The sequence below is a fragment of the Electrophorus electricus genome, chromosome 9 (assembly GCF_041902795.1).
Source record: "Electrophorus electricus isolate QZ-2024a chromosome 9, ASM4190279v1, whole genome shotgun sequence".
Classification (NCBI taxonomy): Eukaryota; Metazoa; Chordata; class Actinopteri; order Gymnotiformes; family Gymnotidae; genus Electrophorus; species Electrophorus electricus.
The window spans coordinates 19,914,593-19,985,997 of record NC_137505.1 but is presented as its reverse complement, the minus strand read 5'-3'; the positions used below and the strand labels follow the sequence as shown (position 1 = coordinate 19,985,997).

At 39.0% G+C, this 71,405-nt stretch overlaps 5 protein-coding genes and 1 pseudogene across 11 annotated transcripts; 1 reads left to right on the top strand and 5 right to left on the bottom strand.

Moving 5' to 3' along the window:
- Positions 1-17,616: 17,616 nt before the first annotated feature.
- Positions 17,617-32,931, bottom strand: LOC145643235 (sodium/potassium-transporting ATPase subunit alpha-1-like). Of its 3 annotated transcripts, none has more exons than XM_026996192.3 (23): positions 32,807-32,931; positions 32,278-32,314; positions 24,239-24,337; positions 24,096-24,155; positions 23,619-23,822; positions 23,417-23,530; positions 22,724-22,858; positions 22,490-22,607; positions 22,122-22,390; positions 21,684-21,992; positions 21,311-21,445; positions 20,584-20,779; positions 20,304-20,479; positions 20,079-20,215; positions 19,647-19,797; positions 19,334-19,502; positions 19,099-19,253; positions 18,894-19,017; positions 18,527-18,672; positions 18,310-18,440; positions 18,086-18,187; positions 17,901-17,992; positions 17,617-17,815 (listed from the first exon to the last, which is right to left on the bottom strand). In XM_026996192.3, the coding sequence occupies exons 3-23, from the start codon at positions 24,266-24,268 to the stop codon at positions 17,787-17,789; spliced, it is 2,982 nt and encodes a 993-aa protein (XP_026851993.1). In that variant the 5' UTR covers positions 24,269-24,337; positions 32,278-32,314; positions 32,807-32,931; the 3' UTR covers positions 17,617-17,786. The 3 variants fall into 3 exon arrangements, with proteins under 3 accessions (XP_026851993.1, XP_081576522.1, XP_081576521.1); XM_081720396.1 differs by lacking the exon at positions 32,278-32,314 and adding an exon at positions 30,165-30,246; XM_081720395.1 differs by lacking the exon at positions 32,278-32,314.
- Positions 32,932-40,505: 7,574 nt separating this feature from the next.
- On the bottom strand, positions 40,506-42,970 carry LOC145659226 (protein mab-21-like 3; annotated as a pseudogene).
- Positions 42,971-44,261: 1,291 nt separating this feature from the next.
- Positions 44,262-46,066, top strand: dnajc28 (DnaJ (Hsp40) homolog, subfamily C, member 28). Its single transcript, XM_081720708.1, has 2 exons — positions 44,262-44,367; positions 44,699-46,066. The coding sequence occupies exon 2, from the start codon at positions 44,715-44,717 to the stop codon at positions 45,831-45,833; it is 1,119 nt and encodes a 372-aa protein (XP_081576834.1). The 5' UTR covers positions 44,262-44,367; positions 44,699-44,714; the 3' UTR covers positions 45,834-46,066.
- A 151-nt stretch (positions 46,067-46,217) lies between these two features.
- On the bottom strand, positions 46,218-47,555 carry LOC145659265 (potassium voltage-gated channel subfamily E member 1-like). The gene is made up of 2 exons (XM_081720710.1): positions 46,909-47,555; positions 46,218-46,735 (listed from the first exon to the last, which is right to left on the bottom strand). Exons 1-2 carry the CDS (start codon positions 46,937-46,939, stop codon positions 46,341-46,343), a joined length of 426 nt encoding a protein of 141 aa, XP_081576836.1. The 5' UTR covers positions 46,940-47,555; the 3' UTR covers positions 46,218-46,340.
- Positions 47,556-47,684: 129 nt separating this feature from the next.
- On the bottom strand, positions 47,685-57,357 carry rcan1a (regulator of calcineurin 1a). Of its 3 annotated transcripts, XM_026995610.3 has the most exons (5): positions 51,181-51,309; positions 50,673-50,946; positions 49,537-49,710; positions 49,138-49,297; positions 47,685-48,960 (listed from the first exon to the last, which is right to left on the bottom strand). In XM_026995610.3, the coding sequence occupies exons 2-5, from the start codon at positions 50,757-50,759 to the stop codon at positions 48,785-48,787; spliced, it is 597 nt and encodes a 198-aa protein (XP_026851411.2). In that variant the 5' UTR covers positions 50,760-50,946; positions 51,181-51,309; the 3' UTR covers positions 47,685-48,784. The 3 variants fall into 3 exon arrangements, with proteins under 3 accessions (XP_026851411.2, XP_026851395.2, XP_026851403.2); XM_026995594.3 differs by lacking the exons at positions 50,673-50,946; positions 51,181-51,309 and adding an exon at positions 56,948-57,357; XM_026995602.3 differs by having other exon boundaries at positions 50,673-51,235.
- Positions 57,358-60,418: 3,061 nt separating this feature from the next.
- Positions 60,419-68,883, bottom strand: sona (SON DNA and RNA binding protein a). 3 transcript variants are annotated; one of them, XM_081720821.1, is made up of 8 exons: positions 68,764-68,883; positions 67,173-67,307; positions 66,492-66,684; positions 66,310-66,389; positions 63,647-66,199; positions 63,124-63,560; positions 62,864-62,947; positions 60,419-62,285 (listed from the first exon to the last, which is right to left on the bottom strand). In XM_081720821.1, exons 2-8 carry the CDS (start codon positions 67,198-67,200, stop codon positions 62,283-62,285), a joined length of 3,378 nt encoding a protein of 1,125 aa, XP_081576947.1. In that variant the 5' UTR covers positions 67,201-67,307; positions 68,764-68,883; the 3' UTR covers positions 60,419-62,282. The 3 variants fall into 3 exon arrangements, with proteins under 3 accessions (XP_081576947.1, XP_081576949.1, XP_081576948.1); XM_081720823.1 differs by having other exon boundaries at positions 63,647-66,196; XM_081720822.1 differs by lacking the exon at positions 68,764-68,883 and adding an exon at positions 68,542-68,735.
- Positions 68,884-71,405: the final 2,522 nt, after the last annotated feature.

The following is a 71,405-nucleotide window of genomic DNA, read 5'->3' as shown; positions in this document are numbered from 1 at the left end:
GGCTTTTCTTTTTTGTTATTGTACTTATTTACCTCTACCTGGTTTACCTACAACCAATGACAGGTATACTTTAAGGATAACTAGTAAACGTGATCAGATTGAATGAATATTTTAATGGAAGATTGGTGGCTGCAATTTATATAGTTCCTTTATATAGATATTTATATAGATATGGTTCTTCACTCTGATTAGTGAGTAATTAAGCCTTTACATACATTGTGTAATGCTATCTGAAGAGCTGAGCTTCATGTGAGGTTAAGGTAACACAGGATTTATTAGCAGAACACAAGCCAATTAATAACATTACAATTCTTATTACAAAAGAAAAGGATGCTGTAGGTGTAGCTCTAAGTAAAAACTTTTAATCTTATAGGCAGTTTCAGCCTATAAGCCTTCTAAATGTGGAGGGTAGGATTTTATTTAGTTATTGTGCAGAGATTGGCTGCATATTTGAAAGTGAATAAGTTAATTGATACACCAGTGCAAATGGCATGGATTTCAGGCCTTCAGGTTGTTTGGAGTATAGCAGTATCAACTGGTGTAAAATTCAGACAGGGAAGAGAGTAGGGACCATTTGGCTCGGTACTGCATAATTTCTTGTGCAAGACATTTGGGTTTTTCTAGGCACCAGAGAGGATTACTAGATTTGTTAAGGCTTATGTTAAGGATATTCTGTTTTTTCTATTACAAGAGAGTATGTTATATTCTGGCAGGCAGCACCTGAAAATAGGTATAATGGTTGGCTATACTATTTCACCATTCGATTTTTACGATGGCAATGGAGATGATCCTTAGGACATCTAAGTGGGTTGTAAGTGGAAAGAGGCTGCAGGATGGTACACAGCTCCTCCAATCAGGGCACACATGGATGACATGACAACGCTGATAACTTCTGTGCCATGTACTCAGGATTTGCTAGATAAAATAAATTATAATCTTAGGCAGGCAAGGATGAAACAAGCCTAGTAAGTCTAAACCTTTGTCAAATGTGAAAGGAAACCTTGTGCAGAAAAAAAACAACAACAACATTTTGCTGGAAGGAGAATTGATATATTTTAAACTGGAGAAACAAGTTACAATTAGGTAGATGGATTAGTGCAGCAGTAAATGATAAAGAGCAATTTGAAGAAGGAAATGGTGAAGGCTAATAATAACATTGAGAAGTAATTTTTACCAGGTAAAGTGAAACTGTGGTGCCTCCAGTTTGGCTTGCAGCCTTGTATTAGATGGACACTGAGGGATTATGAGGTTGCAATCACCAAAGTAGAAAGACTGGCAAGAATTATGAATGAGGCTTTAAGGAACTGGCTAGGGGTGTTATGTCTAAGTAGTGTGGTATAGTATGAGAGAAGGGTGCTGGAGCTACTGCTGCCAAGTTTAGTTGAGGAATTTAAATGTACTAAGGTAAGTTGCAAGATGATTTAGTCAGGATTTTAGGACAGCGTGATAAAGACAGCTGCACCAGTCACAAAAGCAGAGAGAATGTGGACTATAAATGTTAACTATGAGTCTGTTGAAGCATAGAGATGTGGTCAACAAACAAAGTGGAAGAGCAGGGTTTGGGTCAGGTGACTCATGGAAACATTTAATACACCACCAGAGATAAGGCAAATAATTAATACTTTGTTTGTGAACAGGAAGAGGAAGCATATCGCACAACAGCAGCTTTGCAGAGAAAACTGAGACAATGGCTTCTTTGGAAAAATTTAGAGAAGCAGAGGATCACCTGGCAAGAGTTGTGGGCAATGGGTGCAAGTTGCATAAAAAGAATTACAACATCCTTCCAACTCTGCAAAACCTTGGACAGTGGATAAGTGAATATCCTATTTGTAAATTATGTGCAGTGGTTGGGAAAGTGAAGCATATTTTATCAGCATGTAAGGTTAGTTTGTTCCAGGGACAATGTACATGGAGACATAATCAGGATCTTAGCTCAATAGCTTGTTTGTTCTATAATATATAGAGGTTAATTTATTTCCCCATAATTATAGAGTTATAGCAAATAGGTATGTCCATGAGAGGCAGTGTATTGGAGAGCAAGTACAAACTACAAATATCATTGGTAGATGGAAATTGGTAGCAGATGTATGTAAAAACCACAGGTCCCATGGTATATGGTGGATATGGTGGTGTACTTTGAAAGTATTTTATATTGTAGAGTTAACAATTCCATTTGCGAATTCAGAGGATGAAGCATTCAAAAGGATGAAGTTGAAGTGCACAGACTTTGTGGCAGAGGTGGTGCCCATGGGGCTGAGTATGGCCTTAGTCACTGGGAGGGTGAATATGGATTTTACAGGTAAGGAAGTTATTGGCTACATGGGTGCGGTACAATGGGTAATTATAGGTAAATTAATTGAATGTGTCATGTGTGTGCAGTGCATAATATGTAAAGCCTGTATGGAGCATTGGTACATTAACAGTGTCAGTGGGGCCTTGTATGGACTTAGTCATCATGTACATTTATGTCTAAAGAGGTTTTGTGGTTGGTTTAGAAGTGATCTTAGAGAAGGGACAGTGTGGGATGTCTCACATCATTATTGAGCCCTCTGGAGGTGTTGCAGGCTTAATTCAGCAAAACATCAATGAAGGGATGTCTAACTAATGACCGTGTGAAGAGCTTGCAAAGTTATGAGGTTGTGGTTTCTATTATGAAGTGAGTGGGCTGGGCACTATATATATCTACTGGTTTGGCACAGGACATCCTTTGCATATTTACAGTTGGTTAGATATTAAAATGTGGTAATACATGTTATTAATATAAAAAATGCAGCATACAAAATACTACCTGAATATTACCTAATAGATGGATATATAGAATGAGAAAAAGAGAGAGAATAATCCCAGGGAGATTTCTAACTCCTAACTCCTCAGTCCACTAACTCTGCTCAGCTTTATGCCAAATGTCCTCCAAAAACAATCTAACTCCAGGCCCGGTCTTCAGTCTTTTCTGAATTAAGATTTGCCACCACTGACCCATCAAGCATAACTGCATACTGGTACCCCCTCTATAGTAAACAGCCACAAGATCTCACAGCTGGTGGTAGGACACAGTCCTAAATAACTACTGACCATTTGTGGTGGGGCAGGGCCAAAGTGACCACTGTGATTTTATTACCCTTAACTAGGTGAGAGACAACAGATGTGCTCAGCAGTGGAGGTAGACAAGAACAAGGCTTCATAGACCAGAGTTTGGCCTACAACAGCATGTGACATTTTATGCCAGTCAAAATTACTGTTGCTAAGATTGCTCTCTCTCTCTCTCCCGAGCTTTACCAATAGCATTGGAGATACTTGAATGTGTTTATATTTATTTAATTTGGGGGTATATATAGTGCAGACCAATGAAAAATGTATGCTGTAATATTTGAGCAATATATAAGAAATATAATCAGCAGTCAGATGTGTCACTTGTGATTTCAGAAGTAATAGCAGTTCATTTATTTTAAGGAGCACCCTAGAGACTTGGTTGACCTGATTTGGTCAGTCCAGTCCTGGCCATACTGCATACATTGTACTTAGCAGTAATTGTTACCTGACATGTACTTCTGGTCAAGGCAAATGACATTTTGAGGCACTGCATATCTGCCAAACGAAATAAGGACTGCATAGAGACAATTACCTGAGTGGCTGAACTTTCACATGCCTAAGGACAGCATTCAACTAGCGCAGTGCAGCTGTCAGGCAGTTTTTGTGCACAAAGATGTTTCTCGAGTTGCTGTTACCAGACATAATTCAGCTACTCTGAGAATACTAAAATATGATATAATATGATTTCCATACTTATTCTTATTAATTCGATCCCTGATGATTTCTCGCTTTGCCTCTGTACTCATTTCTTTTTTCATGAATCATTTGCTTTGTGTTAGGAATTCTTTTTGTGCTACAAATCCTGTGTCTAAAACTTCTTGAACCAAAATCATCCAAAGGCTTTGGTTATGAGAAACATACTCACCTATCTTACTTTTACAAAATCTTGGACACTTGAGACAAACAGATAAATGGTGCAATAAATGTTACAGAATCATATTCTCAAAAAATTGTTTCTTGTTGCTTATAGTTAAAGTGGCTCTCCAGACTAACACCAACATATTTTTTTTTTGCATTGTATTGTTGTTTTTTGTTTGTTTGTTTGTTTTGATTCATTTTTAATATGCACCAAGTTTGAGACCCTGGATATGTTAAAGGACATTTCCATTTAGATGGTTTTGATTATGGTGTATTTGAGAAAGACAATGGAAAAGAGAAACAAGATGTGCTTGACATGTCATCTTTACTGGTATGAAAGGACAGGAATTGATTATTCATGGATGTGATAGATAGATAGATAGATAGATAGATAGATAGATAGATAGATAGATAGATAGATAGATAGATAGATAGATAGATAGATAGATAGATAGATAGATAGATAGATAGATAGATAGATAGATAGATAGATAGATAGATAGATAGATAGGAAGGAGAGGCATTACCACACATCATGAAATCCAGAGAAAGAACTATTACTGCAGAATAAGAACCATAAATATCCACACAGGTCTCTCTGGCTCCTCAAATAAATATGGTTTCAGAAGGTTAGGTTTTTTCAGGACTGTCTCCTTAGGCCTTGTGTACTTCACACCTACATTTTTGACTACACTGCTACAAAAGAAGATGAACAAATTAATTTAAGCCAGTGGTACAAAACATTCCTTCTTTATTGTGGATGCTGTAATACATTTGGAGCTGAAGATTTGCTGATGCTTGAGCTAAGATAGTGGATAGTTAAAAATAGTGAATAAATCCTTTTGTAACACATGGAATACTATAAGTTCTCTACTGTTAAACAATAAAACATGATTGACCCAAAATTATAAGCTGTGCAAATTTAAATTTAAATAATTCTCAATCATGCACATTTAATTTGTCTTGGCATTCAGTGCTGCTTGTTGAATCAAACTTGACCCAGTTAACATCAAACCAATCAATAGTTGAAGAAGTGGAGATGATTAATCACATTCTGAAATAACATCAAGAACTGAGAACTTTACAGTAAACTAAACAGTAATATCCATTCCGCCTGTCAGAGTCAATCGTCATAGTTATGTAACCTCACTAATTTTCCAGGATCATGCCAATAGATTTACCAAATAATAGAGTAAGGACATTTCTGGAATGATTACTACTATTGGTCAAGAACATTTCCAAACTAGGACCTAAATTCCTGACCTAAAGTCAGCCTTTGAAATTCTGGAATGGAAACCAGTGAAATGTACTTTTGCATGTTTGGATGTGTGCAAACTGCTAAATTTGAAACTGAATAACACACCAATAAGTAATGTCTGCTGGTAACTGACAACAATGGGCCAAAATCCATTTTAACCCAAAGTACAATTTGAGTTATCCTAGAAAATAGGAAGACAGGCCACACAGAGTACTTTTCACTCAGTGTATGCGTGTCTTCAATGATTATTCATTCATCATACGCAGTATGAATAGCAAGCATAGTATCTAGCCGATGAATCTGACGGATCACCACTTACTTCAGAACATGGCAGTTTGCCAAATACAATTCTGGAAAACAAGCTAAGGACCTTGGTCATCAATCATCTTCAGTCAGGCTAGAGTGGAGCATACATGTAATCCCAAAACAAGATGTGTTCATTTATGGCTGTTCTTTCATTCAGAATCTTTTTGATACTGTCACCATTACATGTTCATTCCTCTGTGGGAGCTGTACTTCCTGTTTTGTCTTCCATGCTCAGTGTCTTCAGGCTGTTCTGTATCACTTAAGACAGTGACAGACTGCCGAAAGCCATCCACTCCCACTAGACCTGTGACATGACAAGGCCGTATGCATAAAGATCTACGTGATGAAACCAAAACCTCATTTGACCCCATTGTTAGATGACTGCGGCTCACCTTAAGCCACACTTAATCCTTACTTTCACTTTCTGTTTACACAGACATGAGCGTATCTTCCTTAGAAGGATTAGCATGCCACTCGAGAGGTGGTGAAGCCTCCTGCCCTTACACCCAAGGATTGTCCCACAGGGACTTCTTCCCTGCTGGATAGTCATATCTGACAGCTTGTTTTCAGTTCTAAGGATTTCAGGGTCCACCCCCCCCCCCCCCTCCCCCACATGGCAGGTTTAATAACCTCCTATTCGTTGATTTAAAAGCATAACTAGTATCGGTATTCCCTCCACATCTCTCATCTCACAAGAGAGGGGATTACAGCTTTCTTATACATCTCAGCATTGATAGGAGCAGGCACCTTAAAAATTATAAGTATTTTGTTGCTGAATTGCTTGAGAGAACCAAAACAAAAAAGCATCTATAAGATAACAAGCTGCTTTATCTACTGTAATGAGTGACCACATTTATTTGTCTTTTAATGTCCAGTAACATCTGTCCAGTGTGAATGAATAAATTGAATTTACATTAGGCTACACTGTTGCTGTTCAAAATGCATTTCTGTATAAACAATGTTTGAGGCAGGCCTGCCAAGTGCTGATGTTTCTAGTGAACTCTCCTTGGGGCTTTGCCCAGTTCACTGGGATTAATTGACACCATTAAGGCCATAATCAGGACACAGTGGTTAGACACTTAATGTTAGGAGAGAGTAAGAGGCCCTGGTTAAGAGGCCCCAGAGAACAAGCGGTATGCTTAATTCTCAAAATATGAATCCAAGGAAGTAAGGAAGCAAGACAAAGAGAGGTTTTAGGGATATAGTGGCATCTCCTGACTACCAACATTGCATCCTTCATCATTTCTCTGTACTCAAAACCTGCATATTTAAAATGAGCTCATTGGCCAGTTTTATATAGCTATTGTCTATGGTAATTCTATTCACCAATTCTGTGCACTTTGAAGAGAGGTGAAGCAGAGCAGAGAAAGTAGGTGCAGAGCAACAGGAGCCTTTTCGATCATCTCTGTGGTAGCCTTTAGATTCCCTGCCGAGCACTTCCTGCAGAATCAATAACGCAGGATGTCTGTCAGGGGCATGATGGACTGCCACTCAGAACACTAGGCCCTTCTCCACACAGCCAGAAGCTCTTTGCCGATCTTAAGGCTACTTTTTTTATCACTCCATTTGTCCAAACAATGCGTGCAAGGATGCCTCAGTAGCATGAATAATGTATGCCATCCAAGCATGCAGCATTAACTGACAGTGTGACAGGGAAATGCATGGCGCTGGACTTCATTTTCTGCCAAGTGCTCATCAAGACTGAGAATCGGGCTTCCTTTTATTGCAGGCTTTACATAGCTACAGAGAGCTACTTTCTGAAGCGTTGAACTTGACAAAGACAGGCCACAATTAAATCGTCTCCAAGCCCACTTGCTCCATGGTGGTCAGTAATATGACGTCTTTTGCGTGGGAGGACACTGAATGGGTGAATAATGTAAATTGAACATCGCTCTTTCTTTTTACCAGCCCAAGATGCGCTCATGATGCTCGAGTTTAGAATGCCCTGCACATTTCAGTGAATCAAATTAAACTCAGACAAACAAAGGGTGTTCAGTACAAAGGGGATCAGTTGAATGATCAGGGGACAAAGGGTTGAACCAAAAATACTTCTGTTCTTGATAGAGAGCCCAGCTCCTGATATAGAATTCTCCTCAGAAAGAAGCAGAGTGCCTGAGTACATTCATTCTGACATCCCCAGTGTTTCACACTACACAAGGTAATTCATTCAATCTACACATTTTATCATTATTCAATCTACATGTTATCACTATTCAATCTCCACATTTATAACACTATTCAAGCTACACATTTTATCAGTATTCATTTTACACATTTTATCATTCATTTTTTAAACTTCTTATTTATGCATCCATTCTGTTAATGCAAATTTTCTCACTGTGAAATCATAAAAAGTACATAAACAATGTACATAACTAATGCCATGAATAGTCACAGCGCTTACATCCTTTGATGACATTGAAATATAAAATTGCCATTAAGGAGATAAACACCAGAGCACTTTACTGATCACCAGGTTGACAGTTAAAGGACTTCCAGATCATCTGATTCATGTTCTCACCACTCCTTGGGAAAAACAGGGAAATTTAAAAAAAAAAAACTGTGACTGCCACCAAGTGGCAAGACAGTGTAAAAACAAACAAACAAACAAACAAAAAAGGTTTCTGCTTATGTTCTTTTCAAGTCATTGACTATTCAACCTGCCTCTGAATGCAGCAGTTCTGCTTTTCCATTAACTTCCAGCCTCCAGCAGTGCAGAGCAAAACAAAGAGAGAGTCTGAACAGCATTACAACTCAAAGCCATATTTCCACAGACTAACAAAGTAAGCACTTTCATCCTGAAGTATATTAAGCACTTTGAAGCTTTACTAGCATCTTATTTCTGCATCCAGGAAAGGAAGAGGCTCTTGGATCTTTAGATCATGTTTAATGAAGTTACCACTCTTTTGTGTGAGCCAATATGGTTAGTTGAAACATTACTGCAATTACCTTAGACATGAAATACTGTGGCAAAGTACATATATACTATTTCCTTTGTATAACTGGTTTACACTTTAAAGTGATTCTTTTCTAAGGGGTGGACAAAGCATTCATAAACCTTTGATATTTACCAATAATGATATACTAATTTCATGTGTCTTCGTTTGCAGTACTGAAGCTAAGTTCCTGCTGATGGCATTTCAATATAAAAAAAAAACCTTAGCCAATTTAGAATCACTCATATTTCAATGTGTCTTTGACAAGGTCATGCATTTCTTTCTGACAATAACGTCCCCCTCATCCATATTTTGTACCTCTTTTTATATATCTACCAAAAAAAAGCATTAGTAGACAGCAGAGTGCTAACCCTGCAATTTCCTAGCAGGACCAGATGTCAGTGTGTTCCCCTGCTTCTGATTGCCATTGATCCCAGTCTAATCATGCTGTGCCTATTTAAACATCCTTGCCATAAAGGAAACGCTTGCATGAGCAAAATACACAGAACCCCACCGGCTGTGAGAATAGGCCTGTAAAGCTATAAGATGTCCCATTAAAGTGCCTGTAGTTTAATTAGAGTCACCAAGCAATTAGCTGGAGCCACATCAGTTTTTAAGCATGTATGTGGCATCTTCAATTCATTAGCTTGGCTTGAATAATTATAATGGTGTCAGTGATGCAGTGGCCCATGCAAATATATGGCTTCAAATATGCATTGATCCTACAGTCCAGTATGAATCTCAGTCATGTAAACAAGACAGCACAGAGGACCTGTTAAGTGATGCCAACTCAACCATCAGTTCTGAATTAATAGAGTGCACCCAATTAACTTATTAGCTTTTAGAATGACAGGTTGTTACCTATCATGCTGTTACATCCCTGTGCTAAAGCAATGATTAGTTGTCTAAGTAGTTAGAGTAGTTCAGTACATTACACACAGAGAATATGTTTAGGAGTAACTGTTAGCAAAAATGCCCAACAGGAAAACAATTTTGTCAATTTTAATTAAACAATTTGACATATATAAGTATTACTGTTGTTAATAATATTGTTGTTGCTGCTGTTTTTGTTGTCCTCGTCATCATCATCATTTGTCATAGGAGATTTCCTAAGGCTTACATGCTGGTATAAGAAGTACAGCACAGGTATCTGCCATTCTTTCTCCTACTATACTCTTTTTGAAAAACTTTTCATGTAGCTATTCAGCCAACCACCTAATCAAAAACCAAATGGCCCCAAGTAGCATTATACATAATACAATTGCTCTACACTACCATCTTACATTATACCCTGCATGATTATAAGTAATTTCAAGTGCTGAATGGCAGACAGGTATTTATTCTTTTAATACAGATCAAGTGAAAATATGCCTATAGAATGGAGTGAATATAAAGAACCCATTAGACACAATGCTCAAAGAAAGCACTATAAGTGAATATTCTTGGAAATGACTGCATCATTTTTGTAAATTGTTCTATGCACCATACATTTCAATTCAGTCTTTAATTTTGAGGAGAATGTGGTCAGTTTTTTGACCTTTGTTCAAATGATCAGTGTTTGATACCTCACAGACAACTCCTGCATATCACATGCACTTCTGGGTCCACCCCTTGATCATTCATTCATGCTGTGGAAAGAGGCTTTTATGTAATAAAAAGAGGTCTGATTATGACTGGCTTATACCACAGCTAAACCCAAGAGGAGAACATGACCATGTGCATACAGTTCTAAAATATTTTCATTCAGGAACCAAAAGAAATTAGATTCCATTCTTTTCAGATGCAGTCCACTCGTTTCATGTGAGCCACTCTCCAGACATTATTAGGCTATTATTAGCATAATGTCACTGTGTCTATGCAAATGCTTAAATGCTAATTAATTCATATGATCTGTTGCCATGCAATGGTCTGCCCTATCTGTTCTAAAGATTACATTCCTTACTCTGTGTGGAGCCTAGATGTCTGTGAATAATGAGTGAGCCCAGTGTGACCAGAATGTGCTTGGTCACAGGGCAAGCACACACCTGACGATAATAGCACCAGCATAATCACTGGGGTCTTGAGACAGTTCGAATCAAAGCAGCTTTGAAAATCATTTAAAAAAAAAAAAAAAAAAAAAAGAGAATGAGAATAGAGAAAAGTTAAATTGAGGATGTGAGCAGCAGATACTGGCAGTCACCCCCCACCCAAACCAGACTCATTCGCACACATTCGCAATGGCGCATGGCCTATTGTTTTTGGCTGAGTTTTGTGTGTTTGTGTTTTACTGCAATTGCTCCCTGTGGCCCTGCAGCCATCCATCCACCCCCCCACCCCACCTACCCCACCCCACCCACCCCACCCACCCCACCCATCTTTTCTGTCGACAAGCCCAGAGGAGATCAATCAAAGCTCATTACAAGAGGGCATCACTTAGGTTAGCTTTATTTTCTGCACATCTAAACGCTGCCTACACTAGAACAAACACATTAGATCTCTAGGTAAAATGAAACATTTAGTACAGTTGTTTTCTAAAGTAAATGTACAGTTTTACGCTGCATGTAAGAAGTGCAATCTTTTTCTTTTCACATACATTTTCACACACCTTATATACATAAAAAACTTATGCAGACTATTTAAAACAGTGATCATCTAAAGCCTACAGTTAAAAATATTGAAAGTATCATTCTGATAAACAGAAGGTATGACATCTCAGAATATATATTGGTTCTTGTAAGGTTACTCCATATTATTACGGTGGTCCTGGTACCCACATTCCTCTAAAAACATTGTTATGAATAAAACTTAATCAGTCAACAGACAACGAGATATGATTCTCTGCATACTAATTTTGAGAACTGGATGGAGATCATTTTAACTTTAGCTAACTGACCAGAAGAGGGAGCACTAATCTAGAAATTTAAATATTATGTAAAATGGAGTGTAAGAATTAATTAATGAGGATGTGGAGAATAATTTAGCACAAATATTTCAGATACATAATATAAATAAACACACTTTTAACACTTTTTTAAAGTAAACGTTTATCTCTATCTCTCTCTCTCTCTCTCTCTCTCTCTCTCTCTCTCTCTCTCTCTCTCTCTCTCTTTTGGTGATTTTGCAGCTGACTAACTTAACCCTCATCTATAAAACCTATATCTGCATACTTTGCAACATAATAGTCTCATAGTCTCTGTATTCTGTTTTCTTTTGCTGGCGAGATATTTATTTAGCATTAGCATACACTATTTTATGAGGTCATTCTGATTAAATGAATTAGTAAGCTTTAGGTTAAAGATTACAACTTATGATGTTTTGCTGCAAGTAAATACATGCACATCAGTTAATAGTGTAATACAATACAATACACTAGTATCTACTCAGTAAGCTAAATACATAACTTGCTATTGGATAAATTCTGTGATGACTGTGATGACACATGTCTATAAACATGTGTTTTAACATTTATTAATTATTCACTGTTCTGAACAAAGAAAAACATGATACAATGTCTGAATACCAGATATCACTTATAATGTTCAAAACGTTCAGACATATGTTAAAACAGTTTGCCACTAAATGTGCATTATAAATAAAGGAGATCATACACTGACATGAAGAATATTCTAATCTTCACACCTGTATCATGAGATCAGAGGATTAAAACATGGTGTGTACTGATACAAATTTCCTTAAAACAGCCTTCTATCAGCTATATTTGCCAAAGCTGTTTACATTCATTTCCACATCAATTGTATTATTAGGGTCAAAGCATAAGACTTCAATGTTTACCTCCCTGGAGTCCCAACATTACTGGCTCAATGATAGCAGACTGACATCTATAGTGCACAGTCCTCTAAATTTGCTATTCTGTGTAATAGTGTTGGAAGATTTCAGTTACTGAGGGATATTTCTCCTCATAGCAGGCTTGCAGCATGTTTTGAGCTGCAAAGGGGCCTATAAAACCACACACAATCTCTCAAGAGTCTTTTCCTGAACACATTGGCTTATGTGATTTAAGACCATTGAAGACCATTGCACTTGTATTTTTTTAAATACAAATGCTGTCTGGCAACCAGTGTGGACAATAATAGGGATCAGAGACTTTTTGATCAAATGCTGTCTTAGATTCTCATTCTGTAAAAATGTTTTAGACCTCAATGTTTGTACTAATGTCTTTACATCCCATAAATATTAATGAAACTTGGAGAATTTCAGCTCAATAACATAAATGATATTTGAAAAATACAACTTCAGTCTTCAGGGTAGATATTCAAGAGAATATCTTACATAGAGAAAGTATATTTAGTGTGGGGAGGCTGTATAGCTTAGGAAAAAGTACCCAGTTATACAATTAGCTGTAGTTTTCTATAACCAGTTGCATATTCAGGACTTTCGTAAACAGAAGCTATAACAGAATTGAATATCTGTTGTTTTTTTCTGCAGAGTTGGTTTACTGTAGTATCAAGTTCATTTGAGAATGATGGCCTACACTGATAATCATGATAATTATTAGTTTATTGAGTAAAACAGTGTTACAATCCCAAAGAAATCCAATGTATCTACTATTTAATAATTAGAAAATGCTCAGGTATCTGTATTTCAGTTCAGTGGTTTGAGTTCCAGTAATGTGAAGTATCTAATTTGTTTTTTTGTGTATCAACAGGAGTGCTTCAAAGAGAAAAAAAAAAAGAATTTAGACAGATTCACTGCTCACCACCACAGAAAAAAAGGTTCTATTTGCAAATGTATGCTTTCAGTACCTGCCTGCTATTGCATGGTTCCATAAATTTGATTGCAAAAAATATCAATTAATACTATGGATAGCAATTATTTACAGAAATTCCAAATGATCTTTGTACAATGAAAAGGGAAATAATAGACAAAATGTCTGGGTTTGCTATATATTATCAGTCCTACAAGGGCACTGTAGTCCTAAGAACATCATTAAATTAACTACTATAAGATGGTAAATCTGCTGCTGTGTAGATAGGCAGGTGCCTGTAGGTAAAGGGGCACCTGTGGTTACATGACAGGATATGTATCCCAACAGGTTAATTTTGTTTTCTTTATTAATTTCCTTCCAAACTAGAAATATTTCCAAAGTTACCATGTACTGTCCCAACACTGACCAAGATCATCAACAGGGGCATGATAATGCATAGTTCATTGTTCACTGTCTCCATTGTTGGCCAGAAGGAGGATGGGCCCCCACTTTGAGTCTCGAGGGAGATGTTCTTTGCCACTGTCGCCCTTGGCTTGCTCACTTAGGGGCTTGGACTTGGACATGTGTAAAGCTGCTTTGTGACAACAGTTGTTGTAAAAAGCTTTATATAAATAAATTTGACTTTGGCTTTGACTTTGTGTCCTAGGGTGACACTGACTCATTACAATCACACTATGCAGACACACATGTTTGCTTCTCCTTACCTTTATTCATGGACTTCATGTCGGACTGTAATTAAATAGGGGCCTACAGCCTGGAGGACACCTCTAGAATAATTCAAATAGACTGCACATTATTTTAAAAATAGAAGTTAATTTGGTTCTTATTAATAGTAAAAAGTAACAGAAAGAAAAATTAAATTAAACAGCAGCTTCCATTTTGAATACGAGTTGTCACTATCCTATAAATCCAATTTAAAAACTCATCAAAATCATTATCCCTTCTTTTCTGTCACGGGACGCCCCCCCCCCCGCCCCCAGTGGGTCACGTGGTATGGCCTGCCACATGCAGGGGGGTTCACCCTCGTTTGTGGCCACGCCCTCCGTGATGGCATGCACCTGCATGGGGTTTACCGTCGAGTGTCTGTCTATTTAAACCTCCGTCAGTGCGTGCCTCGGTGTTGGTCAACGTCAATGTCAATGTCAATGTCAATGTCAATGTCAATGTCAATGTCAATGTCAATGTCAATGTCAATGTCAATGTCGTTTGCTTCTGTCACGTTGATGTTTAACTGTTTGTGTTCATGTTCAATGTTGTTGCTATATGAGTGCCACCAATGTCGTTCGTGTTTAAGGTCATTAAATGTTGCACAAAGTCAAGGGAGTCTGTGTGTCCTGTTCCACGCCCAGCAGCACTCAGGCTGTTACATTTTCAAAGTTGGTGAGTAAAAAGGTTTTTAAAATGTTTGTATATTTATATAGGACTTGGTGCTTAAAATACAGTTTTTAGTGCTGTCCTGTAAAAGGCAATATAAAGTTATTTTATAGTTCTTCTACCAATTCATGTCAATGAATATTATTTCATTGCTACAGGTTGACTCCAATTTTTTTCCTCTTTTTGGTTCAGACATGTGACTTATTCCTTCAGCTGTTATAGACTGGTCTACATCAGGTTTTTACTACACAAAAGTTAACATTTTAGTCTATGGATACTTGTAATGTTTATTTCATGAAAATAAACATAGAGGTAAAGATTCTACACCAAGACATTTCTAATAAAATAGTATTTCCAGATGAGTAAGACAAATTCCTGTTTCTCATGCCAGGATGTCAAATAAACAGTTAGTGCTGTATATAAAATATGTATATAAATATTAGAGTACAATAAAAGACATACATATACCCTGAACAGCTGCATTAAAACCATTGACATGTGAATAACATTGAATATCTCTTTACAATGGGACCTGTCAATGGGTGGGATGTATTGGAAGTCGGAAAATTGAGCAAGCATAAGGATCTGAGCAACATTGATGAAGGTAAGATTGTGATGGCTAAACTACTAGCTGAGAGCTTCTCCAAAATTGCAAGTATGTAGTGGTTAGTACATAGCAAAAGTGGTCCATGGAAGGTGAAATGGTGAACTGGAAACACAGCCATGGGCACCCAAAGTTCATTGACTTGCATGTGGAGTGAAGGCTAGCCCGTCTGGGGCAATCCATAGGCAAGCAACTTCTGAAAGTTAATGCGGTCTATGATAGAAAGGTGTCAGCACATACAGTGCATTGCAGCTTGCTGGCCCCTGTCCAATGCCAAAAGTGCCTACAATGGGAATGTGAACATTAAAACTGGACCATTTACATTTATAGCACTTAGCAATTGTTTTTTATCCAAAGCAACTTACAATTATGCCTGAGTACAATTTGAGCAATTGAAGGTTAAGGGCTCAGTGACAGTGGTAGCCTGTCAGTGGTGGGGCTTGAGGCAGCAACCCTTTGTATTCTAATAGTCTAATCAGGCATAATAATATTTAACAGAATGCACCTGACAAGCTTCTGTTGGTACAGCACCCTGCCTGTAGTACTGCAAGCTTAGTTAATTGCTAATTGCTATATTTCCACTGTTCTTCCTGCTGCATTGATTATTCAAGGGATCAGTCTTTTGTGTCTACTGCCCAGTTCTAATATCTCTTCTTCCATGTGTGGGCAGGAATGTGACTGAGAGATAAGGAAAAAAGAGGGAAAGAGAGTTATATCCCATGGAGTAAAGCTACAGCTTCACAATTGTACCCTCAGGGTTGATGTTCCGTGATGGCCTGAGTTCTATTTAAAATAGTGTTGCAGACTCTCTTCCACTTATGCATGGTTCAGACTCAGATATCTACAACAGATGCCAAGTATTTTTCTTTTTCAAATACAAAAACAAAGGTCTCTGGACATGTGACATTTTTTGAATCATTATTGTACATGCATGTAACAACCCAAGTGTTTCAGAGTGAATATGAGGTAACAAGGTCAATTAACAAATTAATTATTTGTAGCAGGACCAATACATTTTATTGTACAATTACAACCCATGGCAGACACCCTTTTATCCATTTGATGCATTTCAACTGGCAGCTCACAAATGCTTGTGCTTTATGGCAGCACATTTACAGACATTCCATCACATACTGTAAGAACCTGGAAAAAATATCAGGGTTTGTGAATTAAGCAGTTGTCCTACTAGGTCTACCCTTAATGTACTTTTTTGGTGTTTTGCATATTATGAATATTTTGTATAAAGACTTCAGATAAACACATGGATATCTGTATAATCTATTAACACAGTTGTGAATGATTAATTTATTAGCTTTTCAGAACTGTGTTCCATTTTTATGCCTAGAGTGTGATTATATATTTCATTCACTTGCATGAAAAGGCAAATAGCTACTGTAAACAGGCTGAAAAATGGGCCATTTATTATGAGCTTGTGATTGAAATGCAAAGTTCTGGCATTGAGCAATTATGATAGAGTTGCATTATTGATACGGAAAGCAGGGGCAGCAGAACCCAGCACCAGTTTTTAGTCCAGTAAAATTCCCACTCTTGCTTGACTTGCTGCATGTCATTGTTCTTGCCAAGTCAATTTTCACAGGAGCACAATGCAAGCATCTCTGAACATGAGCTGAGGCTCCCAACGGCTGCAGGCCTAAGAAATGCATCATGGTGCACTTTGGCACCCACACTGGAGCTAAGTCGGTGAGTCCAGCCAAACCACTTCTAAGGAAAAAAAAAAAAAAAAACCTGAAAAATTAGGAAACACTGCTCATCAAAGGAAAATAAAACAATCAAAATCCAGACTTTCTAATGCTTTAGTCATTAAAATAAGATTGCTAAGTGACTGGTGTGGAGTTGAAAGCTGAGACAATTACATCAATGAGTCCCTCAGGCGAAGAAACAGCCCCACTTTCTTTAGCATTCCTCTTCAATATATCATGCATCCCAGTTCATTCCATCTGCTGTCTCTAGAACATTTCCTGACACACGTCACAATTAAGGGTACCGAACGACAGAACATTTATCAGAAATTATGTCTCCTGCATCAATATATCTTAATATCTGTGTATGTGGATAATACAAAATCATAAACAACCGAAAATCCTCGTCTTCTCGAGTCTGAGTGAATGAGGCGCCACTGTCTGTCCGTAGGAGCCGAGTTGAACAACTTGGTGGCTTTGCATTCAAATGTGGCCCGGATGAATGAATGGAGCCAATGAAAGGAGCACAAGCTGAGTGGCGTCATGGAACATTCGAGCACCTCCACATCATACAAAGAGGTCCCTTGCTGCAAATGAAATCGTTCAGAGTTCCTGGGTGGTATCCATGCCTACTTCTCTTCCTTTTTCTATTTCAACCTGGCAAAGAGCCAGCTCATAAAAGTGTGAGTCTTAAGTGAGAATGCTGAAAAGGGAGTAAAACTAAAATGTATGAATATACATCAACGCACACACATGAGGCAACTAAGTAATTTGGATGAAAGAAATGGGCTCAGACTCAGTTTAATTCATATTAGACAGTTAAAAATCATGTATATGCCATGTTTTGATATATTAGCATTGCAATTTGTAGAGATTAGAAATCGAAAAGCAACAAAGCATTTAGACCACGATACAAAGAAAAACAACAAAACATCGAAAAGACTCAAACGATGTTCTAGTAGTATGTCTCTCGCTCCACCCAACCTAAACAAAAAGGAGTAAAAAAATGAATTTACCATGACTGTTATGTTAGATATTAAAAGTCATACACGCAAATGTTGACACTTACCTCCAGGATTGCGCCTAATAAGGAGCTTCCTAATTTCATCATAGATGAAGATGAGCAAAGAGTATGGGAAGGCACACAACCACCAGGTGGGTCTAGAGGAGGAATGAATAATTCAACATATCAAAAGAATCAATTGTATAGCAAAGCTACAAATTTTTATAATAGCAAGCATTAAATCTGCTTACTTGAGTGGATACATTCTCAGACCCACATCCATCCCTGGGCAGTATGACATGAAACATGCAAGAGCCGTTTCCTCAAATAGTCCGAAAATGAGGATTCTATTTCTGAAGGGGGAAAAAAAAATTTTTTATCTATGGAATACCTGGGAAAATATCCTCTCATATTATAGTTTAAGCCTAGTTGATATGCCAAGACATGGCATCACTGTTGAATCTACATGACTTACTTCATTCCCTGCTGGAAGGCGGAGTTCCTCCTCGTCTTGCAGATGATCAGATCAGCCCATTGCACAACCACAATGCTAGCGAAGAAGGCTGTGTGACAGGTGAACTCCACAGTCTTTCTCTGTTCATATGTCTAAAAATAAGCAAGAAAATTACCAAAATTCCACACAATGCAGAAATTTTTATAATTCCCACTCTAGGTGAAAGAGCTCAACTTACCCACTGTTGCCCATAACTGTCCTCAAGATCATTGACATGCTTGTCATCCCATTTCGTACGGATTCCAAGTAGGATTGTTGGCTTGAAACCATTTTCAGCCAGGATCACAAAATATGTGAAGAAGCCAGCTAGTGCCTGTATCATGCCTAAGGACAATGTGGAACAATAATATAGAGATACATAAACCTTTGCATGTCATTTCTTTTTCACATTTGGTAAAGGAGGACCACTAACGCATGCAAAAACTATGAGATGCTCCTCATAATCAAACACTCAGGGGACCAATTGGAGTTTGGAACCAACTGGAACAGCAATATTCAACAAGTTAAAGAAAAGAGACATCAAACCTCAGTAACAGCATCCATACCTATCTGGCCATATGCAATACTGATGAGCCTTTCATTCACCAATTTGTCTGTATGGGGGTTCCTAGGCTGCCTCTTCATGATATCACTTTCAGCAGATTCATAGGCCAGGGAAATAGCTGGGACCTTAAACAAAAAAGATTTTAGATGGCATCCTAACAAAGTGACTTAACAGAGAGAGGTAGCATTCAGAAGCTTTAGACTGACCATGTCTGTTCCTAGGTCAATACATAGAATGGTGACAGTTCCAAGTGGCAGAGGGATATCGGCGATGATGAAGAACAGAAATGGTGTGATCTCAGGTATATTACTTGTCAAAGTGTAGGCAATGGACTTCTTCAAGTTGTCAAAGATCAGCCGGCCTGAACAGGGAAAAACCTCAGTAGAAAGACAGAATTCTTGACAGGATGTGGCAAATACCATGCCAACACATGCCTTGTACCTTCTTCTATGCCAGTCACAATAGATGCAAAGTTGTCATCAAGAAGAATCATGTCAGCAGCCTGCTTGGAAACATCAGAGCCCGCTATGCCCATAGCAACCCCGATGTCAGCCTTCTTCAGTGCAGGAGAATCATTCACACCATCACCAGTAACAGCCACAATTGCTCCCTGTGGCACAAAAATTAGGTTTGAATAGGATTTACAGTGTTATGTAGCCTATGCAAAAAAGTAGCATGTCCCTAGGTAGATTACCCCATAAGGAAGACCAAGCAAAGAAACAAATATGAGATATGCAGGAGTAAAGTCTATTACCTGACGCTGACACCCCTCAACAATAATCAGTTTCTGCTGTGGTGATGTTCTAGCAAAGACGATCTCTGTGTGGTGTCTCAGGATTTCATCAAGCTGTTCTGAGCTAAGCTCCTTAAGATCACCACCATGGACCACACATGCTTTAGCATCTCTGAAATAAAAGGAGTTAATTTGTTTTAAGTCATTATAAGAGGCGTAATGAGTAATTTATTGTGTTAGCCATGACAACTGGTCTTAGGCATTTCTCTTAATGCTATACATGTATATATATACACATTTTTTTTTTAACTGAGCTCTTTTTTTTATATAAACATGAGCAATGCACTTACAAGTCGGCTATTCAGAAATACTGATGTACATTTATGAATTAGTTTCTGGGAGCATGGCAAACTTGTGTACTGGTGTATAGGATCTTAACAAGTATAGTCATACCTGGGATTAACCTCAGCAACAGGAATATTCAAGCGTGCAGCAATGTCTTCAACAGTCTCATTGCCTTCAGAGATAATTCCAACACCTTTAGCAATGGCCTTAGCTGTGATTGGATGGTCACCAGTGACCATGATAACCTGAGAAAGGATATACTCAAGTTTAATTCAAATTATAGCATTAATATAATGAATTTCAGAAGGCACACCTTGACAGCAGGTGCCATACCTTGATTCCAGCACTCCTGCATTTGCCCACAGCATCTGGTACCGCTGCACGAGGGGGATCAATCATGGACATTAGTCCAACAAAACAGAGGTTCTTAGTGGGAAAATTCACCTCTTCCGTGTCAAAGTTGTAGCCATCTGGGAACTCTTCTGGAGGAAGGTATTGGTGACAAAATCCTGGTGGCAAAATAATCAGTTGTTAGTCATGGAATTACAATAAATAAATGCCAACACCCCCCCCCCCCCCCCACACACACACACACACACACACACACACTTACCCAAGACTCTCTCTCCCAGGCCCCCAAGTTCCATATAAGCATTTTGGAAGGCATCTTTCATCTCATCATCCAGAGGCATCTCTTTCCCATGCATCAGAATGTTGTTGCAACGTTCCAGTATTCTTTCTGGTGCTCCTTTCATTACAAGTATATACTTGGCCTTGGATGTAGTATCTGCATTCTTATGCACAGAGACCTAGATTCAAACCAAAAAAAAAGGCGTTTTATACACCAAATTTTATTTTCAATTTAATCTTATTAAATGGAAAGTATATCATCCAGGTAAAGTGCTCATCCTTTGAACTAAATCATGTAAATAAGATTACGCCCTGAATGGCACACCCTTAAGCAGGAGTGCTGAGAATATCAACTCTTCTACATGCCCTCTAAGAAATGTCCCCAAGAACATGTCCTAATCTAAAATGTCCACATTCTTATAAGCAATGAAAGATGATAGCATCCCGGTCTCTTCTGATGGCATGTGATCCCTCATGCAATCAAGCAAATAAATCATTTGCAAGTCAAATGCTCTCAAACAGCATTTTGAGGTGTTTGACCATGCCACATGGTTAAACTGTATGATTCTATTATCATTTTATATAAGGTATAAGAAAGATCATTTTAGAAAATTAGTTATTGCTAAATTAAGAGAAAAGTCAAAATACATTAACATTGCTTAAAAGAAAAAAAATACAGCCGCTTAGAGCATTGTGTTCATCGAACCAACCTGGTATTTGTTAGTTGAATTGAAAGGGATTTCTGCAACTTTTGAGTATTTATCTCTTATGGCCTTCACGGATCCACAACAAAGTTCAATGCACTTCAAGAGGGCAGACTCCGAGGCATCTCCTGCAACATCTCTCTGTGAAAATGATAAGCCTATCAGTGAAGTACTACATACACATTACAGTAAATTTGGTTAATAATTTTCATTGTCATTCAAACAATAATCAAACGAGTTACTACAGCAAGTTTCTGATGGTTTTTGCTATATGCTCCATGCAGCTTACAAAAAGGACAACCACCAGTTTGCTTACTGACAACCAATACTGGTTTAATAAACTAATACACAATACTCTGTCATTGTGCTTTAAAATTACCTTTAGAATAGGAACATCATTCTGGTCTGCTAAGAACACGGCCCTATTGCAAATCCCAGCAACGCGTGCCAGGCTGGTCCAGGTGGCTGACGAGCGGTCAAAGGCAACGCCAGTCTGGTTTTCACTGGTGTCAGCTTCCTGGATCTGATTGTCAAACCACATGTGGGCCACAGTCATGCGGTTCTGGGTCAGGGTTCCAGTCTTGTCTGAGCAAATGGTTGAGGTAGAGCCTAGGGTTTCCACAGCTTCAAGATTCTTCACCAAGCAGTTTTTCTTGGCCATGCGTTTAGCCGTCAGTGTGAGACACACCTGATGAGATAGATAAAAGAGGCCAAAACAGAGGAGTTCAGAGTTAAGCCCAGTATAGAATTCACAGAAGAGGGGCAACTTAAAAAATACTATTTTTCGTCATGTTTACAGAATTTGTGTTTTACTCACAGTAACAGTAGCAAGAAGACCTTCGGGTACATTTGCCACAATGATTCCAATTAGGAAGATAACAGCTTCGAGCCAGCTATAGCCCAGGATAATTGACAGGATAAAGAATGTTATTCCAAGGAAGACTGCCACACCCGTGATGAGGTGGATGAAGTGTTCGATTTCAATGGAGATGGGTGTCCGGCCCACCTCAAGACCAGAGGTGAGAGTGGCAATGCGGCCCATGACAGTGCGGTCCCCGGTGTTGATGACAATACCTCTTGCAGTTCCTGAAGGTAAATCACAATGTATCCAGATTGGACACATTATACAGCTGCCCAAGAGACTTCATGGACTATACCACCATAATTACCAGCAACTTGCAGTACCTTCCACACAGTTGGTAGAGAAAAAAGCAATGTTCCTAGTTTCCAAAGGGTTGTCATTAGAGAATTCTGGAGATCGAGTTTGAGGTTCTGACTCTCCTGTGAGAGAGGAGTTGTCAACCTATGAGGTAAGCACAAGAACATAATTTGTAGAGTCTTGGATGTGAAGGATCTACAGCAGAGTTTAAAGATTTAAATTCCAATCTGAGGGAGTGAAAATGATCACAAATAACCCACCTTACAGCCATTTGCAGAAATGATACGCAGGTCTGCAGGGATCCTGTCTCCACCCTTCACCTCCACCAGATCACCCACCACTACATCCTCAGCACATATTTGCTTTTTCTCACCTCCACGGATAACCAGAGCTTGCTGGAAGATGTTTTTACCAGAGCAATTCCATTACAAACTACAGCTAATTTGACTAGTTCTATATAATTTGTCACGATTCTTGTCACTCATCATAAAAGGTTATTTTGGAGTAAACAGACATTCTCAGTAAACAGTACCATAAAAAAGTACCCTAAAACTTTTCAAGTAACATTCCTCTCCACAAGCAACATTCCTCTCCACACTCTATAAAGACCTAATAGTTGCAGCCTCTATCAGACCATATATAATATAAGCCTGCATTTAGATAGTGAGTCAAATTTTATATATATATATATATATATATATATATATATATATATATATATATATATATATATATATATATATATATATATATATATATATATATATATTACACAATATTAATGCATTTTGTTTTCTTTCCTACACTAAACAAATGGAGTAAGATTAAAAATTATGCAGATCCATCATCACATCAAGATTCCTATTAAGTAAAAGAATCCCTGATTTAAGCATAGCAAAATGATGTTTAAAAAAGGCTTTACATTCACTCCCCAGTATGAAGGACACCTTTACCTGGGGCACCAAGTTCTTGAAGGAGTCCATGATTCTAGAGCTCTTGGACTCTTGGTAGTATGAGAAGCAACCGGTGATGAAGACGACAACAGATAGCACAACCCCCAAATACAGCTGTATTGGAGGCAGCAAATGGTTATACAAAATTAACATTCTAATAATTAACAAATGAATACTAAAGTTATTAGTGTTTTGCACTCACATTATCACTAGATGGCTCATCTTCTATTGCGGCTTGAATGCCATAAGCAATGAAGCAGAGAACAGCACCAGTCCACAGCAGTAGGGAAAAGCCTCCAAACATCTGCTTACAGAACTTCACCCACTCTGGTGTAACAGGAGGAGGACTGAGGGCATTTGGGCCATCACGAGCAAAGATTTCTTCTGCGCGGGTATGTGTAAGGCCCTGGAATAGGTATATGGACAGATGGATGGGTGGATAAAGTTTAATGGAAAGAGAGAAAATTGGAATGAAGGGGAAGAATTTTCTTTATTCTATATTCCATGCAAGAGAAATGTAAATAAAATAAATACATGAAAATTAGAGCTTTTGTGTTGGAGAACACAATAAAACTAAAACTTAGGTATTGGTATTGTCAAGCACATGGTCAAATGGTAATATTAATTTGAAGTTTTACGCAAGGATATAAATACACACCAATAAAGATCATCAACTTACCCTGCTCAAGTCTGTACCATATTTACGTTGAAGCTCTTCTGTGCTCAGCTTGTGATCATCCTTTACAAAAATAATCAATGGAAACCATCAATTTTCAAATTTGTGTCAAATGTTAAGCCAGTGTAGCAAAACTAAATGCTTACCAAATCCACTTCCTTTTTTAGATCATCCATGTTCTTTTCCTTCTTCTTTTTCTTCACACCTTGCTCCGATGTTGCTGCCAGCTCATAATCACGCCCCTTCTGTGACAGATTATGCACATGATTTAGAGCAAAGTAAGTGTCCAGTGTTCTTTAATGTGGTTACTCTTTACGTGTGGCATTACGTGGCACCAAATTAAAGAAGTTTATGAAATAAGGCTATTGCTACATTCTCAGAAATTAAAATGTATTTGCAGGGGAGCACGTAACAGTGATTAGAAAGGTGGAACACACCCTGGAAAGATGGCAACAAACCACCAGAGTGCTGGGAAAAGATCAGGACTTAGTATCCACAGTTACCTATACTAAGGGTACATCAAACAACACACTGCATCAATGTCAGTTTTCATGGGCTTTCAAGGGTATAGTATAAGGATCACTATGGGCACATCTACCTCTTTTAACATGAGTGGAAATGTTCTGGTAATGCTTTAATGGGATTAGGGACTTGGGACATTTCCTCTTCTGGTCTTCACTGATATTTGAAAAGTTTGTGTGTACGTGACTCAAGTTCAGTTGTGAGCTACTCCTCTGGAAATGCAGTAACAGTCTTTATTTGGTGAAATCTTGGCCTACATATTCCTGTAAGTTTGCCATCCTATGTTGTAAGCTTGATATTTAGTGATCTTAAGTAGGCCAGCCAATGTATACTTCATTAGTAAGAAACTGATACTATGTATTGTCCTTTGTGTATTTGTTTTACAACAAAGAGAGACAAAGGGAACTCTAATATGCTGAGAACAGAAGCAACACAGGGAAAAAGAAAAAAAAAAAAAAATCTGACAGTCACTATTGTTTGCTGCCTTCCTAACTGGATAGCTGCATACCAGTTATATTTTCAATTGAGGACAGAACAGTATAGAGAGGGTATACCTCAGAGAATAGAATCATATGAGAACAGTTACTGCATACATCATGTCAGACACATCAAATCTCGAATCGCAAACCCAGCAGATGCAGTGCCCAGACGTGGATGTTTGTTCTGAGTTTCTTGAAACAAGATCGCATTGTTCTAGCTCATCAAAACATTTGAGTAGGTCATCAGCAAGTGTTGCTGCACCCAGAGCACATGCAAAAGCAGAAGCTGCACAAGCGCAATTGACCTATGCTGAGCAAAATGCAGAAGCTATAAAACAAGTGCATATTCAAGCTCAACTGCATGTCCTTAAGATGAAGAAAATGGTTTCTGCCACATCAACTGAGGCAAAGATTTTAGAAGCCGCTGCTCAGGATGAGGAACTATAGTCCCTCAAAAATTAGCAACTTCCAACCACCTCTGTGGACAAGCAAAGAGTCCTAGAACATGTTGACAGTCAACTGTATTCACGAACAACTGATACAGACTGCAGCAAACACCATATAGTCAGTGTCATGTTACTCAAAAGGAGAATACAGTCACATGGCCAGCTCAACACAAAGGAAGCTCGAAGAAGATCCATGCACATCAGGAGCCTAGTGAGTGATGCCCTCCAAGCAATCACTCTTTACTCAGGAGTCATTCCGTTAGCAACAAACACAGGTCCATCATACCATCATGGACCATTCAGATCATCGATAGCTGCCCATCATGACACAACCACTGTGACAGATGTAGCAAAAATATTTAATGAGATGAGAATGTGTCAGCTACTTTACAGAAATTTCAAGTTTGGTTTGTCACATTTGGTTTATTTGTCACAAATTTGATGAGCCACAAAACTACCACGTATGGAAATCCTCCTTCTTGAAAGTGACCAGAGTCATAGAGGAACTTGATCTCTTCATTAAATTGCTATGGTCACAGTTAGCAGAGCAGGCGATGAGGGTCAGCTGTGTATAAGTTCATAACATCACATCACAGGCCTCATAATTGTTTGGTAGCTCTTGGAAGAAACATATGGAGCTCCCAAGGTGATCGAATATATCCTCTTCATGGAAACTGAAGACTTTCCAAAAATATCTGCCAGAAAGAATGGCAAGCTGAGAGAATTTGGAGACCTCTTACTTGAATTAGAAGTTGCTAAAGAACACTCACCTGGTCTCACCTTCCTGGATATAGTGCATGGAGTTAATCCCATCATATAGAAGCTACCATATACACTACAAGAAAAATGGATGTCCAAGTTCATCCAAGTTCAAAAAATATAACTGTTATATTTCCACCATTCTCTGTCTTTTCTAAATTCATACACAAGAGCAAGCATGAATCAGGAATGATCCCAGCTTCTCCTTTATGTCAGTGGGCATTGGGAAAGTTGACAGGCCTGTGAAGAACAACCACAGAACAGATATCAGTGAGAAAATCAAGATGTCCCACATGAGTCAGCTGCAAGGGAATCTGACATGTTTCCAGTCAAGCTATGTCCCCTCCATAAGAATCCACAACCTCTCAAAGTGTCACACCAAGCCTCCTGAGGAGAGGAAGGCATACCTGAAAGAGAAGAACATTGTGATAAACAAGGCAGGACGCAAGTGCGAGGATTTGTGAGTAATTTTAATAAAGTAAAAGTAAAAAGACATTTAAGCACTTTAACAATGACAATACAAAGCATTGAGGAAACAATAATGATACATTTACAAGCATATTGGCGTGAAGACTCACAGGAGAACATACAAACAATAATCAGCAACCAAAAGACCAAACATTTACAGCACTTGGCTGATGCTTTTATCCAAAGCGATTTACAATTATGACCAATACAATTTGAGCAACTGAGGGTTATGGGCCTAACTCAGGTGCACAACAGTAGCGACTTTGCAAGTTAAAACCCCACCATTGCAATCTTCTGATGAATAGTCAGGTACCTTAACCACTGAGTTACCACTGCCTCATGAAGAGTATATATAGGCAGGGAGATCCTGACAAAAATAGGACAGAGATGTGGAACGATATGAAGGGGGGTGAAGCTATGAGGATGAGGGAAGAGTCAACAGAACAAAACAAATATCAACCAAATACCTAGCTAAGAATTGTACAGTAGGTGAATGGATAGGCTGTTTGGGATCTCCCTAGCTAAGGTGTGCCCATTAGGGCAGATCAAAACTTGTTCAGAGTTGTTTTGACCTCTTTAGTGTTAAAGGAAGCATAGATCCTTATACACTCAAAACATGCTCAGGCATCATGGAAATGGAAGGAAGGAGAGCCAAACATGAGAGAGTCCAATGGTGGTCATATGAAGGTGCCTCTTCCTCCATTGCTGGAATGTGACGATTTCGGACGACCGGTCCAGGATACCCTCTCCAGAGGTGGCACACCACTATTCTCACTCACAGGCCATTGTGCACAAAATCCCATCCACTGATGCTAAGTCACAAATTCTGCTCTTAGAGGTGTGTTGAGAAAGCAGCACAACACGCTGCAGGATGTACCATTCTCCCAACACCTTGACCTCAGCTCTGATGTCAGATGTCTGGTTTGGGATGCACACACAAGCCAACCTCTGATAACACCAACGTGCTGTTTAATGGGAGACCATTACTCAGTCCATGCACAGCATACATGTAAAAGAAAAACCATCTACAAATCAAGCTACTGAGCACCATACAAAACCATAGAGCTCCTTACCACCAATCTCAAAAGTTTTGATTTGATTTGCCAGACCTCCTTGGTGACACAGTGTTCATCAGGAAGGAAGACAATGAAAGGCACCTTCACTAAAAGATTAATGTTTACTCACAATTATGCAAGATGAGATGCATCAAGATGAGTCACATTATTAGGTTGCACCCATGCCCTTTGTAACACACAGGGAGCGACTACTAAACAATCAAGAGCTGGCACTTAATGGCACTACACCCTTAAAGAGAACCTTGACAAGAAAGCAGATATAAAAAGATCACTTTGTTAATTTTATGCAAAAGGTACTTGACAATCAATAAGTGGAGATAGCCTGAAAGAGAGTGCTGATATGCTCCATTGTTCAGAGTATACCATATAAAAGATTCCAGACAAAGTATTCTTTGACTCAAGCGCCAAGTATGAGGGTGTGTCAGTGATGTCCTCTTAAGTGCCCCAGAATTAAACACCACTCTTGTTGGTGTCTTGATGCAATTTCAAAAGGAGGCCATAGTAATATCAGATGATGTGGAACAGATGTTCTACTATTTTATTGTAAGGGAAGACCAACGCAATTATCTTAATTTCCTCTGGTACAGAGAATAATGATCTTGCAGGAAGGTGCACATGTTCCAAAACAGCCCCTCACCAGCTGTGGCAGTTTATGGGCTAAGAAGATTTGCTCAAGTAAGAGAACACACAGTAAAGATGCAAAGAAGTTCATCACCAGGAACTTATGTTGACGATCTAATTTCGCTCCCCATCAAAACAGAGGCCTACAAAATATCCTACAAAAAAGATAGAAGTTGGTAGATGAGTCCAATTTATGGCTTCACAAAATTGCTCCAAACAGTAGTGAGGTAATAGATGTTCCCAACTGATGCGCAAAGGAACTGAAAGTCGTGGACTTGGGGGCTAAACCTCTCCTTCAGTGTAGTCTTGATTTGAGCTGGAGCCTTTTTCTAAGTCTTTAGGAAGGAAAGACTTCACTAATCAAGGTGTTCCCTCTACTCTAAATAGTTTATATGAATTATTGGGATCCCATTACTCTCCAAGGGAAAGCCTTAATTTGAGAGCATATTAAAGAACCATATGACTGGGACAATCATTTTCAGTTTGTCAAAGAAAAGCAATAGAATACATGGAAATACTCCCTTTTGTAGGTAGAGCTTTACATAATCGCCAGACCTCATGTTTTATTGTCTCTGTCCTTAACACAGCACAGAGAACATTACATATTTCTAACGCCTTATCATCAATTGTTCCCTACTGTTCTCTACATAAAAGTTACCAGGGAAATGGGAGAGTACCTCACTGGATTAATCATGGGAAAAGTCATGCTAGCATGGAAAACTGCACACATGATACCATAATTGGAGCTATGTGCTGCAGTTCTTGCTGTGACAATGGCAGAGCTCATTTGCCAAGAAATGGATCTTGAGTTTCAAGATGTAAAGTATTACATATACAGCAAGATCAAGTTAGTATACATCCATAATATTTCAAGAAAGTTTTAATGTTGTATATCTATATAACAGAATTTCAAGAAGAGGAAGTCCTCTACACTCACACAGTAGCACCATGTCTCAATAGTCAACAATCTAGCTGACTTCACATTGAGACCAAATTAGGAAATCTGTTGCAACAAACAAGCTGCTTAATTGGACCCTTTCTGAAGCAATCGGGCCCTTTCTGAAGCAAGTTCATAAACAGTTGTCTTCACCAGTGGCACCAACTAAGTTTGACCTTGTTGAACCAGAGCATGACACCAAGATTCACACAGAAGTGGATTATTTCCCAACTAAAACCACTGGTAAACTTCAGTCCACTTAGCTTTGAATGCTTTTCCTGCTGGATGTGTCTGATATGAGGAAGGAAGCTCATCGTTGTGGCAGGGAGGTCCAAGGTCTTCAGGGTTTTAAAACAAAACCCCAAAAGCCCACAAACACAAGCCAAACTGCAAATCATCCAGAGTATACATGTCCAAAGTAAGAAGTCCAAAAAACTACTATAAGGAGAACAAGTGTCCAAAACAAGTCCATTGTGGTATTTGAATCCTTTCATGCTGAAGGTAGGCAGCCAGGTATTTTTAGTTGACCTTCCATATGAAGAGTGAAATCTGGTTATACTCCCCAAGAAACATCACGTCTCAATTTTGCTTGAGACAGTACCGCCAAGATGTTGCACACCAGGGTTGTCATCTCACTTAAGAAGCACATTGCTCTGCTGGTGTGTGGATAATCATTGCAAAGACGTCTCCAGTGTGATTTGGGAATGAGTCATGTGCCGTCCACTCCAAAGAAAGCCTGAGGAGCAAAAAGATGGCCGACTTACCTGTGGATAGACTTGTTATGGAGCCCTCTTTCACCAGTCAGCCTAGATGTCCTCGGTCCATGAAGTGTTGTCTCACGACGGACTAGAGGGGAAATGGCAGAGAACAAACGTTGGGCAGTGCTATTTACTTGCCTGGGATTGCGAACTGTTCATAGGACCTTGTCCATCTCAAGCTTTAATAATGCCTTATGAAGGTTTTCATCATATGAGGCCCTTCCAAGGTTCTTAGATCAGACTGCGGAACCAACTTCATTAGTGCAGGGAGTTAAACATCAGCATGGACGATCCTGAGATCCAAGCTTTCCTCAGCTCAAAAAGGTGCTCATGGACCTTTAATACACCACACTCATCTCATATGGGAGGCTCTTGAATGATTGGTGTCACGCTTTGAATTTTAGTTGCCATGCTACTGCTCTCTCATGAAGTTCTCACCACCTTGATGGCAGAAGTCATTCACTGGTTCCTGTGTCCACTGATCCAGAGTTGCCCTCCAGTGATGCAAAAAGCATGTAATACTACTCCAGAAGGGGTGTTTGATCCCTATATGAGAAAAGAAATTAGGGACTTGGTGCATTTCCTATGGTTTTAGCGCCCTCTTCTGGTCTTCATTAATATTTGAGAAGCTTGTGTTTACGTGACTTGAGTTCAGATGAGAGTTGCTCATCAGGAAATGCAGTCAGTCTTTTCATCTTGGCCTACATCAGTAGCACAGGGGAGTGGCATGCAGGGCACACACAGCAGAGGGGCCTTGAATTGTGGAGGCCCCGAGGAGCTGATCGTAAATTTAAAAAAATAATAAAAATGTAAAAAGTCCTCCACCCTGCCTCTTGCAGTGAGGCCCCAGAATGTTGTGCTAGACCATTGGCCTACATATGCCCATAGGTTTGCCATCCTGTTATCATCTTGATATTTTATGTTACAATGCCTTTGTGATGTAAAACAACATGTTTGTAAAATCTGTGAAAATGTTTGAAGATTATATTAGCATTTATGATAGTATGTTAATATGGTGGACTATGGCGCTAGTTCTCTCAAATGCTATTGTAAGCCTAGGCTATATGGTGTCATCTCTGAGGTAATAATCCGTTTATGTAATTGTCGTACAAGTTAACTCAGCAATCTTAAGTAGTCCAGCCAATGAGTAAGAAACTGATACTAACAATTAATCTAGCAACATGTGCTAACAGGGAACACATGCAGACACCATGTCAACCTGGTGTCCTGCCAAATGAAACCAGTAATGGCAAGAAGTACCAGAACCCTTTAGACAGAAAAGTCATCTCTCTTTTCATTAATCTCTCTGCCACTCCTCCCAAGAGGACAATGAGGAACATCATTATACATTAATGTCTGACCACTGACTCCTCTCTAGACACCTGGGAGTGTTGCACAGATCCAGATGGGATGGATAAAGCTTTACTCTCATGTTTTATTCAACTCTCTGTTCAGAAAGAGTTTAGCACCATTGTTGCTGCAAGGATAAGGCTTACAGTTTTTTTTTGTTTGTTTGCTTTTTATCACCTTTGTGCTTGACATGAAGGTGTGCCAGAGTAGGATGTGGCTGTCTAGGAAACAGTGGATCACATGAATCCTAAAACTGCCCTAAAACTACACACTGCTGAAGAGGAGTAATGAGAAAAACTCTCATTAAAGAGTAATGAGATAAAAACTTATTTATATTGAAACCACAAGTGACATAGAACACCTATTACATGCAAAGCTTATTAATTATGTGTAATGGGTATTCTATGTGACTTGTGGTTTCAATGCAAATAAGTGCAAATTCAATGCAAATCTTGTTCACTCTGAAGTTGGAAACAACCAAACTAAAGATATACTTGCAGGGATCAGAAACCAAAGTGTGGAAATAGAAAGCTTATTAACCATTCACAACATTCCAGGAGATGTTTCATAATGCTAGAGGAATTGCTTAGACAGTTTCCATTTTCAAGAAACTGTCTTGTTTCCAGTCTAAAAAGTCTCCTGTGAGGTTTGAGAGGGTTTTGAAAGCAGTCACTTTGGAGGGTCTCAGAAGTTTTGGTCAGGATGAATCACTCCACACTAGGTTAATAAGATCAACAATGCATTAAGCCTTTAGATAGGGATCACACACCTCTATTACAGAGTGGTCCAAGAAAACGCCTCAGGGCCTGAAATACAAGCAGTTGGTATGTATTCCAAAGCCAGATGGAAGTTATTTGAGCACTCAAACATCAACTCTTTCATGCTGAGAGACGGTTCTGTTGCCATGGATGATAAAATAATTTCTACAGGCATCCAAACGGATGGACAACTAAGCTTACACATTTATATAGCCTACCCCTATGTAGGCTTTGTCTATCTAGGGATGGATGGAGAGAGAGAGAGAGAGAGAGAGAGAGAGAGAGAATAAAAACTACATTTTTTTCCATTGTTGTGTTTCAAAACTGCTAAGAAATTATTTTCCCTTGAACAATATCACCCCACCCGGATCTTTGCGGATTATTACGTTATGAACTTTATCACTCCCAATTACAACTGCTTGCAAAAACAGTCGCTCTTCGAATGGCTTGTTATACAAAAATTAATCAAATTCCTTATATTACATGACGAATTTGTGAATGTTTATAGTATAGTTTATAGTATAGAATAGTTTTACTTACTCCGCGTCCCATTATTCTTCGCAAAATTGAACTACTTTCTCACACCAAGCCCGGACGTTCTTCCAAATAACTGCCGCAGCCTAGACGAGCTTCAGGAACAAGCACCGTTAAGGTAGCAGCCGCAACTCTCTAATCTTTTCAAGTGCGCCAATACTTTCAACTTTATATAGAGCACCTCCTCCGATTACGTAGGCTCTTTTTGTCATGGTTACTCTGAAGATGGGCGTGCCATTTCATTTCAAGTGTCTAGCATGCTTCCATCACCTGATGTTCGTAGAAGGTTGGATGACCCTGTTTACACCTGGGTTTACACAATGCATCTCAAAGTATAGGATTACAAGTGGTGAAACAAACGTGCACTGGCTCCTATGAAAAAGCTGTTCTATGGATGAAACAAAGACATATTGAGATCCTTTTAAAACAACAGAGGAAATCGTCTCAAAACGTCTTAGGAATATGCCTTTAATGCCACTATAAAAAGAGTTCAAGCTATACTTTTTATTTATCTACGGATATTTTAATCTATTTAAATGTTTGATAACCTGTGTTTAGGACATATTTAAACAAAACCAGCAAGGGCATTAAATTTGAACTAATGGACCAGTAAAAGAATCTAAATTAACTATGCCTAGATAGTAGTATCCTTTTTTAAAGGGTAAACATAATCTGTAACTAGATTATATGTGCAATGTACAAAAGAATTGTTATAATTGTATCACAATCTGTAAAACAGGTATTTAAAGATGTACCAAATAGAAAATATAGCATCATCTAAAACAATGCAAGAATATCAATGTTTAGATGCCATATCAATGTATATCAAAAGTTCAGCATTTCTGTTGTTCTTCATCTTTTTTCTCATACATGCCAACAAAACATACTGAAATACTTGATTCCTATTTTATTTTCACCCCTTTCCCTTACATGAGCCAAAATTCATGCTTACTATTTATGTGCTAATGCACTTGAATGCACTTTTCTTAGAACGTCCACTCAGACATCTCTGCTCTGTCCAGTCCTTTATCTTCCTGAAACTTCTGCTTAGGAGTCGTGTGAGCTGTGGCATACTGCAGACAGCCTGCAGATAACGACACAGCCTTATTCACACTGGGAGAAGAGGCCTGTCAGAGTGACAACCTGCAAAAAAAGGGCATTTCATCCCCACCTAGAGGAGCAGCTGGAGACATTCAATGCTCTGTCCAAGATTAGCAGGACCTTTTGTTTTCTGACTTGCTTTGATGCAGTGTCAAAGACCATTTAACAGTAGCAAAATGAACTAGAACAGGAATGGGACTATAGGTCACATAGATGTTTGACAGCTGAGGGACTGAACATGTATTTTAAAAACAATAATCCATTCCTACAGTATGACAAGAAATCTAGGAAAATATTTTGCCTTTCTGTACTCAGAGGATAATACAAAATTGGCAAACAAAGGAATTTCATATTTCAGGTTTTCGATGGTATGATGAGTACTAGTTGTCATTTAGGTCAGATGTGGCCAACATCATTGAGAAACATAGCATGAGGAAAAGCGGCTTAAGAAGCCTTGTTTACTTTACTACAATCTAAAACTATATAAAGGTTTTTGAACTGATTGATTGCTTTGATGAATTTATAGTTACAATAGTTAATAAAGTATCATATAGCCTGACATACATCAGTAAATAAACTTTATCAGATGAGTGCTGCTTAAAACATGCCAAACAGCCCTGCTTTACCATTGATCTGCTATACCTTTTTACTCTTACTTTCTCTCTACCACTTTTAATATAAACAGAGGTTATCATTTTTACTAATTACTCTCTAAATCTTTCAGAAAGTAAGGCTGACATGGCAATATGCCATAATAACTATTTTTTGTCTTTTCAAAGGCAAAGGCATTTTTTTGGTTTTTTTAAAAAAGGCCAAACAAAACACCAGAACAAGGCCTGGACTTGTGGCACTTCAGCTGAGGTGGCAGGCTTCCTGAGAGAGCCTGTGTGATTTATTTTTTTTTTACATTTTCCCTGTTGTTTTATCTGTCTTTGGTGACTCTTTCACTTCCATAGCACATTTGCTTACTGTCTCTGTGCATCCACCACATTCATTCTCCCCGAATCACTCCTTCCTTGGCCTGCCTTGCTACTGCGCAACTGTCATTAAGCTGGAAATTCCTCTTTTCATGTTTTCCACCAGTATCACTTCATTTTGAAGTCCCTCTTTTTGTCTGGAGGATAAGCTTCCTTTGTCTCCAGTCTCTCACACCACATCTTACTTGCTCTTCACTGTCAGAAATGTCTCCATTTTTTAATGCAGCTATGTAATAACACACTTCATTTACTTCATTACCTTTTCTTCATTACTCTTATAAATAAAGTGCACTTTTAAGAGTTATTTTAAAAGAGGCTGCTTTATACTCTTACTCTTTCAATTATATTCATCTGTGTTCCTCCCTTACTTTTTAAATAACTTTCATTTTAATGCACATTTTGTGCATTTCATTCAACTTCCCTTGTTGTCACAACCTGGACTGTGGGAGGGTTACTAAGATCCCTGTATGGGATCTGCGAGGGTTACTAAGATCTCTGTATGGGATCTGCGAGGGTTACTAAGATCCCTGTATGGGATCTGCGAGGGTTACTAAGATCCCTGTATGGGATCTGGGAGGGTTACTAAGATCCCTGTATGGGATCTGCGAGGGTTACTAAGATCTCTGTATGGGATCTGGGAGGGTTACTAAGATCTCTGTATGGGATCTGGGAGGGTTACTAAGATCTCTGTATGGGATCTGGGAGGGTTACTAAGATCTCTGTATGGAATCTGGGAGGGTTACTAAGATCTCTGTATGGGATCTGGGAGGGTTACTAAGATCTCTGTATGGGATCTGGGAGGGTTACTAAGATCCCTGTATGGGATCTGCGAGGGTTACTAAGATCTCTGTATGGGATCTGCGAGGGTTACTAAGATCTCTGTATGGGATCTGGGAGGGTTACTAAGATCCCTGTATGGGATCTGCGAGGGTTACTAAGATCCCTGTATGGGATCTGGGAGGGTTACTAAGATCCCTGTATGGGATCTGCGAGGGTTACTAAGATCTCTGTATGGGATCTGGGAGGGTTACTAAGATCCCTGTATGGGATCTGCGAGGGTTACTAAGATCTCTGTATGGGATCTGCGAGGGTTACTAAGATCTCTGTATGGGATCTGGGAGGGTTACTAAGATCCCTGTATGGGATCTGCGAGGGTTACTAAGATCCCTGTATGGGATCTGGGAGGGTTACTAAGATCCCTGTATGGGATCTGCGAGGGTTACTAAGATCTCTGTATGGGATCTGCGAGGGTTACTAAGATCCCTGTATGGGATCTGGGAGGGTTATTAAAATTAATTTCAAGAGAAATTATCTTTAGGACATTGAAATGGGCTTTCAATGTGTTGCATAAATCAGGCTGTGCTTTAATTACACTGGTTAAAAAAGATTTTGTCCCAAGCAAGAAAAATACTTGTTTCCTATGTATCTATTTCTTATCTTTGTGACGGTGACGGCACAGAAGAAGCAAGATGCGAAGTTGAGCTAACATGCTCTTTATTTTCCATCATAATCAAGGTACATGATAAAGTAATCCACTGAGAAGCACTGAGGGAGCTCCATAGTCCTCTTGGCCACTAATACACAGCGTTGTTCTTTGGGGCCTGCGGGTGTATAAATAGGGAGACACATTGATGAGGAGCAGGTGTCTCCAGTCAGTACTCAGGTGATTGGGAACAAGGTAGACAAACGGTCTACCGTGGAAGTGTCCTGCTCGGTGGTAGACCATTCAACAATGACAATCTTTCTTTTTATGCAGATTCAAAATGTTTCCGAATTTCTCCATCATGCAGTTGTTTTGTTTTCTTGTTTGTTTTGTTTTTTGTTGTTGCTGTTATTGTTTAAGTATGCTTGCATTTCTTCTAGGCCTGTAGTAAGGAAATTGGAGCCCCTCTATGTTGGCAGACTACTGCTAGACACTGGGAGTGATGTTCCTGAGATCAAATGGGTGAAAAATCAAACAAAGGACCTTTGTACATATTTTAAGTGTAATAACTTATTTATGTAATATATAACATTAAATAATGTAAAATTTAATTGCTCTATCACAATAGATCAAAAATTTCTAATTCACATAGAAAGATTCAAATTCAGCATACAAAGTTCTATAAGGTCCAGCTAGTTTGGATTGTGGAACAATAAAAGTTAAAATTTAGTTTCCCAGTGTTATTAAATATTATCAGATGAAAAAATTTACTATTTAATTAGAATTTTTACTAGATATGTCCTTTTTTAATAATTAAAATAATAATAATAATTTAAATAACTACTTTTAATTCTACTTGAGTAAATATTATTTTAATGTAACAATATGTTTACTTGAGTAATTTCTGGTTATTCTGCCAACCTCTGTCAGTGACATTATTGATCTCATCAACACCTTATCTGTGCAATAGTGATCATTAGGCTAACTAAGAGCTGTAACGTGTTGCTCAGGTCTGTGACTGTGGGAAATGGGTCTATTCTATATGCCTTGCTATAATTCTTCACCCCACTCTGAATGTAGAAAACAGTTTAACACTGAAACCATTAAATGCAGCCTCAGCAGGATGTGATGCATAATCAACGTCTTTTCAGTACCTTGGAGAAAGAGAGAGTAAACAATAAGGAAAGAGGGGTTCCCTATTATTTAGCCAACCATGGAAAGGTTTCGTTGGCCACTGACATTACTAGGCAGGCCACATTCCTCCTGCACTAAGCTTGTATCGGCACATCATCAGTCTCAGGTCACCAGGACGAGATCCATGATCACACTGAAGAGTTAATAATCGCCAAAAAAAGAAAGACCAAAAGAGAGAGAGAGAGAGAGAGAGAGAGAGAGAGAGAGAGAGAGAGAGAGAGAATATTGCATTTCCCACACTGAGTCTGGCACCCAAAACAAAGGGCTTCTTGTTTCTATATACTCAATGAAGGGGCAGCATGGCATTGAACACACACACATTCACACACACATTCGCACACACACACACAAATAAAAGCAGAAGCACAAAAATGCTGTTTTTTTCCTTTTTCTGTACTATAACAGTGACCAGTGATGATGTTTGTTTAATATTAGCAATTCCAATGGAATCACTTATAATGTTAATCTATATAAATATATACTATTGTTGTGCCATAAATATAAACTCGATTGGTGTCTCTACGGTCCAAAACACTCCCAACAATGTGTGAGACCCTGACGGCAGCTCTTTCCAAGTAGCCCCAATGGGGACTGAACAGACAGGAAGTTCAGTTCCTTTTGGGGGGAAAAAAATGAATGAAACAAAAGCACCAAGATCACAAAAGCAGAATTCATGAAGACAAAGCCTAATGAAAGAGATCCTTCGATTGTCCAAATGAACTTTGCCGTCTCTAAGATGCGCAGCCAGACGACATCACGAATGATAACTGTCGATGACACAAGGGGAGACCTGCTCTTTGAGGAGCCTGTTTCAAAAGAAAACAGCGATTGTACCAGCAGAGGGCGCAAATGCGCTTCACACCAAAGGTAGCTATCTGAATACGAAATTTGAACTTTGCATGACAATGAAGTGTTTTTCTGTCCTGGTCTATCGCTCTCCTCAAGGCCTTTTTAATTAGCTGATGACAAGCATGGAACCCTAAGGCGTGCAGGGCAGGACTATTCCTCAACCAGGTGTAAGAAACACTGGTCGCGCCGACACTTTCTGACCACACAGGGACATTGGTATACATTTAGAATGGAACTCATATTCACATTAGCTTGTGTTTTTGATATAGGGAATCATTGTTGGCTTTGTTCAGTCTTGTTCTTCTCATGTCATAATAGGCACAGCTGCAATAATAGCATAGTCTTGCTTTAAGAACAGAGCGGATCTAAAAGCAGAAATAGCCCATTTTGGACTTTTGATGGGTTATCCTTTCTGTGTTTATTTATTTGTTTTACATTTTTCATGATATCAAAAAAGCATTCTTGATGTGACTGGAAACTGATACAAACCATTTTACTTAGCAGTGCATGGCTACTAAGGCAGTTAAATTTTACCTGTGCCACCGGTGACCAAAGAAAAGTGGAACAGAGAAGATTTTAACCACCCTCCCTGGAACCTGCTTTACTGTTGCCAAGACAACATGCACCTTTAGCCATGGTCCCACCTGATGAGAGTTATGCCATGTCTCTGAGGTTTAATATATTTGTATACCTAGTCATTGCAATGCTATGCATGGACATTTCGGGTAGCAATTTATTTCTTGCTAGCTGTTACAGAGTTAGTTATACCTGCTCACAATAAAGACTAATTAGCTATTATGCTGTTTTTAAATGATACCAGTTGTCAGAGAATATTAGGAGAGTCCTGACACTAGAAGCCTTTAAAATCTGTATTAAAAAAAAAAAAAAATTCTTATTTGACCAGGCTTTCAGCTCAGTTTAAGCACTGTCCTCTTATCTGTTATAAAGCTGTACTTTTAATATTTAATTTTCAGCATTACAATGCAGTTTTATTTTCATTTTTAATTTATTCAGTTCTTAGTTTATTTAAATCTCTATTTGTTCCATTTAAATAAATTGTTTTTAATTGTATCTTTTACATTTCAATCAATAGTACTATTTATGTATAACAACTATTTTATGTAATGCACTTTGAATTGCCACTATGTATGAAAAGTGCTATATAACTAAACTTGCCCTACCTTGTCTTCATTAGCCCAGCTCCAGAAGCACAAACCAAAAAGCATACAATTTACAGCAGAATATTACATGGCATTTCTGAACCCTTATATATTCAGATTATATATTGTATATAAGCAGAACTAACCATAAAAATAAGATGGCGAGGGTAAAATGTGGACAAAAAAACCCCCAAAACAAACAATGCACAGATCTGTTAAAGTTTTGATTGTTTTGTTACTGTAGCTTAGTTTGATTTGAAATGAAATAATATACCATCCAGAATTGAAAAGCAACCATTTTTGCACACAATCTAAAGAAGTGTTAACTGCGCCACATCTGACAGCTCAGTCTTGTGTGGTTTACTTCTTCTCACTGCAATTGTCACCTCCACCCATAGCACGTCACCTTACTACAGCACGGCCTGAGCTTGCTGTAACTTTAAAACATGTGACTCATTTGCGTGAGTGGCTTGTCAAAACAAACATCTTAATTGCAGTTAAAACAGTGTTTTAAAAATGTACACTTATTAAATCTATAGTGAAACAATCTAGAATGTAACTAAATGAAGGGCAGAACAGGAAGGTGTTAATTCGAAATACTATATAGTGACAGGGACCCCTGGTGGACTGTTAAGGTACTGTTTGAACATTGGATGCGTCATAAGATCAAGGCATAGAAAACAGGGCATGCAGGATATTATGTGTGAAAAACATTCATTATGTTATTTTGTTTCATGTTTAATTATCTAATCCTGCCATATATGTATTTTGTTCCTATTACTGAATCTTCCTAGCAAAATATTTGAAAGTGAGGCATTCACTGACTATAAACATAAAGTCGTTCTAACACTAATGGTAAAATTTTACATGAAGGATATCAATATATACGATTCATAAGACTTTAAATAAATACTTATGAAGGCATTTATGAGTGTTTATTCTTGAAGTATTCATGTTTTACAAGTCAATGTTTTGTGCTTACGTAAGCTGTAATGGGTTTGTTATGTTTTATCCCCTTTTGTAATGAGAAAGAAGACACGCTCGTAATAGATATAGGCACTTGGGTCATCCAGGAAGTCGGAGATCTTCTTGACCATGTTACCCAGCTCACTGATGCTGGTGTACTTCAGCAGGTTGTGGGTGCATACAAGGTAGTGTCTGAGGTAGTGCTGGGACACACACACACACTTATGCAGCTTCTGCACCAGGTATAGCAAAACCTCCATCAGGTTTCGTCTGAAACCTGGCACGTGGGTACCTCTCACATGCCCAGAACAGCAGTGACTACAGCCATGGGGGGGGGGGGGGGGGGGTAACACTTCCTACCACAGCCACCATCTTTGTCTATATTTCCCAGCAGTACCTGCTCTGCCAGTGGGAATGACAGCAGCCAGTGGTAACTGGAAGCGGCCTTGAGAATGAAGCCAAACGACCGAAAAGTTCAAGGAGACACTGTGTTCAGAAAACGCTATCTACAACTACCTCTACCTTCTTAGTTATTTTTTTGTCTCCTCTCCTTTGAAATCCAACTAATCTGGGCAATTGTTATTGACATTCCTCTTATCTTAAAATTACATGCTATTTGATCTGAATTTCCAGTCCAGAAAATCCCCTTCCCACTTAATCTAGGGTAAGTAAATAGAAGTGAATTTTTATGAACTGGTAGGAGCTCCATCCCACCACCTCCCCTTCTCACCCATCCATTCCTGACCTTAATGCAGCTGATGTGCTCAGCAGAAGGCCAACGTCTGAAGCCAGCTCTGCCATAATATGTACCTCCAAGGTCTCCACGGTGACATGCACTATAGAATCCGTCGTGCCCAGTGCACTCACCTTCCCTACCACAGCCAAGTGAAGAAAATATTCATGAAGAAAGTGAACAAAACCATCACTTCAGTTTGTCCCAGAAGTAATGGTTTGGGTTTGGCCATGTCTGTATGAGTGTTTGCATGTTAGCTACACAAACAATGTGTCAGAGGCAAGCATAGGCAGTGTGAGTTCCTAAAGCATGGCTTAATGGTTCAGTAGAGTTCTACAGATTTCCTGTGTAATTCCTGATTTTCTGCCTGAAAGACCAAATTCATCAGCACAAACATAAAACAAGCATCTAGACACCACAATTGTACCCATTGCATTTAGTCTCCATCCACATTCACTAATGGTGTAATGGAATCTGTTAGAATATAAAACCAACAGTTAGCAGTAGTAAAAAATAAATAAATAAAATAAATGACTACTAGAGTGAACTCAGGGCAAACTATCAACCACTTGTGAATTTCCAATCAATTTTCTCTTTTTCAATTTCAAACAAAATCATTTACAGTCAGCACTATATTGTTTAGTACAGAACAATAGACAATCAGGGGAGCGGTGTATATGGCTGTTTTTTTTTTTCCCTCAGTTCCTCGGGTGCATGTTTTTGTACAAATCAAACAGCATTACCTTTCAAAAGAAGCCTGCTGCCTGACTCTATCAGATCATAAGGAAATTAATAAGAAACTTTATCTCACCAGTCAGTCCACAGGTCTTAATAGCTGCCTCTACCTGCTCCTTGAAGACACAGGCCACTTTGGTGGTCACAATGTCACCCTCGATGGCCATGCAGGCACCATTCCACCGCTGTGAGAGGTTGGCAAAGCCTTCGCGCTCCAGCCACTTGTGCATCTCCTCTTGCTTTCAGGCGGGGGAGAGTGCGTGGGGGCTGCTGAGGGTGTAGTACCAACATTCCCTCCCCTTCCCTCCCGTATAGCCCATCAGGCCCGGCAAAGGCAGAGAAATTAGGAAAAGGGTGGGCGTCAGCACCGGGGGATACACGCAAATCATTAAGGTCAAATAATATCAGTGAATCCGCTAAAACCGTAAGGTTTGGAATCTTTGATAATCACTGTTCTGGGCCCCGATTCCCCAAATCATCATAGCATTAAGATCATCTTAAATGAGAGAGAGAGTGTTCAGTGTAATACTCTCTCTACCATTGAAAGATCTTTGCTTTATGATGCTTTTGGGAAGCCCAGCCCAGATTGACTCTTTTTCATACTTTACTTTGTGTAAAAGTACCCAAAAATGTAAATGTACCCTACTGAAGTCTTGCAATAATCATGCTGTGTAATGAGATGAAGAAGACATTCTTTCTAACCTGAATGACTAGGTTGTAAGTACACCTCCCCCAATGCAGTCTATTTTGTCAATAAGGTAGGCTGATCCTAGAGATAACATGGTAAAGCTACAATATATTATCTATAATCGATTAATGAATATTTACATATTAAATTGATGAAAAAACTTTGTACTTTGAAGTAGTCATTGTGAACTCCACAGTTCTTAATGGACTGGAAGTGGCCATTCCTTGAGCTACAGTGAAGTCTTTGATTATCTTTTGCACTTCATCTACCGATTCAGAGACTTGTTGAGGTCCACCTGGGAACAAACCACTAATTTTACTATGCTGGTATATCGCAATTACCATATGTGCATTATTTTGCAATTGTATCTTCCTTATCCTTATCTATCTATCTATCTATCTATGCAATTTTTTAAAATTCTATCACATAAGGAACATTAATATCAATAAATATCAATTATTAATATAAATCTAATATTTAATACGATAAATTTAGAACAGTGAATCACAGAACCACAGCCCTAAAACATTGTTTAGATTTATATATAAATGCAGAAGCTCTGTGCATTTACTTGTGTCACCTGATATTGTAAACAGTGGTCAAGGTCCTCTGTTCATGATTTCACATTCCCATAATTTCTTGGCTAAGTCTTCTCTGCTTTTGAGCCCCAGAGCCTTGTGTGTGTGTCCATGTAAAACTTTTGTTTTGTGTTCTAATCCATATAACATACATACATCTTATATTTTTAATGGTTAAGTCTTATGTTCAGTAATATAAATTATCAGATGAATTATCAGCCAATTTCTGTTGCCATTGAAAAGGAGATGCAACATTATATTACATTATTCAGCCATATTTAGAAAAAAAAAAAAAAAGGATACAAACACAGTATGCACTTTAATACTTTTGTGTTCTTTCGTAAATCCCCATAGCAAATGTATATATGTGCACTCTGTTATATGCTATAATTTTTGTATAGCCTGTATATTTGATGGTGTGTACTATGTTGCCTTAAGAAGAAAAAAAAAAGAGAGAATATTTACATTAAATTCTACAGATGTAGAAGCATGACCGAAGAGAATCTGTCAGAACACGAGGAAAAAGTTGCTGAGTTATTTAGGACCCAGGTGATCAAAGATGTCGAAGTAAACAGAATCTGGACAAACACTACTCTGGTTTTCTTGTATTGATAGCTCACCAAACCAAGAGAAATTCCCCCATTTACACACAGTGTTAATGCTTTCCTGCAGCCAGTAAAGATATTGTTTGAATGGACTTGAATGACCCCTTTGAAAACCATCTGGATATCTATCAGAACAACAAAATATCAATAAACTATCATGAATACATTTCTATGAAGATGGAGCAATTGACTTAGAGGTGGCTAAATATAACTTAGCTGCAGTAGTAACTCTATAGCGAGCTCATTGTATATTAAAATACAAATGATCAACCCCTGTAATTATATTATGTAAAGTCAGAATAAGTTTAAGAATGTCAGAAAAATTAACCAGAACGTTGCTTAATCTGTCATGGTGTGGTAGATAACATGTGGCGCCACCTGGAGGTTAATATTGCAGTTCACTGTCTGGTTTTCGGGGGGCGGGCGGGGACTACGAATCCCAGCATTCATTTCGGGTCCAACGACAACACACTGTTTGTGTACATAGCTGTTATAGCCGAGGATGTTTATATCTTATATGCGGTACATTTGAAATGGAAGCTTTCAGAATAAACTGGGGTATGTCTTTCCCGTGTTTTAACTAGGGTGATACTTTAACCACAAGCTTGCATTTTTGTAGGTGTCAAATTAGACAGCTATCCTAACTAGTCAAGGAGCTAACTTTAGCTAGTGTTAGCTAGGTTAGCTCACTTCTGGCTCGCTATCTTATACTAGCTAGCTAAGTTATGATAGTTTTTCACTGCTTATCATGCCTTTGACTTTGCCTGCTGCCTAGCTGTAGAGATAATAGACTTTTGAATGTTAGGTTAGCATTTTAATCTTTTTTTCTGTCTACACTGTGCAATGTATTGTTAATCTAATTTTTGTTGTTGTTATTTGCATTTTGAAGCTACTTTCAAAGCACAATGAGCTGCTTTATGTTCCGATTTTACCGTGGAGACCTCCACAAAATCTTTCCCACTGTCACTCTGCGTGTGCGCTCCTCTGGACCTCACCGTAGTCGGAGTTTACGAGAGAGCTACCGCCTGCTGCGGCTGCCCGAGGACGGCAACAATAGCCATGCCGTAGTTAAGGAGGCCTATCTGCGCATGGCCAAGCTCTACCACCCGGACTGCGGAGCCCCCACGGCTGACGCAGCTTTGTTCTCTCTGATAAAGGAGGCCTACAGGGTTGTACTGGCCCACCTGACCAGACAGAAGTCTATGCCTCAATCATCGATGGATGAGGAGGAAGAGGACAAGGGAAAAAGCCAAGCCCCCCAGCACAGACAATACCTCAGCTTCGAAGGCATGGGCTCAGGCACGCCCAGCCAGCGTGAGCGGCAGTATCAGCAGTTCCGCGTGGACCGTGCCAATGACCAGGTCTTGGAGTACCGCTACAAACAGATGGAGAAGGTGGCAGCGGAGGAGGGCTCTGTGGTTAGCAGGGATGCCCGTGTGCGCAGCAAGCACATTAAAATCACACAGGCTGTGGAGCGGCTGGTGGAGGACCTCATTCAGGAGTCCATGGCCCGTGGGGACTTCCGCAACCTTAGCGGTACGGGAAAGCCTCTCAGCAAGTTTGACCACAACCCCTATGCTGACCCCATGACTCACAACCTCAACAGGATCCTCATAGACAATGGTTACCAACCTGAGTGGATTGTGGCTCAGAAGGAGATTAGAGAGACTATTCAAACGATGCGGGAAAGACTACAGGAGGTCCGAGCTCGGCTAGGTAGCCCCATGAGACATTCGGAGCAGCTCCAGTGGAAGGAGCACTGTGCTGCCTTTGCCAGTGAACTGTTGAAACTCAACAAGAAAGTGGACAATTTCAACTTAATCGTGCCTCTCATGAGTTGGCAGATGGTTCATTTTAACATGAACCGGGAAGTGGAAAAAGTACTGAAATCTGACCAGGAGCACAGAAAGGAGAAGGAGAGGGAGAGAGAGAAGATGCATGTGCAGGAGAGAGCGAAAGCAACCACATGTCAGCAGGGCACTAGGCGAGGGTTGATCATGTGGGTGCAGAGTCTACTCAAATGAACTTCTGCTAAACATGTTTTATTACTGTATTTAAACAGGCTATTCTGATTCTGAATAAGTAGTACGCAACACAGTTTCAAGGGAACCTGTAAAGGGAATTAGAAGAGGTGTCTTCTGTGACAATTAAACATAGATCAGAGGTTACACCTTTCATGTGTATTGTCACAAATCACCATCACGTGAATAAAAATGATTTATTTTGTGAATAAAAATATTTATTTCAAATCAATAAAGAGTTAAAAGGTGTTTAACCTATAAGCAAATTGTTGAATACAAGGTGTATTAAGTTAAAAGAAATTAGATTAACATTCAAAAGAGAAACTGGTCAGTTAGTGGCAGTGTAAAGACAATATTAGTCATTCCATTCAGTAAAGTAGTGCGGTGGAACCTATACATTTTTATGCTCTGCTCTAGTGTATGTGGAGAATCATTTAATATTGTGTTTAACCTGGCTGCGTAATGGTTCTAAAAGCATCGGTTCCTGGAGGGTCCTGGTTTTCCAGATCCTCATCCAGGCAGGTGCTCCTGTGCAGTTGGGTTTCCAATAACTACAGCCTCCTGTCTGTCTCCTCTGAGAGCCTGGGTGATGGCAGTGGAGGGAGGCGCCATCACTTTGGCCCAGTCTTTGGCTATGTACTGGTGGTAAGGATCCTGTGAGTTCTCTAGTTTTTTAGAGCGGATGTAGCTGAACATGATTCCAAAGGTGAAGAAACTGAAGAGCCCCACCATCAGTAAGATGTAGATCATCCCTTGGCTTTGTCCTTTGATCTGTGTTGCACTTAGATGAGCAGCAGTAGGGAGAGGTAAAGCAGGCAAGTACCAGGTCTCATTTATGTAGTGCTGTAACCAGGACAGCAGGAGAGACTGTACAGCTGAACTGTTCTGCGCTAGCATGCTTGTTTCTGCTGGACAAAAAATGTAATTCAGTTTGTATTATAGACATTTACCCATAGTGAAACAAACCAAATTGTCTTTGTGGCTTCATGCAGTTACATCCTTAGGTCAACTGAAGTATCAAATTTGATTGCAAAGCTGAGGAAAAGTTAGGCAGAAAGCATATTTTAAAATGACGTACCGTTTGCTTTTTGGTGGTGAGTAGAAATCATAGGTTATTATAAAAAGTATAGGCAAAGGTACACTGCGAGATGGGAACTTGCTCCTTAGATCGGTCTACCTCAAAAGTGAGTCACAATGGATACTCTGAGATTATGGTTTCCACCCATTCATGCACTTTTACCCACATACATGGAACACACACATGCCCACATTCCCTCGGGACATCAACACATTTAATGAGTCTAATAAGAGTCAAGGTCATCTGTCTTCCGATCTGATCACTAAAGAGCCTCGGTCAGACACACAGCCAAACAGTTTTCCAGTGCCAGATGTAACTGAAATGGACTTTAAAATACATAAAGGTGACTGATGTGGTGATGCATTACAAATAATGTAAAACACTGGAGATACTTTAAATGAAAACACAGGGCTTTGTTATTTACTTCGTTATTGCTAAGGCTTATTGACAGGAACTTGAGATATCACTCTTGGCCCTTTTTCTGTGACCTTGCTGATGAATAGCTCCACAGCAGGGAGGGAACAATACTGCACATTGAAATAGGCATCGCAGGTGACATGCTAGGGTTTAAAACTCATGGATACTATTTCAAGACTAATCCACACCTCACCTTGAAAAGCCCTCCAAATGCGTCATTATTGCATTATATCAGTGCACAGAGTGCTGATTCATTCTTTAATAATGGCTGAATCCATATTAAAAAAAAAAGAAGAGATGTCAGATATGTGGGCTCACCAACAGTCATGACAATCAGAAAATACATCCAGGACAACCGGCAATGTCAAGTTCCTGTTTTATTTTGTTATGGCTGTTTGTGTACAAGTTAAGACATAAGCCATTATTGGGTCAATAAATGTCAAAACCAAGCTTTTGAGTATAAATTTGTATTAGACAATTAAGACATTACAGTGAGTTAACTATACATATACAAACATGAAAAGGCGTTGGGCTCAATTTTACCATCTAACAATGTAACTTGTGCAAATTTTGCTAAAGATCATAACAGTCCCCCTCCATCATCATAACAGACTGCTTTACAGTGTCATGGTCCTGAACAAAATGAATGCAAATTTCAAGCATGGTAAAGTACATCCATAAAAAAAACCCCTAAAATTATGTTTTACATAGGATCAAAGCATCTAATGTTTAACTCTTAGTAAAATATGTGTCTCAGTGTACTTTGCTAAAGATGTTAAAGCAAAAAAATGATTCCTATGTTGTTACTGAGAAAGCATGATTTCTAAATGAGAACTCTATCTTCAGATTCTCAATCAAAAGCAGGCTGACAAAATTAACTCACATACTACAATGATATACTACAAATTGTCTGAGGGACTGAATGTTAATTAATGGAGCAATCATTACATTTATAGTAAAAACAACTGCCCACAACCACAACCTTTCAAAGTCTAAGCTCAATCAGCATTCCCGCACAAGCACAGGAATATTACTGTCTCTCCTCTCCGTTGAGGCTTACATTAAAGTGAAAAGCCATGTGTAAAACTGAAAAAGTTAAAAAGATATAGTATACATACCACACCCCTTCACTGGGATAAAGCATGCTTCCCAAAATAAAAGAAATAAATTAACTTACAACTAGAGACTTTTTGTTCTCCGTAGCCATAGACACCAATGAAAAACATTCCTGAAGCACCCTTAACCTTCAACTACAGAGAAATGAGCCACTTTATCAACATAAGCATGCAATCCCCTCCCTCCCACCCCCCGCTTCAAGACAGTGGACATTCCTCCATAGCGCTGGGATCTGAATCAAGGCTTCCTCTAGGAGGGGCAGACCAACCATTCCATGAGAGGGCTCCCAGCAGACCCGAGGTGGTCCAGCAAAGCCGACGGAACAAGGACAAGCTCTGCAGGCTCACTGTACAAGGGCGGTGACATAATCAGGACGCCGGGTCTGGACAATTCTGGGACGGGGCCGTCTGAAGCCAACTGTGTCATCTTCGCCACCAGAGCTGTCCTGGTCACTCTCGCACACATGCACCACCACGCTAGGAGTAGTGGGGGTTCCAGAGTGGAGCTCATACTTCTCTCCTTGAAAAGGTAAGAGAGACAGAACAGTCATCCTCAGGGTCCGGTATTCTGCATAATCTAATTCCTTAATACAGCCAATGTATGAAGCAGTGCACTAATATATAATCCTGGTTTAAGATCTATATTAATTTTAAGGGATTTTGACTGAAACATAGAATTAATACAATGCATCTGCACCTGGACCAAGTCTGGTGATGGCACATAAAAGGTCATAGTTGATGACAGGGGTGGTATCCTGAGCCTGTTCCCACCCCACTGGTGGAGAAGGGGGTGGAGAGAGGAGAAACTGCTTCTCTGGTTTCGGAGGCTCCAGCCGTGGACTCCCTATATGCACAGACTATACCAGAGGAAAAGTAACACAGAGGACAGGGTTATTAAGATACTGATATAGCGAAAAGACATCAGTCATTGAAATTTCACAAAATTTTTTGTGCCACTAAACAATGTCAGTTAAGATAAATGACAGAAATGAAGAGGAAAAAAAAGAAGTAAAGACAAACGAGAAAGAACTGGGAAGTGAGGAAAAGAAACCCTAAAATATGTTTCCTTTTAAAAGTATAAGCAACAGTAATGTACCTGGGCAAAGTAAAGGCGCACTTCTCTGCCATTGAAGTCACTCTTGTGGAGTTTGGCTCTGGCCTCTGCCGCCGCCAGAGCATTACTAAAGGTAATTCGCACTCGCCTGAAGCTCTTGAAAAACTGGAAAGTAGCCTCACCGTCAAAGGCACGGAAAAGCTCCTCAAAACGGGCCTGGGAAACAGAAACAAAATAAATATGCAGCTGGTCCAAAATATGTTTTGGATAGAAATACATGCAATGAATATGAACACTGAAGAGACATACAACTTCAATGGCCTTATTTTCTTGCTTTCACCGCGTATGACAGCCTGACATTGTGTGAGTGTTTCTATATTAATCCCCAGTGACGCACACAATGCTAATGTAATACAAGGCCTACAGATGACTGCCTAAGTACTCTACAAGATAGCGGTTACCAAGGTAACAAGGAAGAATCACTGCGGGCTCTGGGAACACAAACGGACAGGAACGAACCGTCATGTGCTGATGGAATACTGGATTAGGTTCCATGTAAAATGGCATGAAGAATAGCTAGGAGCCGAGTCCTGTCTGAGTATGTGCCGGCACTGCGTATATGTAACCACTTGCGTCAGACTCAAAGCTTAGAACTGCCTATCCACATAACCACAATTCCATCATGCCTGATCCCTGGCCACTTATTTAGGCACAGAGCCAAACCTGGAACCCTCAGCTCAAGCTGAAGAAAACATAAACCAGATGAACAGTGCAGCCTACTAAACCTGGAAATTAGAACCATCCATGTCTTACATTTCAAAGCAGAATGTTTGTATAGCCCCAATCCTCAGCAGACAACATTCTTAACCTCACCATTCCTAACCACAATCTCTCTCCTACAGTCCACACTAACCACATGACCAAGCTCTATGTCTGAAATAGATAGGGCATCAAAATATACAAGAATGTAATTGCAACGAAATATTCTGTTCATGAATATAGCCTCTAACAAGACAGTCCCAAACAAAATCGCAACTGCTAGACTGCTGTCAAGAACTGACTCTAATTGCAAAGGATCACTATCTTCGCACTACCACATACTGTTGTCATAGAAAAAAAATATGAGGCACAGGCAGCATAAACTAAGCTCATATTGCGTGCAAAACATACTACCCTACCCTGCTCTCGGGTCTGTTAAACATGTCCAGGTCCTCCAGAGAGGCGACAAGGCAAAACGGGTTAAACTTCACGCTTTTCAAATGCATGACGGACGCTCGCCGGATCCTTCGCAGGACTTGAGCAGTGAGCGATCGCAGCGGGCAGGAGGGGTGGAGGAGAGCGGGCTGTCTTGCTTTCCCCAGCGTGAGGGCAAAGGAAGCTTAGTCAGGAGATGAAGCCTGTTCCTTTTTGACTCCTCTTCCCACTTCTCTCTCTTCCTCTCTCACGCCGTCTCTGTCGAAAGGCAGTGGACGACAAAAGAGTCTGATGCCGGAAACAGGTCACAGCCAAAATCAGCAACGCTGTTCTGTCAGCAACCCAGTTCTGTCAAGCGTGGTGCGTTGATTAAAAATTCATAAATAGATAAGAGGGGAAAAAAAAAACAAACAAAAAAAAACTGCAGCACACTGAATTCTTAATATGGTGAGGCAATGCTGCTTTGTCCTCACAGAAATTTCTGGAAGGTACCTTGTTCCTGCACCACCAAATAGACGTCTTCGTGGCTTGGTCAGACTGCAAACTACCCTGTGCTCTGCTTTTTATATAAGACCCTCCCCCCGATTCACAGCAACAGACCCAACCCACTCAGGAACGGTCTGAGCCTACAGGCCCCGCCCTTCTTAGCCACTCTCCACCCAGACTGCTGTCTGTGCTGACTAATCTGTACTCAAATAGAGAATGCAAGTCCTGGAAATATGTGCCATTCCCTTTCCTACAGCAGAAACCCAGATCTTCTGATCTCTGCCCTGTTCTGACGCATCCCAACTGGACATGTAGAATTGGAAAACTGTGATCCAGCATGCACTTCTGCAATCCTCTCTCTCGCTCTCACAGGCACAGATGCACACACAAACCCACCCCCCACCTATGGATGGAAAATTTAATCGACTGAGCTGAGCAAAGAGACAGCTGTGTTATCAAGAACTCACTGCAGCATACTTTCCATGGGTACTAATTCTTCTCTCTCTCTCCCCCCCCCGTCCATGTCTGTACCATTGCTCTATTTGCTCCCACATACTCTGCAGAGCCAATGGACTTGACCCTTTATTACAGTGCACCCATTCCTTCATTTTAAATGGCATTCACCTTTAAGACGTCAGGCTTATTTTTATACTATATGACGTCTTTCTGTCCATATCTGGCCAGCCTTGCCAATATTACCCTTTCTCTTTTCTCTGTCTGTATTTTTTTTCTCTATATAAAGGTGATCCTATTAGGGGAAACAGTAAAATGTAATGTTAATGCCATTGAAGAAATCATACTCAGTCCAAATATCATGAGGTGTGGGTGTGCCGTTTGCTGAGTGCGATTACTGCTCTGACGGAGCCAGACTACTCCCACGGGAGTGAGAAACTGGAAACGTGACACCAGGATAAAACAAAACGGAAAGAACACAGGGTGGAAAAATGTGGAAGCCAAAGGTGTTTTGTAAAGCCACAATGGCGTCGTGGAGCGCTGTGAAATTTCTTGTGCAGGTGCTGTTATACACACAGCTCCACCCTCCTCAATGTGTTCTATCCACTGCAGATCCGCCCTCCTCCCAGTTCGCTCTATCCGCAGTAGCGCCGCCCTCACGCAGTCAGTTCTGTCCACTACAGCTCCGCCCTCTTCCCCCTTCCGCACCATCCAATCAGCTCCACGCTCTTCCCACTTCTGCTACATCCAATCAGCTCCACCCTCTTCCCACTTCTGCTACATCCAATCAGCTCCACGCTCTTCCCACTTCTGCTACATCCAATCAGCTCCACGCTCTTCCCACTTCTGCTACATCCAATCAGCTCCACCATTTTCCCCAGTCCGATCCATCCACACAGCTCCACCCTCCACAGTCTGCCCCATCCATATAACTCTGCCCTTCCCAGCATGCTCTATCTACAGCAGCTGCCAGTGCATTTTTAAATAGACGTCAGATCATTTGATTGAATTAGGGCAGCGATGATGCAGACGACTGTGTGCAAACACCACCGACGTACAATCAATAGCTTGAATTCTGTCTGAACAAAAGGCTTTATCAATACACAGAAACAACCAGGCTAGTAGATTTAACCAAGTGACTTCACTAATACCCTAATACACCAATAGATTCTGTTCTATTTTCTAGACATGTTTTAGTATTACAGACAATAACAAACATTTCAGAATCAATGCTAAGAGTGGAGAATCTAGCTAAGAGCAGAGACTCTTTGGGCATTTTCTGCATTTGATAGCATCTTTGTTTAACATACCATATTTATAAAATAAAATAAAATAAAAAACAAAGAACAAAACTGAGCCATGGACAAAACCACTGCTATCCACTGCAGCACATCTCTTATTTGTGAAAACACCACCTGGGCATTCCACAGCACAGCCGTAACAGTGTTTTTTGGACAAAGGAAACAAGTTTAACTTTTTTGTTAATGTGTAATGCATTATGTTAAGTGGGGGTGGGGGAGGGACAAAGTATTTCATACCAATACCAAATCCCAGTACCCACTATGAACATCTTAGTTGACAAGCTACAATAATGATGTGCTGATGTTCCATTCAGCAAAGCTTTAATAACAAAGGTTTAGGTAATGACTGTCTGGTTAGTTTTTAAGTGGGCTAGATCATATGGAAACTGCCAGCCAACATCTAAGCCAAACAGTTATAATGGATCATTGCTGAAGTGCTAAAAACATGCAGGAAAGTTGGCAACATCACACACTTCCTCTGTGAGTCACCATCTTTGGTTTAAATGTGTCTCTAAGGTCTCTTTCTCACTGCCGTTCAGAGGACTTTCCTAAATTGTTACACAGGTAACCACATTACTGTTTCCACTGTGCAAAGTCTTTATGACTGCTTTAGGGTGCTGCATCTCAACAATAATCCATTTGTGCATTTCAGATTTTCCATGAAAGACACTAACCGCAGTGGAATTTTCCATCACAAGACCATCAGCTGACTAAGTCCAGCGTAAGCCTAATTTACATTTGACGCGTTTTGGATTTCGTCTTAGGATGTACTAATGATTCAAAGAGAACACACCGATCCGATGTCACGTATCGGAATCGGGCCGATATTAGCAAAAATGCTGGATCAGACATCGGTGAAGAAATTTTCAAGGAAACCAATCCGATACCATCACAAATCCAGCCTGAAAATAGCACGCCAGTGCTTTGCAGTAGCCCAGAATGTGATAACAGCCAAGTTAGTTTTAAAAGGTCACATGATAACAGCTGGGCTGGTTTACACACCACTGTAGAGTTTAACTGTAGTGCTTTCTTCCATTAACGATTTAAAACTATTATCTTCAAATTCCATCATCCATGCACTTACACACATGTAATTTGCAATGTTATGTTGATAACCCATTGTGGGGAACAGGCTACCCGCCTTCTAGTGAGAGGATTTAAACAGGACAGAGTTGTGTTTTAGCACTGTTCACTGCCATATCCGCAACCAATGGCAATTTGTTTATTAATCCATTCTTTAAAAAATACAAAACGTTTCTAGTTTGACCGTGATGTCAAACTATTTAAGGTTGGCGAAATGAGAAAGAGCAGCAGAAACCTGACAGGAACAGAACTTGAGCGGAGAAATATAAATATAAACTAATAAAGGACTCCCCTTCTCTAAATAATAATAATAATAACCAAACTAATAAAGGACTCCCCTTGTCTAAATTCACAAACAACGCTGTTTTCAGTTAGCCTGCTGAGTTTTAAAGTAGACTTGATATTTTGAATAAGAAGTTGGAGAAAAAAAAAAAAACTAACTTCAATTAACTGATTTTTTGACGAGAAAGAATAACCATCTTGTAAACATTATCAGATTACATTTCTATTGGTTTAAGACTCGCAGCACTGGTAGCCTCTCTGTCTGCTTACTTAATGCCTGGTGCGCGTTTGTTGTGTAGCGAGCACAAGAATGGTAAGGTTATTAATTTAATGTAGAACTAAAGTTGCATTTAGTAATTTAAAAATACAGGGGAACTATAGTGTAAATATAAGGAGTGAGGCAGCCATACTGAGCAGACATCCAGATAGAATGTGAGTGAGAGAGTGTGTGTGTGTGTGTGTGTGTATGTGTGTGCGCGCACACTGAGGGTGAGTAAATATGTCACAAAAAGAGACACTGACTGTAAGACAATAGAAGGACAAACATGCAATGCTTTAGTCTAGTGAAAAAAATTGGGTTTTTCTTAAATAATTTTGTTTCCTTTATCTGTCATATTCATGCATGTCATCTGTAAACCAGCATATATGATACATCTCACTCAAAACAGTTCCCCCAAACAACTAAACTACAGCTCAACAGTGCTTTTTATTGAAAAAAATATCAGCTTGTTATCAGTATCGGGGCAACATCCAAATGCAAGATATCAGTATCGGATTGGTACCAGCAAAAACAGTATCGTGCCATCTCTGTTCAAAACCAATAATAAGTAGCTCACCGCTGTGTTGTATTATTTATATTTAAACATGAGTTTAATTACAAGCATTTATAAAACCCTATCTTACCAAAATTAATTTGTCAATTTAGTATGAACTCATTTACTTAACATTTTGAATGCCATAAAGACATGAGGTCTCAAGACAGGATTTATGTAAGAAACCTAGGTTAATTATTATGAGTTCATCATATAATAGGTACTGCATATTCAAAATACCATGTGGCATATTTACAATATTATAATGTCCTCTGTGTACATTTAAATAGGCTTTACATTTAAATGGGGAAGGTAGCCTAGCCATTTTTAAAATACATAAAGTTGATATCAAAACTTCAAATGAGTTGCTTTAAAATTTCTAAAATTTGTGGTAAAACAAATTCAGATTCAGTTTTTAAAGTAAGAAACACTATCAAAATTTACTGAATAAAACATTAAAATGTAGTAGTGCATGTAGAAAACCACCATATTCTTCAATATAAGCATGATTGATGTGGAAAACAATACAGTTGTGCTGTGATTACATTTCAAGGTGAACTGTATTCAATTCTGACAAATTCTGTTTTTTTGTTTGTTTGTTTGTTTTAACACCATACACCAGGTGTTGCTTTTCAGTAACGAGAGCAAACTACTGCAAAAGAACAGTAAATGTCTTGATTTTCTGGCACATATTCCATATAGTGTAATCAAAAAGTAATATCATGTGTGTATTGCATTTTAAGTTTTTCCACTGTTATTTTTGCATTTTGGCACAAATTCCTCTCCACGGTTCTAGGACATATTGAAAAGGAAGGTCATGTGTGTGGCGTTTCATATTTCACTCCTCACCATACTGTTTGACCTAAAATTCAGTCATGCAACAAGCCAATTATCCAAAGCACATGATCAAATCAACAAAACTGACTCAAATAAAAGAAATCCCACATTTCAGAATGGCTATGTCAGTTTTGCCCCCTGTCCCACTGATATACTTTGTGATTTGAAACAGGCCTTTCAAGAGGGACACCCCTAAATATTATTATTATTATTGGCAAGGTTACTGTCAATAATGAGGCTCCACTTGACATTAAATGACAGGTTTCAGAAACTTTTCTATAAATAACAGCCGTTTAAACCATTAAACAGACATAGTCCTCTAAACTGTTTCATGCCGTCATGCTGCAGATGTGTCCAGTTCAAATTTTATCATTCCACAAATGCCAGAAAGTGATGATTGCAACTAGCAATTTTGTAAAGACAAAATATGCCCATGTACACAAATGTTTTCTTTGCCCTTCACCTCACGGACAAAAAACCCATTCTGTTCTAACAATTCACAGACACAGTGGAACAGATTTGTCTGTCTCCATTCAGAGCTCGATTTATGGCTCCTATAAACGGCTTACACGATTTTTCTATTCCTCAAAATCTCTTTATTTTCTTCCATCTAGTTAGATTTTTGTCCTATTTAAAAAAAAAAAGACTTCTGAAACAGCGTCTGCTCTAACTGCATAGGAATGCATAAAACAGCACGAACGAAGTTAACAAATACTAAAAATACCAAAATGTAGGTTAGGTCGAATAGGTTTTAACTCAAACACACATTTCGAAAATGTCTTTCTTAGTGAGAATTATCTAGCGGAGGGAATAACTGAAGGTAGCTAGTTAGACTACAGAGAGCAATTTCTGCATTAAATAATGCAGCCGTAATCTAACCTATAGCTATACTGGCAGCAAGACAGTTGGCTATATCAATTTAGTTACAGTCACACAGGCAGAAGAAGATTATAAGGTCATGTTTACGAACTAAAGTGCTCTTCTGCATTAGCTACGTGTACTCACTTTCATCTGGTTGTCACCGAACATTTCTTCTGCAACTTTACATGCGACCAAGGAATTGGACAACTCCATAACATGTACGTCAGCTGTGTCATCGCGGCGATCAGTTTCGACCTGCTGCATGTTGGAAACTATGCGACTTAAAGAGTTGCTGCAAGAAAATACATGTAAAATAGCCAGTAGCTCGATAGCGCAGCGTTATCTGATAGCTCTTCTCGCTAGATGCCTATCATTCTTGTGTGGAATTAAGTTAAAGAAGCTAATTAGTTTGCTACAGCGTGTAATTAACACAGTAATTACATATACATTAGCCACATAACTTATGTGATAATGTGGTAACAGTGGGTTATATTAACAGCAGTCGCTGCCTCCCCCCCGCCAATATCAAGTCGTTCATCCATGAAGGTAGTAAATCAAAGAAATGGCTCCTGCTGCCTGTGAAAGCAGCAACGTTTGGTTGCCGTCTATGCCTATATTCAACATGTCAAAATAAAAGCCTCAAAGCTGCCGCTATATAGAGCTTTCGAAGTGAGGACTAGGCATTTCGCAGATTCTCTTTACAACAGCGTTTGGCATATTCCGGTGTCAGTTGAATTTATATATCAAAAGGGACATTTGCAATTACGTTTAGGGGATTTGGCAGACGCTGTTATCCAGGGATTTGTCATTTACTCATAGAATACAGTATAGCCAGTACAGTAGGTTAGAGTGCAAAATACCTATGAACTAGAATGCTGTTGACATACAGGGATCAATGCTGATGCCTAGAAGTGCAAAATACATAAGCTCTATCTCAGACAACAATCACTACAATAAACAATAAGTACTAGAGTTTCAGTTAGTCAACATAGGACCAGGGTCAGTGGTCATTAAAATAATCTACAAATAGATGGGTCTTCAGACAGTGTTTGAAGACTGTAAGGGACTCTGCTGTCCAGACAACAAGTGAAAGTTTGTCCCACCATCCAGGACAGAGAGTAGTCTTGATGCTGGTCTTCCATGAGACTTGAAGCATAGTATTTCAAGCTGAGCCGTACTTGAGGTTTAAAGTACTCGAAGTACAGATCAGGCTTTGACCATTGACAACATGTATGGAGGGATCATTATTGGCTTTGTAGGCGAGCATCAAGGTTTTAAATCTGATGCGGGCAGCTACTGGAAGCCAATAAAGGGAGCGCAGCAGTGGTGTGAACTACACAATCCAGAGGACGTAGTTAGATTGCTGGAAGACACGAGTTTTGTCTGAGGAGAGAGGAGAAAAAGAAGCCAGAGAGTTGGATGTAAGAGAATGAACACTGGTCGGAAGAGTGGGAACAGAGGAAAAGGACTTGCAGACTGCTGCAACCTTCCCCTCAAAGAAGGTGATGAAATCCTCAAGAGTAAGAAATGAGGAAGGAGGGGGAGGGTTAAGAAGAGACGAAAATTATCCATCCATATGGCTAATGCAAATATAAAGCTATTTTAAAGGTTTGAAAATGTGAAACTAAATTTAAAAAAAAGTACTGCCATCAAAAACCAGAATTGTTTTTGCATTGACGTTAATTCCAAAGAACTGGGAATAGTGACAATTTTCATGCAGTTTAAACAGGCAGCAATCAGTCCTGTTCTACTACTGATTCAATTTAGAGTGGCTGCAGTCTATGGTATCAGTTATTATCTGAATGGTCACATATCTCACTGTTGGCAAGCATTCTTTTTTTTTTTTTTTGTCTCGTCTTTAGGAGACAAGTAGAAAATGCTTTAAAAAGGTTGCAGTCTCTGCATCATCCTGGAGGATTCCGAAGTATATTAGTCACCGTTTTATTTGTAGGAGGAAATATATAATTAAGGATATGTCACTTCCAGTGGCGAGGCATTTTAATGCTAATGGACATTACATTAATGACAACTGCATCTCTAGTTGTTGCTATGACAGCAATTACGTTGCAAAACTCAAAGAAAAAAAGGTCTATACTTTCGTAACTTTAGAACCCCATGGAATGAATGTTATGATTTAAAAATCCACCTCCTAGAACTTCAAATGCACTTTGCTTACAGTTAATGAAGGACTTGTGTCCGAAATGTCCTCCTTCTCTGGAAACTGTATGCTTCCCTACAATTTTGAATCTTTCTACATACACAGAGAGAAAAAGGAATAAGATTTCTAAATGTTAAAAGTATAGGTGCTTAAATAATATCGTGTAGAGTGCCAGTTAATCCATCTGCAATTTCCTTCAGGATCAATAAAGTGTTACCTTAAATTAACTGATACTGGGGTAAAGACAGCAGTACCAGGTGGAACTATTGTGAATTATTCATGAGTAATGGTTTGAAGAAGAACATTTTATCATCTAGTAGTTTTGATAAGAATGAAGCGGTCAAGAGTTGGAATAGGTGATGTCCAGGATGTGAGGGGTCAGCAAGTATTTTCTCTGCCTGCTTCCTAGTTTTGCTGGTAAATAGACCATGAAGATTCAGCAGGTTTACATCTGAAGTCTTTTATGCAGACTTGATGTGTTGTAGTATATAAGATCACATCTGATGGCAGTGCAGTACCAGATTGTTGTGAAGCTCGACTCTACAAATCTCTATCGCAGCAATAGGTTTGTAGATGTATAAAATTATAGACCATTCCTGTCTTTGACTTTATAGCTTTATCTTAGAGAAAAAATAAAAACTGTAAAAACAAAGAAGTTACCCTTTTCAAGCACAAGACAGAGACGGTGCATATCCATGAACAGCTACTGAGGGGCTGAAGTTACAAGTCATATGCTTGCAATAGGGGACTTGCAGTAGGGATGCACCAAGATTGAATTTCTTGGACCAATATTGATATTAATAACTGATGCTTTTAAAATAATCAAGATAAATTAACATCACACTATAGGTTTATATGAAGTGCAGCAGGTAAAAGACATCTAAAACTCTAAAAATGAATAAATTTTACCTACCCATGTCACAAGTAAATCACAATAGTTGTAAACATACATTGTTCCAAACATAAGTGGGTACAAAAATAGTTACATTTTAATTTCTAGCCTCTCTCAAATGTTAGGTGCCACTTTTATGCTTTTAACTGGTGCACAGTAAAGAAAGCATATAGCTGGAAAGCCCTGAGGGAAAAGGAGAGAGAGAGAAAAAAAAACAGAACTGCAAAACTCTAGTCATCATCAGAAACGTTGCTGAATGAGTAAGCAGCAACCTAAAAATACACTAAATCTTTGGTGAAAATAATTCCAAACACATTGCACTCGAAAAAAAAGGAAACTAACTTCTGATTACCATGTTTCTTATAACTGTAGTGATAAATCAACAAGATTTATATTAAACAGAAGGCTTAATCTGTTGGAAAGATGAAAAGCATCTACTGTAATTATCAGCAAAAATCCCAAAATTGAACCTACTGGCAAAGAATATATCAGCTGCAGATATGTGGTACACCTCTAATCAAATGTAACCCTTCAACTGCCAACAAAAGCCAAAACAATCAAATGATCATGGTAATTTATTTTAATAATCAATGCCGCATTATGTACAAAGCAAGCAACATTATCCTATGGCAGAAAATCCCAACTGCACTGGGTAATCAAAATCATGGATACTACACTAGGAACATGGTACTTGGGCCTGTACAAAAGGATAAAAAAGTACACTGCCTCTTGTGCTTTGAGTACCACTCATTGTGTAGTCTTTTAATCAAAGTTATGGTGTAGCATTGTACATTTCTTTTAGTAGCAGAAGGGCCCAATAATGGAAATCAATTCAGTATAAAAGAAAAAAAAAAAAAGTTCCCAAATTTAGTTTGCTACTGTATTATGACTTGCAGATGCATAACTTTCACTAAAACATTAACTATATAAATAATCTTTACCTTTTCCTAACCAATCCTTGCCCGTATAACTCATTTGTTACATATAAAGCTAAGCATCTGCAGACCATCCACTTAGAACACAAGATCTGCACCACTGTTTGTGGTCATAAAAGTGATGAGCACACTTCATCCTCAGTGCTAAAGAGCACTCAGAATCAAACCAATTAATACTAGGATGAAAACCAGATTCAATTACCAGAAACTTTTTAATTCATTTGCTTAGCTGTTGACTGTCAAGTGAGTGTTCGTTTATTAGTTTTGTGTGCATAACTTTCTATGGGAATGCAGTTACTAGGATAACTCTGAAGCTTAATGAAATGGAGCATGTTATGGTGGTTGAAATAGTGTCTGAGACCAGTCTTGAAGTGAAAATATTTCTGGCTCAGAGTTCTAATGATTGGCCATTAGAATATCTGCACAAGCTATCAAAACAGTAGCGAAAAAGAATAGACACAAAAGAATTAACAAAATGCTGCACAAAACCAACATCTAGGCTACTCAACAAACAGTATAATGTGAAGATTTTTTTTTCTCTGTAAATATTATGAATTCTTATCTTTTAGACACCCCTTCCCTAAAATGTTGAAGTTACTCCACACATATTATAAACAAAGCACCCGACCACAAACCTCTACTGGGCAAAAGCACATACATTTTCAGTCATTTCAAATTACAAGATAAAACAGTACTGTACACCTCTCAAGATCTAAAACCAACAGTGTGCCCTTTTAAAATTTTGTCAGAGATCTAAAAACCAACCTGAATAAGGACTTCTTCACAAGGCCCGAAACTATGTCCACTCAGATTTGAGTTTCTAACCAAGTCAAAGCCTGGTTAACTTCAAGCACATCAAATATTGGCCAAGCATGTTTACAAGCCAATTGTTGGTCAGATCATATAACTGCACACTAAGGAAAATATCATTCATGAAGTATAGCACTTACAATTTTATCCTCAAGTTTTAATTTCTAAAAATTATTTTTATTTCAAAAAAAAAGTTAACAAATAATTCTGAGAGTACTTAATAAATGCGGTTTACATATAATGAGATGATCTGTGGCTATGGATGGGCTAAAATTCTCACACTTAACCTAAAGACAAAAGATCAGCTTGAAATAAGTTGCTTCTTTTAGCTTTCAAGAGACTCTATACTGAAAGTCAAACAATACTTCACTTTGAATCTTATCAAGCAATACATTTGCTTCATTGTACAAGGAAGCCCCCATACCCCCTGAAGACACAAAAAAAATGATCTAGATTTAGTACAAGTCCTGAGGCAACAGGAATCCTGCCTCCTATGGTGGTGTCAAAGTAAAAATGAAAAGTAAAGTAAAAATATCAAGATGGTGGAAATATTCACTGGACCAATTCCTGCCTCATGGATGTACAGGCAGTTAGGATCCAGACAACTTCATCTTCTCATTTAAGCAGGAATTATGGATTTCCATTAGGATTAAGTAGGGATACAGTTGAATAAGCACCAGTAGGTTACTGCAAAGGGAATGGGAGAGAGAACATGTTGAAGCAGTTGTTTATGATGCTTCTTGGTATTAAAGTACAATTACATCTTATGCTTGCATTTTAAGTAGTGCAAACATTAAGAGGCTTCTGAATTTGAATGACTAAGAGTGTGAATGACGATAACTACCAGTTTCCTACCATGCTATAAAAAAAAAAAGCAATTTTATATATATATATATATATATATACATACATACATACATACATATATATACATATATACACATATATATATATATATATATATATATATATATATATATATATACATATATATACACATACACACACATACATATATACACACACATATATACATATATATATATATACATATATATATGAAATTGCATTAAAAATACCCTAAATTATATAGAATAGAAGTAGTTGAGCCACAACTGAATCAAATAACTTCTATGATTTTAAAAAGACAACAAAATGTGAATATTTAATAGCAAGGGTGCATTATGTAGAAAATATTTTTGGCTTCTGGACAAACAGCGTACTGTTGTCAACATGCTTGTTCATCTTTGCATAAGAATTCTTACCCGTTTTCCATCGTCTTCATCATCAGACACATGGGGCTTTGCAATGCTCATCTCCTCCTTACTTTCTGCAATCTGTTTGCACTTCTAAAATCAGAAATTGCATCATTTACAAACTGATTGAAGAGCCTTGATTTGTTGTTCTAACCTTATATATAGACAGCACTTGTAGTTTAAACCTACTAGAACGCCATCTTTTGGAATGCTAATGATTATCAAACAACTGAGGCAGACTTCCAATACAGCATACAAATTACGCTTACCTCCGTCAGCTCCTTGATACTAATGCTGTTAGCCTGCTGTGTCACTTTTCTTTTCACCTCTTCAATGTTAGCCAGATTAGGAGTAGGTGCCGGAGGTGGTTTATTGGTAATGGTGGGCAGTGGAGGCATAGGGGGCATGGCTGCCAAAGCTCCCATGTTAGACAGGGCTGCAGTCATGGTGGCTGCTGTCATGCTAGCCATAGCAGCATTCATAGGCATGTTTGGCATTCCGGGCATGCCAGGTATGCCCATTGGAAGGTTCATGGGCAAATTTGGAACTGGCAGGGGCAGAGGTAAAGACAGTGGAGCCGGAGTAGGGGTTGGCAAAGGCAACTGAAGGATAGCTTTGGGCTTTAGGCTCTCTGGGATGGGCATCCCTGCTTTAGCACACATTGCTGCAGCATTAGCCTTAGCAATTTCCAACAGCTGATCTTTGTCTGTGAAAAACAAAATGGACAATATAGCTTAATATCAATATCCTAAAACTTATTTAATCAGAATTTATTCACAAATGTGCAGTTACCTAGCTCAGTGAGGCGTGGTGGTGTCTTGCTAGAGCTGCGGCGAGTTCTTGAGGTGGACCTTCTTTTACGGAGGATAAGAATGGGAGAATGACTTGGCTCACGCTTCCAGCGATCGCGCCTGTCAAAAGATCGACCTCGAAAAACAGGTCTCCTCCGGCGTGAAGTAGAGCGAGATCTTCTAGATCGGGAAGGACGTGCCCTTGACTTTGATCGTGATCTTGACCTCCTCTTCCTGGCTGGTGAACGGGATTTTGACCGTTTACCTTTATCTGGACTCTTTGATCTTTTTCTTCGAGCAGGAGAGCGTGATTTAGACCGTCTTTTTCGGACTGGTGACCTAGACTTAGATCGCTTCCTTCTGGGGGTTTTAGATTTTGAGCGTTTGGTCCTAGTGCGAGATTTAGACCTGGATTTCCCTCTCCGTGTGACTGATCTTGAGCGTGATCTCTTTCTACGAACAGGTGACCTGGATTTTGAACGCTTCCTTAGGCTGTGAGAGGGAGAAATAGACTTTCGCTTCCTTATTGGAGACTTAGATTTGTCCTTACCGCTAAGAGATTTTGATTTGGATCGTGTCTTATGGGTGGAGGAGACAGACCTGGAGCGCTTCCTACAGACAGGTGACTTAGACTTTCTATTGGGTTTTGACCCTGATTCTTTTGTTGGACTTGGTGATCTCGAATCATCAGACTGCTCATTATCATCTGATCCAGTACTTGCATGCTGAGGTACTGGTTCTGATGAAGAAGACCTTGATCTGGATGTTTTTTGCACTTCTATACTTTCCAAGGTGGTTTTGAGCTCTGTCTTGGGATCTTCTTTTTTGGATTCAAGTTCTGATTGTGTAGAGGATTCATTTGATATTTTTGGTGGCGATTCAGAAGAGATTGGTTTCCACCCTTTTATGGGAGCTGTATTTTCTTCCCCAGTGACACTTGTCTGTGTTTGGGGATCTGGTGATTTTTCTTTATAATTACATTCAGAAATTTTAGAATGCTCCACTGAAGATGTTTTCTCTTTGGCAGGAGACAAAGATTTAGACCTGCTCTTAGCTGGAGACTGGCTTCTATCTGATGAAAGTCTCTGTCTTGAAATGGATCTAGATCTTGATGTGTCTCTCTGTGAAAATGACCTTGACCGCTTAGGTTTTTTTGGTCCTCTCCTAAGCTTGGGTGAGACAGACTTTGAAGGACGTGACACAGATCTTGATTTTGAACGCTTACTGCGCTTTGGAGATCTTGATTCTGATCTGGCCCTACGTGGAGATTTTGACCTTCTCTGACGAACAGGGGATCTTGATTTGGTACGCCTGGAACGCAGAGGGGAATGAGATCTACTTCGTCTTCGTGGGGTTCTAGACCTTGACCTGTTTTTACGAATGGACCTTGATCTAGATCGCCTATTTCTTCTCAATCGAGATCTAGATCGCCTGAGGATCACAATGGACCTTGAGCGGGTCCGTCTTATTCTCCTAGCAGACCGAGACCGAGACCTTCTTGTACGGGACACAGGGGACCTTTTTCGAGACCGTGATCGTGAGCGTCTGCCTCTCCGGGCAGATCTAGAACGTGATCTTGAGCCACGGTTCTTTCGGCGAGATACTGATCGTCTAGACCTTGAACGGCGTAGCCGTACTACAGATCTAGACCTTGTTCGCCGTCCACGTCGAGGAGACCTGGTCCTAGACCTTCTGGTTCTGTTACGTGATCTGGAGTCAGATCGACGCCTTTTTTTCCCCGAATGTGACCTTGATTTACGTCTTGGTACCCTGATAGATCTAGACCGGGATCTACGTTTTTCAGATGGGGACTTTGACAGTCGTTTTTGTGTACGACTCTTTTTCCTTGAGCTAGAATCAGACCTCTCTCTTGATAATGACTTATCTTTTTGCTGCACTGATACACCTGACTGCCTTGGAGTTCTGGAACGACTGTGGCTGGATTTAGTCCCTTTATTGCCAGAGCGTGATCGTGATCTTGACCTAGAAAGAGACTTTTCTCCTGCATCCCCCTTTCCTCTTTTTTCCCTATTTGGTTCCTTCTGGCTGACTTGATCTTTGTGCACATTTTCTTGCTTGGGAATAATATCAGGGAGTTCTTGAGCTTTGCTAAAGCTTCCACTTTTCCCAAAGTTCTCCAACTGTGTTTCATTTTCACCATGTTCCTGTTTATTTACATCTTGAGAATGTGCATCCTGGGGAGACTTGTCTTTCTTCCAAGAAGGTATTACATGCTCCTCTTCAACATGCTCAGATTGATTAGTCACATCTCCCTTTCTTTCATCTGGTTGCGATACACTTTCTTTATACCTGTCATTTGAGAGCATCATTGCATCCACAGGTGATTTCTTGTCCAAACTTGGGGGATTTGTTTGCAGTGCTTGTGGAATTTTTGATTCCGATTCCGTCTCAGACCCTGACTCAGATGTACTCACTGATTGAGAATGAGAAGAATTTCTCTCTTGTTTTTCTCCTTCTTTACGCTTCTTTTTCTTCTTCTTTTTCCCCATATGATGCCTTGTTTTTCTGACTTTGGCATCATCATCATGACCTTCTGTCAAGAAATTCAGTTTATCATTTTACTGAGTCCACAAATTTCAGTGAGCATAAGCACAATCCTGGCACATTTATCAAGAAACAGCAATTATATGAATAAACACTTACCTGCAACAGAATTTTTTGTGGATTTTTTATCCTCATCTTGGTCACCCGTCTCAAAGCTGGAAGGAACTTCTTTTTTCGTACTATACAAGTTGCACAAAATTTTTCATAAAATATTCCTTCTGAAAAAAAACCCACTAAGCCAGAAATATTGATTTATTTCAAACTCGCAGAAAAAGCCCTACCTCAATTTTGTTTGTGTCTCTCCATCCGATTCTACTCCAGATTCAGAGCTGCTCTCCTTTTCACCCTTCTTCTTCTTGCGCTTCTTCTTGCTTTTGTGTTTTTTGTGCTTCTTATTTTTCTTTCGTGGTGTCTCACCACCATCTCTGAGAGCAACATCTTCACACAGAGCAGCCTCTGATGGATCAATACCTTCTGTGGGGGGATAGTTACATCCGTTTTTAAAAGCATATACTTAAGGCTCAAATAATTGACCTCTAAATTACTTCTGATGGTTTATGCTTAAGCAATTTCCAAAATGGTTACACAACTAGCAACCTTGCTAGCTAAAATGTTGCAACATATTAACAGGTTAACAATTTCCTGATGTTCAAAAATAGTATATTTTCATATTGTGTCACGTTTGCACAGTTTATCAGTCACAAAATTTGTTTCATTGCCTACTGCCAAATAAAATGTATATTTCTGGTCAATTCTGACCAAATCTCATCTATTTTTTAATACAGATAGGAAGGCACAGAACAATTCAAAAGTGAATCATAACTGCAGCACACATTCTTAAGACACTTTTTTTTTGCCTAGGAACACCATAATTTGAATATTACATTTCTGGTATTTTGACTGATATAATCAAAGTAGTGAACAAACATTTTTCATATCATTACATACACCATAATACATACCAACACTGGTACTCTTGGCACATTCCATTTCCACAACGCCACTACAAACCTCTAGATCTTAATGGAAAGTGGGTTTTCTTTCTTCAATCTTTCTGTGCAAAATAGAAGATGCTAATGTGACAATCACTGTTCACTCTGTAAAAAACAGAACACACATTTTTGTCAAACACTTAAATAAACAAGTTATAAATATTTACAAGTTACAAATATCTGGTTCTTAATTCCAGACCTAGGTATGCCAGGAGTATGTGTAGTTATTGAGATATATATAAAAAAATTGAGAGAGATTATTATATTCGACACTATCTATATCTATATCTATATCTATATCTATATATATAGAGAGAGAGAGAGAGAGAGAGAGAGAGAGAGAGAGAGAGAGCGAGAGAGAGAGAGAGAGAGAAGAAAATAAACGTCTAATATTCGTTAAAAATTAGAGCAACTAAACTAACGTTAACCTATCGATAAGGTTTCTAGCTGTTATTTAGAATTGAAAACCAAAGGATAGTTGCATTTGCTAACTGAGGCCACGGGATAGCGTAGCGGACACCATAAATAACAACTCCCGCCAAGGCTCTTTGCACCACGTTTGCTACCGAGTTGTTTGCAGAAAACATAACATTTCTTTGGAAGTTAGACGTAAAATCGACAACGTACGAATATAAAATAACTAAAGACCAAATACGCCATTTTCAAGATATCAAACGTTAGTTTTAATTCACGATGTTTGTTGTTAACGACAGCTCGCTAGTTAAGCCTCACAAAGATAGCTAGGCTAACTACTGCAGATGCTTCTAGAATCTTAGCAAGCCGGCTAGCAACTCTATTTTAGCTATCTTCCTAGCTAACCACAAATAAAACATCGAGTTAACGTACAATCAACTAGCAAAAAATGTAGATATCGTCTCTGCTAGACTCCTGTAAAACAAGCACTCCTTAATGAGGCCAACATGCAGGTCAGCGGCATCGAGGTTGCGAGGTGACAAAGAAAAAACAGCGCGTTAGCTAACGTTACAGGACACACGCTAGCTAGGCTGCTGCTAATGCTGAGTACTATTTGTGTGCATTTTAAGATTTATGATAAAACACCAACGACGACGACTATAATGGACTTAATTAAGATATTAATTTCACACTTGATATGTTTCCCGTTTTGTCACAGTAGCGGAACAGCTGGTTAGGCCCACAGTTATGCTAAGCTAGCTCTACAGCCAGCTAACCCGTTAGCCGAACAAACGTGGGTTATCCAACATCGTTACACCAATTCACGCTTAAGGCCATCCATCCAAAGGTTGAAAGGGTTATTCGACGGTGCGACTAAAATAAAACTGAAACAACACCGACAACAAAGTTAACAAGTTATTATTACCTTGCAAAATAACCGAATAGCTAGCTAGCTATCAGAGATGTGCTTATATTCGGTACAACAATCTCACAAGGGGCTTCCTGGCTGGTCAACTAGCCTAGCTTAGCCTAACCTTGCTCTTTACAGAGCAACGCGATTTTTACTGGCAAGTCACGGCAGCTTTAAACGCAGCTCATTGTCTGGTAGATCCCATTGATATGACAGACGCGAGCTACACGTACTAACCTGATCTAGATCGGATTCCCACAGTTATCAGCAGTTACGAAACCACGGAAAACTTGCCCGGTGATGGTCGCCATGACATTCTACCGCGAGTAAACCCTCCAGTATCCCAGAAGCACGAGGAGCTGTGCGTTGCCTTCTGCTCCGATTCGAAGGTCTACACTGACATCTACTGTACAAGACAACGTTGAACAACAATTAACTATTTTGTGCGAGCACCCGTACCGTTATAGTTCAGGTTATTTTCACATATCCAAACGTCTTTATGCAAAGACCCAGTGACCATCGTGTTGAGTGATGCTCTTATTCTTTCTTATTTCGAATGACTTCAGACCTTTGTGCACAGTGCATGGCACATGCTACCTTTGCACCAGGCAAGAAAATTAATATTTTTAAAATTTAGGTTAGACAGGCTATGTTTATGAATGCATATGTCTGCATTCCAAGATGAATAGGAATGCACTTCAGAAAGCAATTTCTTTTTATTTCTGCAGTTCCACGTCTGAAATAGAAATATGGTAGTTTTTATTCTTTAAGGCTAGCTTGTCTAAACATTTCCATGTTCATTTTCATTGTCGTGCCTTATGCATGAGACACATACCTTCTTGACCTTTAAGAAAAAAAAGTTTGTTTTATTTTCAAGACACACCCTAACCTAATCATCATGATTAAAGTAAGGTATTACAGCATCTGTCAAAATAAATGTAAATGAAATTATACTAACTTAAACAAATTAATGAACCTTTGTTAAGAGCCCTCAGGTAATTGAAGAGTGCAACAATTGTGAGACAAGCAAACCTGAAGCTTAATCCAGCAGGGGGCATCTGAAGATCACGATGACTGCAATGTTTAGGATCAGCGTGGCACAGTTTCTTATAAGAGCATCTATCTTGGTCCTTGTCCATCTAACCTTGTTGGACATTGAGGTGAGTTTCTCTCTTCAGCTTTTGGCAGACACTCTTATCCAGAGTAACAATATTCAATATATACAATATTCAATCTTACAATATTCAATTTGAGGTAAAGAAGCAATCACAAAGCTATTTGTGGCACAAAGAGCTACTTTAGTTAATTCACCTGTAGTTAATCTTGCCTGAAGTTGCTATTGGAGTTTTATTTGGTATAAACATATTTGAAATCTGGACTGGTGTCTTTGCCTGTGATAACATTTTTTCCACTTTTTTGGTCTATTTCTGCTAACAGGTGAGTGCACCACTACAGCAAGCTTCCACGGCATGCCACTGTAGCCTCATAGGCTTGGCCTCACTCGCTGGTTTTAGCATGACAAAAATCATATCCTCTCTCGTGAATATGGAGGCTATGTTTGCTCCACATATGCAGATGTGTAACCAGAAGAATTTTTTTAGACTGAATTACAGAATTTTCCTTTACAGAACATTTAAAGAATACAGAATATTTTGGAAAATAACATATTATAGACATTAGTCTTTGTTTCCACGAACACAGGCTGATATTCAAATTTAGCACAAACAAACGGTGTGACACATACTGAGAGATTCTTTGTAAGAGATTCATTTTCTTTTATGAACAGGCTGTACCACATGAAGACATTCTGTCTCTCTTCTTCATTTTCTTTTATCCAGCAGGATGTCTTGTTTCTTGTTTGTTAGGAAGACTTGACAGTTAAATGGATTATACTGATGTGCTTCATTCTGTAGTTGCTCTCTGTATGCCACTTTCAAGCTCCAAAGTATGTGTAATCTGACTGTATACAAAATATTAAAGACATTTTATATTTAGCATCCACTTCTGTGTGCACAAGGATGATATCCACAGTCATCTATATGTGCAAACTAGATTTTATCATCTATATGTCTAGTAATGTCTTCATAGCCAGCAAGCCAGCATATTGTTGCATACAAGGATGCAATGAGAATGATTTCTCAGTAGTTTCTGTCTTAATATCTGCTTTACCTATGGGATGTTTGTCAATCCCCCTTTAAAAAAAACATCATCTACCCAAAACGCTGCCCAGAAGATGATCAAAATCAGCAGGAACGACAGCAGAGTTGCAGCAGTTTGCTACCAAATATAATTATATTAACAAAGTAAAACTAAAATTAATTTTTTGTCCAAAAATTGTTGTAGACCATATGAGTCGTTTAAGAGTATATAAACTGAGTAATTCCATGACATTAATGACAACTAAAATCAATTGTAAATCTATGTGTCATGTTTTAATAACTGCTACTAACTCTGTTAAACTGACTGCTAAACTGTTTAAGTGTAGGTAGCTAATGTTGTAAATTCACTTTCTTTCTTTCTTTTCTTTCTTTCAAACACACAAATAAAAACAGAAGCAATGATATGCTGCTTTTTCCTTTTTCTGTACTATACCAGTGACCAGTGATGATGTGTGTGTCATATTAGCAATTCCAGTGGAATCACTATAATGTAAATCTTTATAAATATACACTATTGTAGGTCCATAAACCAAAGTGGATACAAATCTGGTTGCATACAAATTCATATTTTTCATCTGTCTTGATAGACTGTCTTAGCTTCCACATAATCTGATAAGGGACACATAAATGTTTGTGAAGAATGGCAATGTGATGACCTGTTGAATTTATGCTTGCCTCTTCACTTATGATTAATCCCAGTGAGAAACCTATGAAGTCAGA

Bases quoted from the DNA above. Each gene is read 5' to 3' on its own strand.
- LOC145643235 (XM_081720395.1), bottom strand. The intron at 24,156-24,238 runs GTAAGCATTTAG...ATTTTTGTAAAG, and splicing joins TAAAAAAGGAAGTGGATTTG to GATGATCACAAGCTGAGCAC. The intron at 20,216-20,303 runs GTATGGCACCTG...ATCCTTTCTCAG, and splicing joins GCAGGAGTGCTGGAATCAAG to GTTATCATGGTCACTGGTGA.
- dnajc28 (XM_081720708.1), top strand. From the start codon at position 44,715: ATGAGCTGCTTTATGTTCCGATTTTACCGTGGAGACCTCCACAAAATC.
- LOC145659265 (XM_081720710.1), bottom strand. From the start codon at position 46,939: ATGATTTCTACTCACCACCAAAAAGCAAACG. The intron at 46,736-46,908 runs GTACGTCATTTT...TTTGTCCAGCAG, and splicing joins TCACCACCAAAAAGCAAACG to AAACAAGCATGCTAGCGCAG.
- rcan1a (XM_026995594.3), bottom strand. From the start codon at position 57,067: ATGCAGCAGGTCGAAACTGATCGCCGCGATGACACAGCTGACGTACAT. The intron at 49,711-56,947 runs GTGAGTACACGT...TCTGTTTCCCAG, and splicing joins TCGGTGACAACCAGATGAAA to GCCCGTTTTGAGGAGCTTTT. The intron at 49,298-49,536 runs GTACATTACTGT...CCTCTGGTATAG, and splicing joins TGCGCCTTTACTTTGCCCAG to TCTGTGCATATAGGGAGTCC.
- sona (XM_081720821.1), bottom strand. From the start codon at position 67,200: ATGGAATGTGCCAAGAGTACCAGTGTTG. The intron at 66,390-66,491 runs GTAGGGCTTTTT...CAACTTGTATAG, and splicing joins GAGACACAAACAAAATTGAG to TACGAAAAAAGAAGTTCCTT. The intron at 63,561-63,646 runs GTAACTGCACAT...TGTTTTTCACAG, and splicing joins ACCACGCCTCACTGAGCTAG to ACAAAGATCAGCTGTTGGAA.